The following is a 62,591-nucleotide window of genomic DNA, read 5'->3' as shown; positions in this document are numbered from 1 at the left end:
CAGGATGCTACTACTGAAGTGTGGAATGCCATTCTGGTATTATTACATGAAAATTGATTCTGATTCCTCGGTATGTCGGAGTATATTGTTAGTGTAGTACAACCAATCATTTTCTTACAAGGGGAATGACAGTCGTAGCCTAGTTTAGACTCTGTGTGTGTATTTATAGGATTGTGATGCCCAAATATGGTGCCTAAACTTGGCTGCTTCGTCTACTGGTTTCTGTGGTTTCATTTCATTGTCCAGAAGAAGTGACAACATTTTCAACTCTGTAGCATCCCTCACTGGGCTTCGCGTAATGTCCACTTTTGGCAGGAAAAGAAAGATGTATATTTGTTTATTTGGTCTTTTAAATGTTACAGGAAACTTCATAGTTTATTATCTCACTTTAAGAAGTTTTGTTGATACAAAACATCACATTAGTGGGCCTGTCTGAAACATATTTATCCCACTCAAAAGACTCCATGGTTTATGCACAGTCTGATATGCATGTAGCTTTTCTTTGGATTTCTTCCCTTTCTTCTTTGATTGCTTGTGTAATGTGTTGGAAATGCATGCCTCATGTTGATGCCTTTTTGGGTTCCATTGGGTACATTTGATTTTGCAGCTAAAAGGATTGAATGCTCTATGTTCAGTGTTTTAGTTTTCTTCTTTCAGAGAGAGCAAGGGAATTCCTAGGATTTAAGGGCTGATGAAGTAATAGAAAAGCATAGCAAAACCAGAAAGACCAAAATATAAATGTATTTTTGTAATTTTGGTAAATCAGAGCAGAAGGAACAAACTACGTCAAAGGTAATCTGAAAATGAAAAAATGGGATTTGTTACCTTGTCATCCACATTGTAAGAACAGTACAGATAAACACTGTCTGTCTTTGTGGATTTTTTTCCCCCCTATATTAACCCAGCAGTGTTTCAGTGGTGACTGTTTGGGCTTATGGAGACTTAGTATGATGAATTCAGTGCTGAGAAAAAGAATTGTATTCAAAGATTTTTGTTTTCCCCTTCTTTCTTAAAGTAGAAAAATGCTAATGTTTCCTTTTCTTTATGAACTTCCAGACTGGAACAGTATCCGATAAGCTGGCTCCCAGGGTACAGGTGCCCTTCAGAGATCCTCTTTGTAGAGCATAAAAATTCTTTTGTTTTGCTTGTTGCAGTTTTTAGGCACGACACACTGGTTTAGTTTCGTTTTGGTACCTGCATTAGACAGCATTTCAGTAACGCTCCTGTCGAGCGAAGGGTTCTGCAGTGGTTCAGTGCTGAGCATGCAATGATTCTGCAGCTCTGAAGAGACTCATTTCTTTCTTGTCTCATATGTTATCTTTAATCAAGAAGCAAGGAGGAAACCATTTGAACCGAGATGCCTTCAGATATAAATATGAGCAAATGTAGAAGTTCGCACCTTCCCAGACAGTTTTACAAACTGCACGGGAAGATCCTGTTGTGGTTTTGCCTACAAACACTTTTTATCTGTTGAGTTAGTTTTTAATTATTCACAGCTGTGAGTGATTTTGTCAGCTATGTGAGCAGTATGAGCATTCAAAACTGAATTATCATTAGAAGCTTTCTGTGTATTTTTACTACTTCTCCCTACTCCATTCACTCAAAAGCTGACGAGAAAGGAGCAGTAGTCTTGGGCAACTGGAGAGAGAGCTCTTCCTTCAGTAGGCAGAAATGGAAAGTCTAAACCAGCTTAGCTTAGCTTGGTATTGGCATACCAAAAGCTTCCCAAATGATGCAGGCATCATACAAAATGCTAGCATCGAACCAGCCGGCACTGAGATACTCCGCGCTATCAAAACCAAACAGTACTGCTCCTGGTGAAAGACACCAAGAAGCCCTGTGGTACATCATGTGCCAGGAGCAGTGTTCCTAGCACTAACCCTGGAGAGCTTCCCACCCTTGCTGGTACCTGTCCCGCTGGACATGGAACAGCCAACCAACTACAGAACCCACTAAACACGTGGCTCTAGACCAGAGTGCCCCCACCAGCACTGAAAGAGCATTTGCAGCTTTGTCAATGGTGTTTCCGTGGAAGAGTTTATGGAACTGGTGGGAGCACAGCTCACTCCTTCACCCATCATTTCTTCCTGACATATGAGGCTATGTCCAATGCTTGTTCTGGCAAAGCCATCTTAGTCTTATTGTAAGAGTTTCTAATTACTCATTTCTGCAAGATCACTGCTCGAGAGTCACCACAAGCCAAATACTCTGTGAACAATTATCCCAAGAAGTTTTTAATTACTGTGGAGCCACTACAGCTCTTTAAATGTATTGCCTGTACTAATAGCATAAACCCACTTTCCACTTATTATGGAGCCCTTTGTATTCTGTGTAATGAAGGTACTGACCTGCTGCTGTGGCTTACTCCTCATGCTGGTACAGACGAGTGTGTGAGATGGAGACACCGCTACACCGAGCAAGATAGGTGTTTTACACTCTAATTTTCTAAATTCTGATTATCAGTCTGAAGAAAAAGCCACAAAAATGCTACAAAACTTTCCATCTTTGCAGTGGATTTTGTGGCTTCTATTTGCAACATTTGCTGCATGTAAATTTTTGCACTCTGGCCAAAATAAGACTGGGTTTATGACTTAATTTCCAAATGTGTTGAAAGCGTATGTTGCTGTATTATTTATTGTGCAGCACTTCAATAACTTTTTATACTGAACATACGCTAAAGCAGAATTCACAAAAGGCATCTCCCTCTGTGTAACTTTAGAAGTATTTCAGAGAACCTACAGTTGGTCTCCTATTGTAACCGCAGAACTTTGTAAGGAAGACAGACCAATTAAAAGTTTTTGGACAGAATCATAAAAATTATTAATATTTGACATTATTACAGTACCAGGAACATTAAACCTTATTCTAAAAAGCTAAAAAGAAAGTAGTGAAAGTTGCAGGGCTTTTATTATGGGTGAAGGATTTCAGGAGCCTTTAGATGTCTCTGTGCAGTTTTATATGAGTTATGTTTCTGACACTTCTCAATGTGGGGTTTAAAGCAGTTTTTATTATTTAAAAGGAAAGATAAACAGTTGGGCAGTAGAGCTGCTTTTGAATAGATAAAAACACTTAAAAAACTTGAAAGTTGCTTGGCAGTGGAACTGTGTAAGAAAGTTATTTTTCTGCTTTTATTTCTGGTAAATTTATTGGCTGAACAGTTCAGGAAATGTTCCAGGTTAATTATTTGTTTGCAAATAACAACTCTTTTTCAGCCTTTTGATCATTCTTCCAGTTTTAAACTGAAGATAAACTTGAGATGATTACGTTTGTTGCTTCTTTAGACTTTGTCTTTTTCAGCCTGTCATAAATTTTGCACAGATTTTAATATCAGTGTTTCTACTGTCAAATGTTTATTCCTTTCACCTAAACAGTATCGGGACAAATTCCAGTGCTGTAGGGACAGTTGTTGTCTGGTTCCAAATGTAGCAAGCAGACATGTATACCTACATTGTAATAAAGCTCCTGGAGTACCTGAGCGGCATGGCATTAATTGCATCTTTATGGAAGCATTACAGAGTTGTTTTTAAAATATTTATTTGTTGAGTATTGCATTGTTCAAAAGGATATTCATTTAACTATTATGGATAAAAAAAGTTCTGGTAGAATAGGAATGTAGTAACTGATGTATAATTCTGTTTTTACTTGGGCCAAGTGGCCTCTCTGTGCGGAGGTCACCAAGAAGCTGGAGCCAGGCTCCTTGCTGAGAAGTGTTGCAGGAGAATGTGAGGAATGGCTGTAAAGTGAAACAGGGCGCCGTAGGTGAATATGAGGAAAACATTTTTCACTGTAATTAAGCACCAGAGCCCACTGCCCAGAGAGGATGTGGAATCTCTCCCCTCTGGGAGGCTTTCCACCCCCAGCGGGGCAAAGCCTGGGGTCACCTTGCCTGCGCCTGGCACTGGTGGACCCAGAAGCGGGGACCGGATCCCAGCTTCTGCACATCCCTTGTTTGCTCAGATTCCCCACGCAGTGTCTAATGAGATCTCCTTGTGCTGTATGAGTTGATCTCAAGACTTGGTCTGAGACCAAATTTAATTAGTTATTCTTCAGATACTGATATTCTTTGTCTTGACGTGAGGGAAAAGAGATCAGCTGCACAGGTGGAGACAACCTGAAATACGTCTAAGAATGTCACAGATGTGCTTGGGGGGAATTACACGGGAATTGAGGCTGAGCATTTCTTTTAAACAGACAAACAAATTTTACTTGCAGACATAACTGGAAGACATCGTGATTCATCGTGACATTACTTTTGCAATAGAAATCATCATGAAAAGCAGCTCGTACTTATTAATACCTGATTCAATGGTAAAATTACTACCTAAACTGGCTCTCCTTATTTAAGTAGCAGATGAACAGTTTTTTTGCCTTATCAGTTCTTAGAGCGTATCTGTTCTTTCGTATTAAATCACTCCTATTCCTAAAGCGTTTTCCGTTAGACCCTGATGTCCTTAGGGCGATAATTGTTAGGAGAGGTCTAATCCAAGACCATGTAAAAAAAAAAAAAAAAATCTTGTGAGCTCAATCTAAGTTTTGTTCCGTGGTGTCTGAGGGGGGAAAAGTCCTTTTAAATAAATTTGTTCTCTTTCTAAATAGATAACCAGCCAAATGCATTTCAAATATTTGTTCAACTGATCAAATATTGGTGTAGGTTTAGAAAACAAATTAACCTGGTGTTTGAAGAATTAGACATTTTGTACCTGGACACTTTTTTGTGTCACTACTTCTCTACCAGTGACCCCAAGTACTTTGGTCCAAATAAAAGACCTTTCTGATGAAAATAAGTCAGACAAACTTTTTTGTAACTCGGATGATTCTTACTCTTGTGTGCATTCATGTAAAATCAGTGCAGCTATATGTTTGAATTCTAGTATTTTCACTAGGGAAAGCCCAGTCAAATTGCAGTGCTCTTCAGTGCTGGCAATGTGGAATATTTTCTGAAGGAACTGAAAATACAAAGAATAGTTAAAATTACAGTGTTAATCTGTTGGTGTTGGGTGAAATCAGTGTCATATGCCTATAATGTTATATTTAAATGAGAAAACAAAGTTGTAAGATGGAGCAAGTTTACAGAAAAGTTGAATAAAACTAGTAGGCTACCTTGTTTACCCATTTTAATTTTTTTAAGATTAAGTTTTGCATAAAACAAGGAAGCTATGGAAGTTTTTACTCATTTTCTTTTACTCTTTCACTTATGAGAAAGGCACACCATTGTGTCAAATCAGTTACTGCTTCTACTGTAGATACACTGATTTGTTTGGTTATTTTTAATATAAGCTCTGTATTTGTGGCAACAAACGCCACTTGATGGTTGAACATCAGTTTAATTTTGTGATAAACAGATTTCTAAGTGGGTGGGTTCAGAAGGCAAAGCAGTCTTCTGTCCTGACACTAAATAAAACCAGTCCCAGGTGGAAATTCTCCCTTTGTGTAGAGGAGTGTTTGGTTTAGACAGATGTCTGACCATCCTTGTCTCCCTGGCTATGTCTCAAGATCCTGGTATGTATTTAAGCTGGTTTCCTCTTCCTCTTCTTGAATCAGAAGCTGTAAACTCCTTTTTCTCAGTGTAAAAGATAAACTTTTCTACTAAGTAGCTAACAACATGATTGTACTCTGAAACACAGGCTTATAAAATGCATTTTGTGTGCTTCTTAGAGTTACAAGGAGAGCAAATGAAAGGTTTTGCAGTAACGTTTGGAATTCTCTTAGTATGTATGGTTGCCCTGCTGTGTACCGCTGGTTGTGCAGCGTATCACGTGTCTGCTGTGATACAGACCTCAGCGATTATTCTGTGTTCTGTTTACATAATTATGACCCTTTTTAAAGGGTGCTAGAGTTTAACCTTTAACAGAGTAGTGCTGCCGGCTTTGAGGGATTGCTGAACTGAACGATGTCTTCAGATGTGACACAGCTCCAAGAGGAAATGCAAAGGGTAGGACAGAGGATGGCCGTGCGTGTTGTGCTCGGTCACTGCCGTGACCACATCTTGTCATGTACTTGCATTTGTATAGTATGTGAAAATAATGTTTTCTTTATTAGATTAGATATCGTAATAAAGTTATAGGTATGGGTTACTATTAGACGGTAGCAATTTTTCATTTAATTAGCTAAATCATAAAAGTGAAATTCTATTGTGATCTCAGTCACCCTTTGTTAAACTACTGGAGGAGTTTAATAATTGACTGCTACCATTACTTACCCCAGAATTAGCAAGCAAACCCATGAATTTTTGCAACAAAAGCAAAAAATTGCTTCTGATGTGTTTATTGACCACGGATTGGTAGGTCGTAGGTGAAGGGGATTTTCTCGCTCACTGCAAAATGCAGGATGCTAACCAGCATCTTCCCACTGCAGTTACAGCCAAGCAGGCTGGAACACCTGACAGCTCCAACTGGAGTCTGGCTGTTGCCCTGACTGTTTGTTCCTGGCTCTGGTTCAGAGGTTTGGATGGGCAGGAAGTTGGTGTATACGCTGAACAGTTAAAACACTGTGGTTCCACACTGGAACGTGATTTTCTTGCATTCCTGATTGATTCTTCCCTGACACATTTTGAATAATAAAAATATGAAGAATACAATATTGCCAGTCTTGGGTTAAATCACAAATTGGAAATCATATGTTTAAAAATACCACCTCGTTGTTTGCTCTCTGATTTGCTTAACTTGGAGAAATAGTAGCTGCCCTCTGAGCGACGTTCACAGATTCTCTACAGTGTTAAACATCCATAAACAGGGAGAGCCGCTGTCCTCTGTCCGGAGGGGTTTCTCTTTACCTGCTCTGTCCTATGCTTTGGTTGCGGAGATGCTATTTTTACTCTTGACCATCTCTCTAAACACAGAACAACTACTCCAGTCATACTAGAGGGTTTTATGTCCTCCACTTTCCTCATGTGTTTACTTTTGCCTTCGCTTCCCTTTCTTCCATTGCGCTCTCCCTCTGTGGTATCTCACGTGGTTTAGTACATCCGTCAACCTTTTTTTGCTCCGTGTGTTACCCCATCTATTGCGCAGGGTCCCCCTCCCTGACCCGCAGTGACCCCCTGTGCACTTCCAATACTCCTGCTCTTTGTACTTTCAGTTCTCCTTCTGTTCCCCCGTGCATATAAATGTTAATTCTTCGGCTCCCTTCAGTTTCTTGTTCCGTTTCACGAACGTTTCCTGCTCCCTGTTGCCCCCTTTGTCTAGAATCATAGAATCACTAGGTTGGAAAAGACCTTAGAGATCATCCAGTCCAACCGTATCTGTCCACCACTAAACCATATCTCTCAGCACCTCATCCACCCGTCTCTTAAACACATCCAGGGATGGTGACTCCACCACCTCCCTGGGCAGCCTGTTCCAGTGTGTGATAACCCTTTCGGTGAAGACCTTCTTCCTTACATCCAATCTAAACCTCCCCTGGCGCAGCTTGAGACCATTCCCCCTCGTCCGATCATCTGTCATTAGGGAGAAGAGACCAACACCCGCTTCTCCACAACCTCCTTTCAGGGAGTTGTAGGCAGTGATCAGGTCTCCTCTCAGCCTCCTCTTCTCCAGGCTAAACAAGCCCAGTTCCCTCAGTCTAGTTTTTGCAGCCTCTGACTGAGGCCACTGGGGACGTTGTCGCTGGTCTTGACGACAGGATCAGACACTTGGTGACTGCCGAGGCCTTGTGCTTTGTGGGAACAGCCTGAGTTCAGGCCCTTGGAAGCAAAAATTGTTCCCTGACTTTACTGGGCTTCTACTGTCATTTTGAAATTAGAGGGAAATAACTGAAGGCCCAAACCTCTGCGATGCATGGCACCTCCTACAAAGCAGCAAATGCCAAAGGGTCTGATAATTCAAGAGTTCGCCAGCTGAAGTTCATCATCCCTGTACTTAAAAGGTAGGATATGTGTAGCAAAATTACGTATGTTACACTTACATTTATAACATTACGTATTTTACACTTACGTTTATTTTAAGGAAAGGTGTCTTCAGCCAGAGGCTGCAAAAATTGGGATCCCACAAGCTGCATAGCCGCTTGCTTCCATCTTTTTATCACCTCCTCTTTGCTGGCAGGAATATTCACGGTGAATCAAATTAAGGAACTGATTTGGTTTTAAAGTAACCTTTGGAGGGGGATAGAGAGGTAATTTTAACCCAGAGGAGTTTACAGGGCTGTACAAGCCCTTGTGCCAACCCAAGGAAGAGGTGGGAGAAAATGGGGAATGTGTCTTTTGGCAGCAGTGCTAACTTATGTGGCTTTAAATTGTTCCTGAAACTATTACCTGAGATTCTTTTATTCATAAGTAAAACTTTCTTTAGAGCCTAAACAGGAGTATTTGTGTCATCTTTCACTGTAAGCAAAATATACTCCGTCTAATTTATAAGCACATTGTTTGCACGGCTGCAGTGTGACTATATTTCTTCCAGTAAGTTAATAATTTCTATTATATATAATGTGGATATTGTAGTGTAAGGCGGGAAAGGAAGAAATGAGAGCTCTGTGTAATGACATTAAGCTCTTAGGCGTATGGGCAGCTTAAATGGACTCACAGCTGCTTAACATATGCCCTCTGCCTGAACTCGTTTTATCACTTGGTATCTGACTTCTCTCAACATATAAAAAGTTGGTGTGATTGATAGTGGGCTATACAGTATTTGTCAAGGTGAACTGAATCATTATGTGTATAGATTCAAGAATATAGAAAAATAAAGCTGAAAGAACAACAAGATCTTGACATTCTTTCCATTCATTAAGCTTACTTAAAGCAACTTTTTGTTTTCTGGGGTTAGTGGTTGCTGGTTTTTCTAAGCAGCAATTGCTGAGTGATTTAGAGTACATCTCTGCTCTTTTGTTTGGATTTCATTTGCAAAACCATTTAGTGTCATAAAACTGTCAACTTAAGAACATACGATATGTTTTGCCAGTGAGGGCCTCATGTATGCAGAGTTTATATTTTTCTCTCCATTTTGTGTGCCATTTGAATTCTCCAGTATGTATCACCATTCCTCTTTGGGCTGGTCATTAGGGTAAGTCCCATTGCCTTCTAAAGAGTAGCAGGAATCTTCAAAGTAATTATGAAATTGCATCTCAGATTAGTCATTAGATAAATGAATGTGTAAGATCTGCTAACCGCAGTATCTCGCCCTTGGCCAAGCCTAGCCTAGCAGTGTAGTAATAAAGCTCTGCAGATGCTTAAAAACCACATGAAATTTAGAAGGACTTGGTGCAACTAGAATTGAATCATACATCTAAACATTAGAAAGCCTAGACCAGAAGTGTTGTTTACTTTAATTACAGTAGTTAAAACACAGCATGGTACCTTTCTGGACTCTCTGGTTCCCTAAAAGAACAACCAGCTGGGAGCTGAAAAATGTTATGCAGATTATATTACCGACTACTTGGAGTTCTGCTCGCTATGCTTCTCTCCTGCAGAATTCCTCTGGTGGCTAAGCTCAGCTTTACATTGTGTGGAAGTTGTAGGGCACAGGCCCATCGTCACTCTGAACGAGGGTCATGCTTCATGGGCTTCCAGCTGGTTCTGTGTGCAGAAAACTCTGGAATATTGTCCGTGTGGTTTCATGTATTTATTTTAGATTTTCTATTCCTATTGTTCATGAGGTGTGGTGGATTTAAGGTATCAAGTACTTCATCAAGTTATATAAATGTTGACATGACAAAACATGAACGAGAGAGGAGCTCTATCACCTTTGGGGACTGAACAGCATCATGGCAAACTCATGGGGCTTTAGGCTTTGTTGCTGTGTTTCCTGAGCTGAGGGCTCCCTGCAAGGGATGGGGAGTGCGGAAGGCCCTGGGTGGGATGCAGTCAGCAATGACTGTCAGCTCCATTTGCCACAATTAGGCTGTGCTAGGTACAGCTAAGTAGCGTAGGCACATAAACATGCAAAAGAGCTGACTTGCAAAAATGTACGTAAAACAAAATAGTTTGGAAATATTTATCCAGTTGGAGGTTTCAGGAGCTATAACCCTTTTTGATTTCAGTTATGTGAAATGAATACACACCGTATGAAAGGAGAAAATGTAGTTCTGTGATATATTGTTGTGCTGAACACATGCCTGAAAGTTAGGGATTTTTAAGCAGAGAAGTTCCACAGTTGGTTTAAATTTATGTCACTTAGGGCAAGTTGCAAACTTTGCATGGTTCATGTTGGCAGTTTTTAGCCATTCTGTCATGAAAATGAATACACACCGTATGAAAGGAGAAAATGTAGTTCTGTGATATATTGTTGTGCTGAACACATGCCTGAAAGTTAGGGATTTTTAAGCAGAGAAGTTCCACAGTTGGTTTAAATTTATGTCACTTAGGGCAAGTTGCAAACTTTGGCTAAAAACTGCCAACATGAACCATGCATCCTGTCATGAAAGTTGTCAGGAGTGTTTGATGAATCAGATTATTATCTTTCATTTCCAGTTGTATCCCAAGTCTAATCATAGCAAGATCTGGGTGTAGAGGTACAAAAAAAAAAATATTGTAAACATTTTCAAAGCCAGGAAAAGTATGAATCATGCTCCTGTTTTTACTTGAAAGTTGGAATCTATCAGAAATTTGCACCTCTTATTGCTACTGGATGCCTGGTTGGTCATGTACAGTGGGAGATGTCAGTGCTTCAAAACTGGTTTGGAATTTTTGGAGTCAATTAATAAAGTTTTTAAGGACCAGTAACAGATTTTATAAAAGCATTAAATAAAGACAGAGTTCATTCAGAGAATCTGGAAGAATGCAGGAAGTACAAGGTCTTTGCTATCTTGAAAGAAAACTAGGTGTTGACTTTCCTGACTTGACTAACTTTTCCAGTGTTACCTGTTTGCCTTGACTTCACATTTCAGTAACCATGCTGCCTGCAGCACTGGCAGGAGGTCCTCTCTCCATTTCTACCATATAACCGTCCAGTATGATTTTAGGTCCCAGTATTCCAAGGGGAAGTACTCACTTCTAAAGTTAACCAAAAAAAAAAAGGAAAACCTGAAAAAAATCCCTTTGTCAAACTTACTTTCTTTTTCTTCTGGAGATTGCAATTTTATTTAAAGTGTTTTAGGAAACATCTTGACTTCTAATTTAATCTTTGACAGAGAAGTACGATATCTGCTTTCTCATTTCACATTTGTAATACTGGTATGTCTCATGTTAAGGTAGAATGTTTTAATTTGATTTTAGTTTGATTTTTCTGTTTTAAAGGATGTTGTATTGTTGGCAAGTAAAAAGAAACACAAAGCTTTTCTCTTGCCATTCAAAAAAGAATTCTGACATCTTGGCTTTTTTTCCCGACCAGTTAAATAATTTAAAAAAAATTCTTGAAGAACATAATTTCCCTTGAGATGGAACTTCCATTTGCTGTTAATCTCTCTCTTCCTTTGCTCTCCCTTTCTTCTGCCAAGCATAAACCACTTCACTTTCGAAGCTCTGCAGTCTGTTCCCACTCTGGCCATTGTCCCATGTGCGCTAGGGAAGTGTTGACTCTTCTTTCACTAACGTTTCAAACATTTACCTTTGACAGTCTGCATTTTCTAACGACCATCTCCAGTGCTCTTTGCTCTCCCTGTGTACAAGGAAGAAGTTTCTCGCTGTTCCTACCTTACAACTCCCCTCTCTTTTGATCCCTGCAAAAATACATGATAACCAAACAGGTATGTGAGAATCCTAATCCGCCGGTTAGTGGGTTGGTCCGTGCTTTCTGTTTCACATGTTGTTCTGTCTGCAATTATCCATTCTATTTTATACTTTAAAATTATGTGGGCAACTGCCATTTTCTGTTGTGTTTATATTTGGTTTATCAAAGATGTGAAATACAACTTACGCGTCTAAAGCTTGACTTTGAAACTAACAGGAGTTGTGAATTCAGTCCACGTAAATTAGAGTATTTATTTTATAAATATGGTTAAGCTACTTATTATTGAAATGTAGATTAATACAATTTTATTTTAGGATAACTTGCAAGGTGCCTTAATTCCCAAATAAACAAACACCACCAACACCTTGTTTTGTGCCGCTTTTACGGTGATATTCTTCAGTGTGGTCTGTTGAAATACAAACAGGTTTTATGGAGTATTTTTACTAAACGGTCGACAGGTTTTAATTTAGGGTCTTAAATCATAATTGTTTTTCAATTTTCTGCTCTGCCTCACAAAAGCATAATGAGGGCGCACCTGATGCTATAAAAACCAGATGTCATTTCAGTGTTCCAGGACTGTGGGATAAATCTGGAGAGCTTAAGAGTTAGTTATCAGGGAGCTCACAAGAACAGAAAACATGTAATGCATCGCTAAATAAATAGGATTCGGGAATGGACTGCACTTTAATTTCACAGGCTTTTAAAATGCTGAAAATATGGATGGAATTTTCTTAAGGAACTTTCAGGAGACCATTTCAAACTGACAAACAATATATTCAAATTCTTTCTTCCTATCAGTCATGCTTAATGAGAGAGTGCTACTGGCACTTGGTCACGGTGATTGGAAGAGCAGCAAGTGGACCTGGAGGAAAACTAGACCGTGTAATTCATGCCAACTGCTAGAACCGTCATTCCTTTACCTTTCTCTGTCAGACAAAACTTCTAAAAACACAACGTTCAGTGGGAACTGAACTGTACATGAGATACAAGTAGAGCTTTATAGTATTGTTTTTAAACAGGTTCAGATTGTGCGTGCAGGTGTTCACAAGTCCATTCATGGAAATTAGATATATTTACAAGAATAGTCATTTCACAGGAAGTAAATCCCTGGTCATCACAGGACATAAAGCCAAATAAGAAAATCTCTAATGTCCATCACATCCGTTCCTTATTTTGTGTTACAATGCCTCTCTTTTCATAACTGGACTTAGGTTTCAATTCTCTGTCTCCAAGTCATATGTCTTATTGTAAAGCAAATCAAGCAGCACGAGTTTGAGTAGAGGTTGTTGACACCCTTACGCTCAGTTGTCGCTGTATGAATGTGCAGGACAGCTGAGGGGCTGCTTGTGTGGTGGGTGTTGCTGTCAGGGTCTACTTCAGGGTTGTTGAATCATGAAATGAACATATTCTGCTAAAGAAATGAATCCTGCCTGCTCCGTTTTCCTGAGGGTCTCACTCTGGGACTTGTGCATCACAGATTGAAAATGGCATGTTCCTGCATATGTGGGCACGTGCAGCTGAATATTTAAATAGATGTATGTATGAAAGACATGCTGGAGTATTTAACTGTTTGGTTTTTTTAAGGGTTTTAGCAAAGTACAGTGATACTAGTTTTGTTAAATAAGAAAATAATGAATAAGAGTTTGCTAAGGTATTATTTTTTCTTTTAATTGAATGGAAGATCACAATGAATTTTGAAGTAGAGGACATTAATTCACTCTAGCTACACATCATACTGAACTCTAGAGCTGAAGCTAATGACCACTTTTTGGTACAGAGGAATGATGTATTTTAGGGGTTTTGATACCTCTCTTGTTTTTAACAAAAAATTTCTTCTTAAGTAAACCATAAAGATTCCTATTGAATTTGAGTCAGAATGGGTATGTTGCAGAGAAGCTGTCAGTTTGAGACAGAGCAAACTAAATATGCTCAGCTGGATGAATTCAATACTGTGAACATGAACCATTGTTGTAAATAAGAAAGGAGATACCTTGAAGTATTCAAGATCATGTTCATTTGAAAGGGGTGGCAACACTTGTTCCACCAGTGCAGACACAAGTATTATGTTTTGCCCCAGATGAGCTATCCAGGTGTTTAGAAGACCCTGATCTTTTTCCTTTTTATTGCTGAATTTCAGCAGTTTTGGAATAGCGATTCAACTTGTTTCCTAGAATCCCAGATAGTTCCCTCCATAAAGATTTAGATAGGTGAGATCAAAACAAAATGTTTGTCCTTCCACCTTTAAAAGTGGTTTATCTATTTTGCTGACTGTTACAAGACTTTATATACTGTTCTCAAAAAACTCTTTTACCAACATACATTGTTGTAAGGGCAGTTGGCATGACCTGGCAGGAGCTCTTGACTATGGTGGAGATGTGATTTGTTGTTGAGGATGAAGTACTCTTGATGATATGAGACTATCAAGACCAATAGAAATGTGAGAAATAGTTTCCCGTTGGTTCTACTTTGTTGTATCCAAGTCATCAGAGCAACATGGGATTCTTCCAGATCTCCATACTCTAAAGGAAGAGTGTGAAGGACTGGGTCACTGTTGAGGGAATCAGCTTTAATAACATTGGTGTGACTGAAAAACTGACAAGTCTTGCCTTGTGATATGACTGCTAGAATATCTCCATTTGGTCAAAATGTCTTCTGAATGAGAAAACACGGTACATTTTCCTATGTTGTATGTTTGAAAAAGAACACATCCCATTAACAGTAAATGCTGTGGAAAATCAGACCACCTAGCTTCTGAAAGATGCATCACTGTGGAAAAAAAATACCCTGCACTCTGCTTTAAAGCTAATATTTATATTTTCTGCTGAGGGTGATGGGGAGGAATATCATCTGAGCTTGAGAATGTTGGTACAAGTGGGATGCATTGTCTAAGTCTCACCTAAGCTTTCCATGTTTAAAATTTCAAGACTTCAGTGAGTTGCTCTGCATAAGGATAAATTTAGCTGCAAGAGGAGTGCAAAACGGACTTGGTGATTGGTGTGGGAGTGATTGCTGTGATTCCTGAATTATGAAGGTGTTGTCATTTCTGCAAAGGATCTGTGCAGAGGGGAGGCAAAACATGGAACAGATTTTGAAAACCATGGGAAGCGGGGTGAATTTTGGGCTTCTATTAAGAAACGCAACTTTGCTTTTTTCAATTTGTACATTACTGCTCTTTAATTACATCTAGTGACAGGACAAGGGGCAACAGGTTTAAATTGAAAGTGGGGAGATTTAGATTAAATATCAGGAAGAAATTCTTCCCAGAGAGGGAGGGGAGGCACTGGGACAGGTTGCCCAGAGAAGCTGTGGATGCCCCATCCCTGGAAGTGTCCAAGGCCAGGCTGGATGAGGCTTGGAGCAACCTGGTCTAGTGGAAGGTGTCCCTGTCCATGGCAGGGGGGTTGAAACTAGGTGGGCTTTAAGGTCCCTTCCAACCCAAATGATTCTGTGATTCTAAGATTCTATGATTCTATCTTTGGCTATAATTTTGCCACTGTTCTGTATGAAGAGTTCAAAACCAGACTGATAAACTCAGCATGAAAACTTACTCCTGTTTAAATGTAACCTCAGTTATTTTCCTAGCTTGATAGAAGAGTTCATACTTTAAAAATGCTCCAACTGATGTGTAAAAACAACTGTTCCCTACTTTGGGTCATGGAGGTGTTCTTCAGGTCACTTCCATGTGTGGTGAAAATGATAAAATCACCCTTAAAAGACTGCCTTTTGAAAGAAACAGCAACATTTGCACCTGCAGGAACACATCCACACTTGCTGTGCTAGATTCTTGCGTTCTGTGCGGTGGTACTGAAATGGGGGAGATGCTGGGCAGTCTCATCTCTTTACCATCAGTCTCATCCAGACTGTGTTTGTACCCTACAACTTTGGGATAACGAGGTGCTGAAACATCCCTGTGGGGGGTCCTGAGTGGCGGTGGAGGCATCCCATCCTCCCCCAGCTCTCTCTGGCAGTGAGCGTGTGTGTTGCTGTCAGCATCTAATGATGACCAGCACGGGGGGCAAGCATGGTTGCTCTGTAGGCACCTATTTATTACCTGTCCCAGTGAATTCCCTGACACTGCTGGAAGAGACGTAGCTATCATCATTTTTTTTGCAAAAGGCAGGCTTTGATTTCACCTTTGTCTCACTGAAGTTTAGATAAATCATCTGAAGTTGGCCAAAAACCTGAGAAGGATGTTGTGATCTGCAGCTGTCTTTTCCCCATTTTTATAGGGAATAAAAACCACTCGCATTAAGGTAATGGCAGATGATACATGTGCTGGGTAAACCTGTGTCAGTCATTCCTAAACCGTGTGCCAGAAATCCCCCTCGGCTCTATTAACAACTGATTGCAAAGTTCTTTGGGACAGAACGATCAGACGAGCCCCTGTGCATGCAAGTTGCTGCAGTTCGTGGTACAGATCAGCACATGGAACTCGGTGCAAGCATGTACTCTATGTGGCTGCTATGGTGATTAAAATACATAAATAAAATAGATAAATATGGACCATATTAGAAATTCATTACTGGCACTGTCTCAGATCGCAGTCGGCTCCAGCATGCGGGGTCAGTCGTGTTTCTTTACTCCGTGCGGGCCCTCCTGGACCGGGAGCCTGAGCTCCTGGAGGGGCTGGAGTTACGCAATGGCCCCGTCGTACCTTGTCAACCAGCAAATTCAACACAAAAAGGGTAAACAAAGGGCTTTTGTGCATGTTTTATCGTTCGGTGAGGATTGGTGGCCCAACACCGTTTTCAGGCGGGACAGGCTCAGTGTTCTCTTGGCTGAGGTTAAGGAGGGAGGATGCGGGGCAGTCTGCAGAGGCTGAGGCAGAAAGGTCTCGCTCCGATTTTGGACGCGATACAGAGAACCGTTAAAAGCGAGGTCTGCTTACCTGGGTCGGTGTGTCGGTCACGTGTTCCCTAAGGTTTCGGCCGCTTTAGGATGCGGATGGTGCCGATCTCAGGCGCTCGCCAGCAGTCCTTCCCACAGCTTCAGAGGTCCCCTCCGCCGTGGTGGACATCCTCGCCTGTACGCAGGCTCTGCCTGAGTCAGATTCCTGCTTTTCTTTCCCCTCTCACCTTTTAGCATTCTCTGACCGTAAAATCCATCCCTTTCCTGAAACGCAGAACGATGCACTTGTCCGATGAAGTTTTTCCAGGCAGAATTCAAATTCCAAACAAGCCTTTCATTTCCTTCGCGCTGGGGGGAGAGTGAAGGCAGGGAGGCAAAAGGAAAGCGCTCGCTTCCTTTAAATCCCCACCAGCGTCTTCCCAGCGCTGGAAGCGAAGTAGCTTGTCATGGTGATCTTCAGAGTTTAACTTTAGGGGGGAGGGAGAAAGTGGAAAGCAAACTGAATGCTGTAGTGGAGATTTCTCTCTTCCCCCACTGGGCCCCTTGCCGACTGTTTTTATTGATTTCAATCACTGGAGGCTAGCTGGCTCTCAGAAGAAACACTGTGTAATGTGTTCTTTCCTGGCTTTCATTAAAGAAACTCAATGCAGCGCGGTCACGCTGCCGAGCTCGCCTGGCAACCTGCCTACACCCTGTGGTACCTCTTTCATTGGAGGAGATCGAGCTCGTGGTTTGGGGTTGGTTTATTTTTTTTATTTTTTTTTAATTCTCCAGCAAGGATTTCAAAACAGGCTGTGCTCTGCTTCTACCTCCTCTCGCAGCCCAGAGCCTTTTTAAGCTTCAGAAGAAATTGTCAGCACCCCGAACGGGGACGACTTCGGTGGCGACGAAAACGCCGAGTGCTGCGACGATCTCGTGCTCCTTCTATTAAAATTCCTCTGTGCGTTTTTGGGGAGGGCTTGAAAGGGCTGTGTGTAAGCCACAGGGATGTGGATACAAATGATTTCTGAGGGGTTGCCTTTTTTTTTTTTTAATTCCATCTTTTCCTGATTGGTTAACGTGGTTTAATTAAGGGTGAGAGAGTAAGCAAAATCCTTTAACAAATATGTGAAAATTCCTGGCAGTGCTGTAGTTGCAAATGAAGCAAAACTGCATTCCCCAAGCCTGCAGTCGCAGTGGTGTCTTAAATATTTCTGTTGTATTCAGGACCGTGATACTGGTGGAAAAAAAAAGAGGAATAAAATGTGGTACTAATTTATGCCTTAGAACTTAATCTGCTACAGTATGTATTTTATAGGAGCAAACAATCTATAAAGTGGAATTCAACAAGCTAGGTTCTGTAAATCCTGTCATTCTGTGTGCCTATGAATGCTTTCGTTTAGTTTAGTCAGTTGTTCAATTTCTTCTTATTCAGCAGTTCCTAATCATAACACTTTATGTGCCCTTCGGAACCGGCTGTAAATCTGTGAAACATGTAAAGATCGTGTAGCTGTAAATTAAGCCCAGCTAATAAAGGTGCATCCATTCTAAATTACAGCTGCAAATTTGGGGTGCTACCTGGTCAATTGTGCTTGTGAGATACTATAGCTGTCTACCCAAGGACACTTTTTAAAGAGAAAAAAACCAAAACATTTACATGACCACTAAAAAAATTCCTGTCCTGGATCAGAAAGATAAAAAGCTTGTTCTTATTTAAATCTGGCTTCCTACAGAACTTGTTTGAGGCTTTTCTGCCTGGGTTGCATCTACAGAAACCTTTCCAAATTAACTAAATGTAAGTCATTCCCAGTGTCTTTGTTGTGAAGAGTTCAGATTCTAAAAACCCCTGGCTTTCATGAAAAAAAAATCAATTTTTTTCTTTGAGCAATGTATAATTTTAAACAAATCTTCCTCTGTAAGTGCTGCAGACATGTTGTAAAGAGGTGTACTGTAGTTCTACAAATGTTACTTTTAATCCAAAATTTTCTTTATGCATGATCATGAAATTTCATATGCCCTCTCTGGTCATACTTCTTTTCATAAGGTGCTAAATGATAGTTATTTAAATTCAATGTGGCCATGAACTATTTCATGGAAACGCCATAGCTGTAGTTGTAGCACAGCTCGTTGGCAAGCCTCAGATAGTAAATCATTTGTCAATCTTTTATGAACCTTGCATCTACGGATTTGCCAGCCTTTCTTCTTTGTAGGTTTGAACTGTGTTTATAGATTCCGCTTTTTGGTTTTAAGCTGGCAGATGGCCAGTTATTTATCTGGGTTCAGATGTATTGTGTAAGACAGAAACAGCATGTTTTGCATGCTGATATCATGCACGGGGCATTTTTGGGGCAAAAATATACTTAGAAGCCGTGACATGACTGGTCGGTAGCATCTTGGCAGCTCTTGATGAGTGAACAAGGCCCCTTTTGACATTTCTCTGTATTAAAAGTTATGAAGTATTGTGAGCTTAATGAACAAACAAGGCAATACAGTGCTCCTGGTATGAAATGAGCCGTATCATCAATCTCCCCATATTTCTCACTGGAGAGCAAAAATTTGATGCCCTTTTTATGCATTTATCCCTGTTAGTAACCTTATAGTCAGCTTAATGAACAAACAAGGCAATACAGTGCTCCTGGTATGAAATGAGCCGTATCATCAATCTCCCCATCTTTCTCACTGGAGAGCAAAAATTTGATGCCCTGTTAGTAATCTTATAGTCTATTTCTCTGCATTTCTGATGATGCTCGCTTTGGTGTTATGCAGACTTGTGTTGCTGTGCTGGTAGAAAAAGGATGAAAGTCCATTACCTTTTGGAGGAACTGAATTCACTGATACTAAGAAATAGTAAATTGGTGTTGCAGCTTGGTCTGTGGTTACAGCTATAGGTTTGGCAGCAAAGCCAAACCCTTGAACGAGCAGAAAGTTCAGACCTGCACAGGCGAATCCCAAAGGCAAATTTGTAATAAATGAGTATTTAGTTAATTGTGGCAATTACTCAGAGCTCCTGACTCTGTCAACCTTATTCTGTGCTGGCAACAGTCAACTAGGGATGCAAATGTAGGAGTTTCAGACACAGTGATGAGTGAGGAGGAACAGAAGTCTTCAGAATCATAGAATCACAGGCTGGTTTGGGTTGGAAGGGACCTTAAAGACCATCCAGTCCCACCCCCTGCCACGGGCAGGGACACCTTCCACTAGACCAGGTTGCTCCAAGCCTCATCCAGCCTGGCCTTGAAAGATGTCTTCAATTCTACTGATATATGAGGCAGGCAGGGACCTCTGGGTAAATAATAAATCTGGAAACAAATTTAAAAGTGCTGTTCCCGCTCTGCTTAAACAGAATGCCATTATTGTGCTGTTAATACCATCTTGGTGCTGATTGCCCAGCTATTACGGTTCATAGTCCCATGGCAGTATAAGCTTTTATGGAGATGCAGTCTCTGAAAAACTACACCTGTTTGGGTTTGCCACTCTTGCTGCAGGAAAAAGGGTCAGATATCTGCAAGAAATCCTGTCGTGGGTACATCTTTCTGCCACTTTCTCTTGCGGTTATTTTTCTCTGTTCTGAATTGCTAAGCAGAGCTGCTTTATTAAGTACTGTACTTCAGTTTGAGATGGCTCCTCTTTTATGAGGAGTAAACTAATTTCTAAAGATAACTTACTAAATATTTTAATTTTGTGTAGTATTTCCAGATTGCAAGAAATAATTGAAAACTTTAACCATTATCTAAAACTGCCACAGCTAAGCCTCCAGATATTTTGAGTCAGATATCTTAGACTATTTACAGTATTCTACAATGTTTACACACAGTTCAGAAATTTAGAGACTGGCATTGATGAAAGGTGCTGTATTGGCAGTCACAGCCCTTCGCATGCAGATGGACATGGTGTAGTATGGACTTTGGGAATTGGCTTGAAGATGCCTGAGCTCACATCTCCATACCCTTGCAAAGATGACGTGGGTTTATATGAGCATAAGCGTTAAAGATTTAGGGGTCTGCCTCTTACTCAAAATATGGCATCCAGTAGCAATATCCCTTTTAGCACCTTTTCAGGCCTTCTGGAAAGCTTCCAAGTGGAAGACTCCCACCTCCTTAATCACGAGAAAACACTGGCTCTCCTCTGAATGTCATTCATTCAAGTGTACTGACCTAGCCTGACCTTGTTTAGATTGAGATCTAATGAGCCCACGATCCAAGGTGGTGTGGTAGCTCTCAGCAGGCTTTGCAAATAAGCAAGTGGTGTGTTTTTCTGTATGCATGTGGTTTAAATTTATCACGTCAATAAACAAGTGTCTGACACGCTCAAATGGGGACTTTAAATGTTGTAGTTAAGACTAAATTGTAGCACTACAAATTGTGATGTCACTCTATAAATATAGAAGGAGACAATATGGAGTATTTATGACCTCAAAACAATGAAGTCGTGCTGGTTGGGGTTTTTTTAATTTAAATAATGGCATAGCACTAAAACTCCTAATCCAAACAGCTCACAAACTTTGGACATATTTTTCAGCAAAAACAGTCATGGTGATGGTTTCGGGAAAGCAAAATTAAAAAATAAGGCTGTTGATATAAAGAAAGGAGAGATTCATCAGTACAGTATCGTAACAGAGATCATCCGAGTTAAAATAAATACAGCTAGGCTTCAGATTCCAGTGTGTCGTGGTTTAACCCCAGCCAGCAACTAAGCACCACACAGCCACTCACTCACTCCCCTCACAGCGGCATGGGGAGGAAGCAGAAGTGTAAAAGTGACAAAACTCATGGGTTGAGATAAAGACAGTTCAATAGGTAAAGCAGAAGCCATGCACACCAGCAAAGCAAACCAAGGAATTCATTCCCCGCTCCCCATGGGCTGGCAGGTGTCCAGCCATTCCCAGGAAAGCTGCGCTCCAACGCTCCTAAGGGTTATTTGGGAAGACAAAAGCCATCACTGTGAATGTCCCCCCACCCTTCCTTCATTATATGCTGAGCATGACGCCATACGGTATAGAATATCCCTTTGGTCAGCTGTCCCAGCTGTGTCCCCTCCCAACTTCTTGTGCCCCCCAGCCTCCTCGCTGATGGGGTGAGGAGCAGAAAAGGCCTTGACTCTGTGTAAGCACTGCTCAGCAACAGCGAAAACATCCCTGTGTTATCAGCACTGTTTCCAGCACAAATCCAAACCACAGCCCTGTACCAGCTACTGTGAAGAAAATGAACTCTATCCCAATCAGTTGTGATAAAATTACCCCCTGCTTTTGCAGAGAATATATGGCCAAATGTAGGTATTTTATGAAGTACGCAAACCTTGAAGCTTTCAAATAAAAAAGGGACAGGGGCTGATTGTGGTACATGCCACCAGATCGATCCAGTTAACGTGGATGGGTAAAAGTATAGTTGCAACTGGAAGCTGTTTGAGCTGCAGAGTGAGAGCGTTCACAGCGTGTGTGCTGGGAGTTCCCAGCAGAAGCCTGATGAATCCCATCTTCCTTGGGCGATGCTGTGGGCTGGCAGAAGGTGCCTCCAGCTGTAAATCCTGACTCTTTCATGCCAGGGACAGCACCAGCCCCGCAGAGAGAACAATGCCCTCGTTTCAGACAGCCCACGGTGCATCAATTGTGAGGCTGGAAACAAATGTTGTTAGGGCTCGGTATTTACGTTGGGACCTACAGGGCGGGAGTGACTTGTTTTGTTTTTAATGCAGCAGTTGGGGAGAGGGATAAGAAGCTTTTTGATAATGCAAGGAATGTGGGGGGAAGGGAAGTTAGGGAGATACGCATTTACTGTAAGTATGAAGAAGCAGAGGCCTCTTTATCAGACCGGCTCTAATGATGTGCCACAGTCATTTTATTTGAAAGCTTCGTGGCTCACAGAAAACTAAACAAATTCATTACATTATTTTTAAAAGAAGATTAACTGTAGTGTGTCGTCTGTTGGACAGCTGCTGTAGTAATCTTTTACAAACACTTTATAAATGACCACCCTCAGTGTTTTCCTGGGCTTTGTGTGGCTGGATTGTTATTTTAGTAAGTACCAGGGTGGCTTTTCAAATGAAAACGTTGTTTCCTGTGTAGCAATTACGTACCTACCTTCACCGTAAATATTATTTTATTCTCAGCACAAATTATGAATGTCTTCTATACAAATGCAGCATATGTTGCTTTTTTGCATGTGTTTGCACATGAATGCTGGCTTTTCCATCAAAGTAGCTAAAAAGTATTTTAAACAAAAAAAAAAAGCAAATCTGCTTTACTGTTCCACTCCCATTTATTCCGATTTCTGCTTTCTTGCCCTTTTTTGGTCTTTGAAAACAGAAACTTGAAAAGATGAATCAGAGTAAACGTAGATGATACATGAATTGACACAGGACGAATGTTTAGTCCTCAGCAGGTGTCTTTGGGAAATAAGACTGTGTTCAGGTATTGTCTGGCTTAACCATCTTTTGCTTGAATGTCAGCAAGAACGATGTGATTCAGCACCATGGCTGAATTTTCCTTTGCTAGCACCCGACTAACCAAAATTGGTATAACGCTAAGGATTTGTCGGTTTATGAAGTGGTCTTAACCAACCTTTCCATAAAGCAGTTGATCTTGTGCATTCACGTTACAGTTAAGGGTTCCTCAAACAGGTGAGAGGAGAGCAGGGAGAGGAGGAATTTTTCTTTTGCAGTCAGTTTGGCCTCCGTGGGATTCCAGTGCCCTGGCAGAGGACCTTGCCTGGCACGTACGATGCTATAGTAAAGGTGCTGGATCTGAACCAAGTCCACTATTCTTCTTCTGGGAACAGTATGTGGCGGTTAGACTCACTTTATCTTCCCCAGCCCTGGGATGTGAGCTGCTAATACAGCTGCCGGAGGCATGGGTGGTTCCTCCGGACTGCTTTACTTCTCTCGGTATGCTCCACCTTCATCAGCTTATAGCTGAAGTGTCCGAGGGACACACAGATTTGGCAGAAGCATCAGAAAGTGTACTTCGTTTATTTTGGGCAGAAGAATTACATATTTAAATAACCCAACAATTGCATGCAGTCTCCCCTTTTTCTGTCCTGGTCATGCAGGAATCTGCTTCAAAGTCCACTTGTGTACAGGTGGGGTAGACATTTCCTGCGCCACCTTACATCCATGCCATTTTCACTGCTGTTGGTGGGTGGCTTTTTCCCTACCCAGAGACACCATCTTCTTCTAAATATAGCCTGGCCTCAGAGGACACTGTTCCTTGCTCAGGTTGTCTTAGCAAACAACTGGTACAACTGTTGCTGAGGAAGTGGATTAACTGATGGAGTCATTGGCCAATCGTTACTCTTTGGGCAACATCTCTATCATATTTCACATTGCTGCAATCCATTGTGTTTCCACAGTTTTGCCCACAGCCCCACCTCTTCTTGTTAAATAACACGAGCAGGATATTTAAACGATCTCAGCAGAAGATGCTGAATGTGGTTAGAGAAAAAAATGGGAGCCTGAAAACCTATTCCAACCTGAGCCCATAATTTAGAAGTGTGTCAATGTTTGCAATTTGGACTTGGCTACAAGTGGTAGTAGGGAAGCACAGGAAACAGGACCTAGAAACCCTGAGCTCATCACAGAAGCTAATACTTCTGGTGTTTTTGTTGTTGGATTTCTCCTCTGTTAGAAGAGAAGGTGATGTTTAATGATGCTCAGCGTTCGTACTTTAGCCTGCGCTGTATTGCAGTGCCTGGCCCATGGAGCTGGCTAAGAAGCATCACTTCCTTAAATCACGATGAAGAAAGTCTTATTTGGGACTGTATGACATCTTGAATTGCCATCTAAATGAAGAATTAGCAATGTGCCTTCAGTCTTGGAAATACCCAAAAGCAAGACCAGTACAGTGCAAGAGTCTTGTTTGCAGAATTTTGTACTTTCTTCATTGCTCAGTCGTTACGGGGAGGTTGCACAGAAGTGGCTTCACAATGTCCAAATCCTTCCTGCTTCCTGAGGTGTATAGCGGTTTGTCTACAACTTTGTGAAGGTCTGTGTGCAGTGATCACCAGAGGAGTTAGGGTTCTGTCAAGAGTACTCCTCTGTCAGGGAAATCTTGAGGAGGGCATTGAGCAAACAGCCCTGTAGTGTTAGACCAGTGGCGATTTTTTTAATGCTTCTAATTAATATTTAAGCGTTCAGTGGGACTGTTGCCTGGAAGGATATGAATGAACCTCTCAGGCTTCTAGGAGTCCCTGGAGTCGGTCTCATCTTGCTATGGAACAGCTTTTTATTTCTACACTGCTTGATGTCATGCTGGATTTTCCCTGATAAACTCAGCATATCTGTTTAATGCTCTTCATCTGTACATGAAATAAATATTTTCATTTGGGGTATACTTAATGCATATATTTATAGTAATTTGGTTTTCAGTGTGAATAATTAACTGTTCTGTCTGCAGACCTAAAGAAACTTCAACCTTTGTGGGATATGTATGTATCTGTTTATGCAAGCTTGTGCATATGTTTACCCGAGATTGCTAAAGGATCTCCAAGAGGTCTTGGATGAAGGTGAGGGTTGTCACATCCTCTGCTTTGGTACAATGAAGATGAAGCCCCTGTGTGGCAGACAGAGGTTTTCTCAGGCTTGAGCAGTGTCACTTTACACAACAAACAGCCCCAGAAAACTGGGATCTTAAGGAAAGATCCTGCTTAAATATGTGTATGCTAAAAAAAATCTGTACCCTCCCTTCACTGCGGAACTGCCTCTGCTATTCACAGTCCCCTCTCAGGTTTGGGTATGAGAAAACAAACAGCAAAACAAGTCTTAAATATGATGTTTAACACATAGCTAGAAGGTGCTGAGATTACTCTGCTGCTGAGAACAGTGGGATCATCTACAGCGGCCAATTCTACAGATCTCTGCAAGTGTGGCATTTACACTTCTGTGAACTGAGCAGAGTAGAGAGGTGAATGAAGTATAATGATCAGTGAAATAATGAAGCTTGAAGCATCTCATTTTAAACATTACCCGTGTCCTTCAATTGCATTTATGCATATTTTGTTCACTTTCCTATAGAAATATAAGCACTTTTTTCAAATGTTGATTATTTCAGGCAACAAAAGAAGAGGAAGAACTTACTGCAGAGGAAAAGAGGAAACTGGAAAGAAAATTAAAGAAGGAGCGCAAGAAGAAAGAAAAACAGCTGATGAGAGAAGCTGGAATCTCTACTAAAAAGGTGGAGCCCAAAAAGCCATCGGGATCTGAGCGGGCTCTGGCCTATTTGACCAGGTAAGAACACTAAAACCACCTCAGGTGCTTCCTGCAGAAGTAAGCTGTAAACTGTGCCAGAAATCCAGAAGAAGCCAAACCAAGTAACTGCACATTAAAGGAAATTGCTGCAGTTAAGTACGAAGTTAACGTTTCATCTGGGTTGACAGCCTAGCATACCGTTGATCGCCCCGTTGTATTTATATCACAGGAACGACTGAAGGATGTTAAGTATGGTGCAGGCATTTCATAGAAAGTCAGCTCCTGTCCTGAAGATCTTGCTGTTGATATATAAATGTCACTGGGTTAGCTGCTCCTACAGAGATGAAAGGCACGTTGCAGCAAAGACTGCAGTGAGGAAATTAGTTTTGTTGAAGTGTGCTCTATTAAGCAAAAGAGTTTCAGTTGCTCTCTTTATATAAGCAAATTGCATGAAGTGGTTGGTTAAGCATTACAGAGCTGAATTTAACTGCCTGTATCATATTTGGATATATGTTAATTAAGGTGGGATTATGCCACTATTGTAAAGTTAATAGTGTGCAGTGCCTTATTTTTGCATCCCCAAGTGTGTAGTCCAGTGGCCAATTTCAGATCGGAAGCAGTCACTTCACCGAGTTAGCACACTTATTTAGGACAAGGAACAACGGCAAAGCACTCAGTGTCCTGCAGACAGAAAGAGGCCATGTATAAACAGGACAATAGTGTTTATTTTTTTCCAAACTGCAAAGTATACCCCATCTGTAAGACCTCCAGAAGACTGGTTTGTTACAAATAGTGGGTTACCACATGCTGTAATTCCAGGGTTGCATCTCTGGCCATGCTCAAAACTGAAGCATCCAGACTGTCTGAATTGTTACTTACCACTCTCAGTGGGGAGGGAGGAAATTAATTGCATTCCAGGCAGAGGGACATGTGCATTTTTGTTATATAACCCCCAGCACGCAGTGATAGCAAAATGACAATAATATTTTTGATCTGGAAAACAGCTGGGGTAGTTCACCACTGTTTTGAACTGCAAATAGATTGACAGTTAGCTTTGAAGCATCTGCTCAGGCTATACTCTGGTATGTGTGCTGGTAAGTGGTGACTCTAGAGATAATGGTTTTCAGGTTTGGAAAGCAGAGGAACAAGCTGTGGGTTTTGGGTTGATATTCCACTGTTATCTGTATGGATTTTTGCCTTCCTAAGGGAGAGTATATGAAACTGTATTTGATCTAATTTGACTCCAGAGTTTCACTTATCCTGTACCAAATTGCCTCAAACTAGTAAACCTACGATTTTGGTCTTGTGATACAGAGTCCAAAGGGCTGTATGTACAGCCATAGCTTGTGAGGGATTATTTCAGCAACAGTCAATTTGAATCTTGTAGATTTAACAGGGATAGTCGTAAGATGCTCAACTGCCAAGCAAACATAACCGTAGGCAACATTTAAGACCCAAATGTCCCAGGACTGTCTTACACTGTTGTAAATTATGGAACAGTTTAATCCTTTTACACCTCAGAAGTTCTTTTCAGCAAGACTGGAAAAAGAAAAAATGTGTTTAAAGTAATCAGAGAAGGTGGAGAAGGGAAACTAAAATGTAAGCTCTGGAAGTTGTAAATCCCTGGCAACTTCAGTGGGTCAAGGATTTCAGTCTACGTGTTTTTGTTAGGGCTACAGGCATGAATAATATGTGGGAGGGTAAATTAATCTTATAGATGCAGGAGGTTAATATAATTGGAAGTAAACAAAAGGGTGCTGTGGATTTATGTTTTGCCCCACCTACAATAAAAAGCCTTACATGCCATAAGGGTTGGTAAGTGAAGCGGCATCTTAATTCCCTGATGACATGTGAAATGGCCTGTAGGACAGGTGGAACTTGAAGTACCAAATAATAACTAAAACTGCCATTTTTATTTATTAAGAGACTATTTGCAGTATGAGGCATTAGCCTACGGCAGGAAACTATTGAATTTGTTTTAGTGAAATTTTGTTTGATAACTTTAAGAGGAAAATGTTACAAAGCATTCAGTGAAAGATTGTTTTGTTACACATCTGAACTACTGACATGCAAGGGAAAATTAAACTTACTTTGTAGGTCATACATATTTTAAGAGGTTTAATTCTGCACTTCCCTCAAAGTGCAGAATTACCTTTTCTGGTATGTGGGATTCTTTGCCAGGATAAAATTCAGCAAATTTCTGTTTCAAGCCATGAGGTTAGGGAGAAGTAGCAAAATTTTACTTGGAGGAAATAAAGCATAACTAGTAACGGTTACTGTATTGTGGGGGGTCCTGTACTTAGAAAGCCCTTCTGCAATAGCTTTGTGTGTTCTATTTCAGGAATAAAATTGAAGTAGAGACAGCCCTCCTCTCTTTGCTGAGGCACGAGGTGACTTTCACAAAGATGTGCCCCATAATTGTAGCTGAGATGACTTGAAGAGAGCATTGATGGAGGGAGTGGGGCATGCAGTGTGCCGGGGGCAGGACCACTACTTGGCTCCTGCCCTTCTTGACGCCTTTGAGACCAGCACGGCGACTGGACTGAGAGCGATGCTTCGCATGAAGGGCAGTGCCAGGCCAAGGCAGGTGGCTGTCTTCGATAGCAGCGCCGCTGTGTGCCCCTGCTGCCGGGGGTCTTCGTAAGCCTCCCTACTGCTGGACACAGCGTGCTACAAGCTGACCAGTTCTTCCAGTTTTCCAGGTTCGTTACTGGAGTTTAAAGCTAAACAAATAGTCCTTGATACTTTGCCAGCCTCCAGAGAGGTCAAATTATCATTTTATTGGAGGACCATCCTAGCAATTGAGAGGCTTTCTTTCCTATGCATTTGGGTTGGCCACGTGCAACAGCATCTGATGCCAACTGGCAAACTGCAGCCCCGGCTAGTTCTGAGGGTGCTGAAGGATTTGTCCTGTGAGCTGGGTGACATTGGTAGCCCAGGCGTTCCGGCTGCTTTCTCATTTGAATGAGACCAGGACAGGCACCCACCAGGTTTTACACTCCTGATAGAGGAGAAGCCACCAAATGGCTTCTGTTTTTTTCTCTCTTCGATTGTCTTGGCCTGTGAGAAAAGAAAAGGCAGAGAAAAAAATGTCTTTGCTTCACCAATTGTTATGTCACCTTTTCCCTCAATGAGACAAGCTCAGGTGGTTTCTAACACAGGTCTGTCTAACGCAGCGATCGCCGCACGCCTGCGGAAACAGAGAAAGTCTGCTTCCGGCAGATTCTCCAGCTCGCTGGGGAAGCAGAGAGGGAGACCTGAAGACACACAGAGGGTTAAAAATAGTCAACTAAAGCAGAAAGGGAAGCAGAAAGCTTATAAAACTGTGAGAAGGAAAAAAACAAAATGTGGAATAATGAAAAGGAAAAAAGCTCAGAGTGGTGCTGAACACAAGAGAAAACACCCTGTAAAATTACTGTAGGGGAATAGGGAAAAAAGGAGTGAGGAAGTATTAGTGGCTGAATAAACTGCACAAATCTCTTGAATGGTGACATGCCTTTTTTCTTTATGATAGTAAGTGATGAAGGTTTAAAGCCAAGATTAGAATGTCTCATTACTTTGATTCTTGGAAAATATTAAAAAAAAAAAATCAGCCTTTCCTCAGAATTAAGTGCCTTCAAGTGAAAAGATGTTGCAATTCATGAGAATGGTAATTAGACTTAATTATAACCTAACTGACCTTCTGTGCTGTTAACATGTTGGCAGAACTTGTTTGTCTTGGCAAGCCACCTTCTCCAAGAAAAACGTTTCTGTTCGTATGTTTGGCTTAGGAAGTTCATGGCTATATGGATCTGCACATATGGTTTTCTCCATCGCCCATCAAAGGAAGAGACAGAGATCTGAAAAGATGCCACGAGAAGCATGTGGATTTAGCAGATTGATATAATCTGCAGTAGAAGTAATAGATAATATCATTATCTGGATATTGCTGGGAGTTACCTAAACCTTGCCCTATTATTTATCATGTGTTAAAATTTCAAAAAGAAGCTACTGGAGTACGTTTCTTTTCTCTCTGTAGTGACTTACGTTACACTAATGATACGTGTCACCAGAATGTTTGCCAAGGCATTGTATTTTCAGTTTCCTTTATAGATTTTGCTTTTCTCATCCCTAATTGCAATTTCAGTGAGAGTCTGAGAATGTCAGTGTCTTCTTTAAAAAACAAACAAACAAACAAAACAAAAGCTTTTTAAGAATAACACAAAGTAAGGGCACGTTAGAGAAACACAAAAGTGAGAGACAGAATTTCCCATCGAGCCAGGAAATAGTCTGCCTCTGCAGAACACAAGGGGCTTTTTGCTGAGCGCAGTGGCAATACTGCTGAAAGCAGTGTACAACCCAGGGCAGTTGTTTGTCTGCTGTGTTTGCAGAAAGGAAACAGATCCCAGTCCTCGGTCAAAATTTATTACAAACAGTGCCAGGCATGGGAGATTTTAAAGCTGAAACATTGTTCTTCCTTTTGAACAATATAGAAACCTGAGGGGCGTTGCTGTAAGCGTTTATTCTGAATCTATTTAATATAAATTGTATAGGTTTATATAATGCTATAAAATATGCGTGTATCAATATACAAAATAGAAGTAACATGTATGAAGTCTGTCAAGTGTTTACTCCTACTGGAGCAGAGGCCGTCTGGAGAAGGGCATCAATAGGTAGCTTAGTGTTCCTTCAGTATTAGCATCTAGGAAGTTTCAGGTTCTTGAAGAAACCAGTGGAAGCTTGTGCTGGACTGCAAAGGGAACAGCAACATTGGAGATTTGTGGCTGAACAGCTGAAGTGAAGGTGGCCCTTCAGGAAATCACACCACCATTCATCCATCCTACCACATTTGGGACGAGGTGACGATATTGAGAGACCTTCTGAGCAAATACAGCCACACTCATTAATGCTGAAAAATAGTTTCTAAATTTACATTCAGCGGGCTTGTGCCAGATTTAGTTTGCTTCATTGATCCATAATATTTTGAAGCTGTTTTTCCTCTCACAGTTTTTTAGCTGTGGTCAGTGATGACTTCTGATGCTTCATTCTGACCTGAAGTCATTCTCATTGCTGGTGGCCTGAATCTTTATTAATTTCAAACTTGTGACTGCTGTTGATGTTTCACCATCCATGGCTTAAGACTAACTGACACTAGAAATCTAAACATACACATTCTCCCGCCCTCCCCCCCTCTCCTGAGAAAGACTCCTTGGGTTTGACAGCAGCTGACATCAGTGTCATTTCTCCTTCCCTCAATCTCCAGGATAGAGAATGAGTTTCCTTCCTGACAAGGAGTTGCAGCATATATAAAAGCTCATCAGTTATCTTGAATTTCATAAAATATTGGAGAACTGCTCAAGTGATGAATCTCAATTAGCCAGTAGCAAAAATAGTATGTGAACTTAAGAGGAGCCTTTGTAATGAGGCGCAGTAATGTTGCTGAATTCCCTTCAACAACTGGGGCTTTAAGGTGTCTTGAAAGAGCAGCTTTTCTTCAAAGATTAGGAGAATAGTGATGGAGGCTGGTTTTGCTTTAATAATCATAGGGCTTTTCTTAAAAGGTTCTGGAGCAAGCATTAACTGTGGGTGTGATTAATCTATTCATACATGCTTTTAGTCATTTTGTCACATTCATTAGTTCCATAAAAAGCCTCATGAATCCAGAATGTCAGATACAGGATACATTTGCATTTGGCGTTTTTCTGCAGCTCTTCTGCATGGACTTGTGCAGGCACTTGCTGCTCCCTGATTTGAAAGGCTTGCGCTTTTCCTAGCAGTCTAGAGATCACCCAGTTTGTTTTAGTGCGTCTCCAACTTTATGTATTGCTTGCCTAGTAATTTCTGCCAGGCCTGACCTGCCGTAAGGTGGCATTCTACTCCTTGACCTAAATCAGCGTGTCTATAAAACTGAATGTTTTCCAGTTGATGTTAGTAGTTGGAAAGATCTTCCTCATTTTAAAGGAAGCCACCATCTCTCTGGCAAAGTAGTCTCGTCTTATTAAGAGTGAGTTACCTTACCATTATCCTACGCTCCCTTGTGTAACTCCAGTACCCCATGGCATCTGATGAAGCCACCTCGGTTTGTTTGCAGTTCCCTAGCAGCCCCGGCATTACTCAGAAACTCTACAAAGCTCTCTGTTGCAATGCCCACACCTCTCCTATTTTTAGGGTGCTGGTATGCTGGCAGTTATTCTTGTCGAGGGTAGGTGGAGAGGGCATATTCACTCTACAGATTTGGTGCTGCTTAGGGCTATTCTGTAAATGTACTCAAGCAAGTTATCTTTTCAGAAGGCGAAGATTGCTGCTAGGGTATATGAAGAGAAAAAATATTCTGCTGTGTTGGACCTGTTATTGAGCAAGGTTTTCTAAATCATGGTATTGCCCCACATTGTGTAAACAACTTCTCCCCGTCCTGGTGTTTATTTACATCCTTTATGTGGCTGTATCTCTTTTCTCAGTCTCGCTGCCCTCCGGGAAGCGATACATCCGTAAGCCTTCATCTTTTGCTGGTCCTTCCAGACACTGATACACTGTACCGCTGTGATTGTGCTGGAAATGTGAGAGCTGGAACCAAACACACGGTTTTACTGGAGCCGCCTTCCGGCTCACGCAGAAGGGACTGGGGGGGTGTGATTCCTTCCTGCCCCCTGTCACTCCAGTTTTGGTTTATGGGCAGCAACATGCGATTCACCTTTAAGCCGTAGCACATTGAGGTTTCACATTTAATTTGCTGCACACTGAAAACCTTTGCTTTTTTTCCTCCCCCCAGACTATTGCTTAGCCTTGTGTTAATGACAATGTTGGCACAAGCATGGTGACTACAGACGTAATAAATTTTTCACTGACTGTAAGAGGGACAGTGCTTCTCATCCTCCTTCAGCCTGGCTGCAGCAAGTCAGATACCCTGCTGTTTCAGAGTTGGATTTATGATACACATTTCCAGATGTTAGTGTTCTCATTATCATCTGATTATTCAAACTATGCATTTAGGATTCTGTGAATGTCACGTTGCACTCTCGGTAATAGCACCATACAGCTTTTGCCTGTTTAATCAAGATGTCTGACGGCAGCCAGACTTGGGGATTTTCAGTCCCTGTGATGCGCTCATTGACTTCTGGATTCACTTTTCTGTATCTTGGTGGCAAGTGATACACAGAACTATGTTGGAGCCACGCCAGTGTTTTTCTAACCCCCGCATGACATCCACAGGATGTCATATTGTACAGGAACTGCTTTTAAACTGTTATTAACTTCTTGGTGGGTTAGCTGCTTTTTTGGTTCCAATACAACAATTCTGCTGAAGCACATTAACATCTTTTAATTTAGTGAGTTTATGTGGATTGCTGTTCCTTATGTGTATCTTTGTGTTTCCACCTATAAATATTACTGCTATCTCGTCTGAGTGATCCAGGCTATGCTCACCAAAAAGGGGATGGTGACAATTTTGGTCTGCAGCTCTTCATGTGAGTCCAACTTTGCCATGCGGGTGGCTAAAGAGATGCTAGTGCTTAACAGAGGAAGGTGTCTGCATCAAACAGTGCTGTGCAGAAACACGGACTCGGGTCTAGAAGCTGAATAACTGGGTTAACACCCAGATGAGCCTGAATTAAGAAGTCAAGAGCTTGGCAAATGAGCTCAGGCACTGCACTGACCTGATTTATAAGTTATACCACTTCCAGTGCCAGAGTGGGCACTGAGGCGTCTTTAGCTGAAACTGAAGATAAACTTGTCAGTTAAAGCTAATGCTGACAAATAATAGTATTATTTACTACATCGTTATAAAACCAGCAACCAAAAGTAAGAACAAAAACCAACTTTAAGTAGCTCAGAGCTATTTTAATGAAGAATTTCTGAGAAGAAAATGAGCTGTAGGAATACATTTGGAGTATCTGTAATACTATCCTGTAAATATTCCAGATGGACAGAATTACTTTTTTAATAATTTCATTCAGTTCTAGCAAGTCCTCTCCATACTGCTGTATCAAGTTTTGAAGAACCTAGGTACTTACGAATATTTTTGGATGTATTTTGCCATTTCTGTCTTGCTGGGTAAGCAACTCTGGTTTCTAGAGAGAAAACAGGTGATTGCTGTGAAGATTCTGAAGTGTCGGGTTTTAAGACTTTTAAGCTTAATTATATGTGGAAGCTCTCAGATGTTGGAGATACTTCTGTGGTATTTTCAACTCATTCAGAAGTAGGATGTTTCAGAAAGATCGATGATTGCATGATTTTCCAACCAAATTAGCGAATGCTCATGATGCAGCTCAGTTAACTGAGCTTTGGAAAAGCAGACGGACTAACCCTGCTTTCCCTGAACCAAACCTCTTACAGTTGAACTGTTAATATTATTCTGGGTAAACTCCTTTCTACAGGGAATTGTTTTGGAGTAGCTGTATTACCCCTTAGCTCTAATGTATGGTTTAAGAGGAGAAAGCAAGGGAAGCTCACGTCCATGCTACATTTTTCTCTGTCAGAGTCAGTAGCTGTTCTATCTTTCTAAATCTGCTCATGGTCCTGTTTAGTTTATGGCAGAGGAAAGAGATTTCTTCTTGTAATTTCTGTAACCATAAATGGTCACTAAATTTACAAAATGGGAGAAATAGATTAGGAAACTCTAATCCTGCTTTAAGGCTCCAAATCAAATAATTCATCTTTCTAAATCTTTGCATTAATTTTATGGAAGGTCACAAGTACACATCTCAAAGCATATTTCAGTAAAAGCTGCCGAGTGATTTCCTTTGAAACCTTCTGTCTCTTTGCGCTTCTACCATTTTTTCAGTGTGAAACAAAGCTGTCAAAATATTTACTTGGGCATTTGGTTCTAACATTCTTATAGGGAAATACAATATTTAATAGCATCATTAACATGAATTCACAAATCCTTTCATCTGAAATCTATCATCTACAGGATCAGCTGAAAAGTATGTTATTGACTAACTATCCTGATCTTTAAAGGGGTTTTTATTTCTGTTTTGTTTGTTGTTTGTTTTTTTTTAAAGTGTGTCCTCTATCTTCTCCCCATCATGATAATTTGCTTTTCCGTAATACCTTTCCTGATAGCATATCGTGATCGTATTTTGACAAAATAAATGAAAAATATTTTGACACTAATTTATTCACTCTTGTTATGACAGCTTTTGAGAAATTGTTATATTACCCCATTTTTCACATGGATAAATTAAACAGTGATGAAGTCTGTGACTCACCAAAGTCCTCGTACTATCCAGAGGTCTCCTTTCAAGCAAGTGACACCAGGGAAACTAGACATAACTTTCTTCGCATATGAGCACAGGCTCGATTTGCTTTGGCCATGTACCAACATCTGGACCCAACAGACCTGTAGGATTTTTCTCAATTCCTAATTTTGAAAGAAGAGCTTGTGTGGATTTTTTTCTGCAGTGGTGTGTCAAGGCATTCTTAAAGGCCACTAGAACCTATACTAATCTCTGAGTGGGCAAGCAGTGTATGGATTGATATTCCAAACCCTTCTAGCTACTTTGGAAGAGGTTTCTGTCTTCCATGGTGGGGGTCTCCTTGCAGTTGTGGTCCTTTGCAGTATTGCTGCAAATGACCAGAGCAGCTTTATTCCACTTTATTGCTCCTGGTAAAACTAGGAACAAAAATTCCCGAGTTAGGCATCCAGAGGTTACAGGCAGCACTTTTATCCTCGGTCACATATACAAGATTTTTCTCCTGCATATGATCTTGTATCAGATGAGGTTGGTGGCTCTTAAGATCACGCTCCCATGTGCCTGAGGAAGCTTCCTATGCATTCTTGGTGAGGTGATTTTTTTCCAAAGTTTAGTTTTCTTTTCTTTATTTCTTTATTTATTTATATTTTTTTCAGTAGGATTTTTAAGATTCCTCATAAATTTTCACATCTATGTGGTTGCAGCTATAAATTGTATTAACAGTAATTAACCATTGTGCTGTAAAGTTCTTTCTTAGATGGGGAAAACTAGATTACATGTGTTCAGTCCATAAATAGTGGGGTAAAAATAGTTAAGGTTTCTTTACCTCATTCTCTTTCCTGTAAAATAACGTCTTTATTTCCAAACCTAGTTAAGAAAATTTACTGCATCCTTTCTTAGTGACTCTCATTTCCAGTAAAACAAAGTTTAGGATAAATGAATTTTCTTAACAGTTTATTAAATGTAGTCATTAGATATTTCTCGCTGAGATCCAACTTTCATTGCATCTAATTGAATAATTAAGTTGCTTAAATGTATTTTTTAATCTGAAATGACTTTTAGAAACCTTGTAAGATAGATTAAGGAGACATAGAAGTCTGTAATAACAGGCCAGTTTGCCTCAGGACTGTATCCTGACAGTAGCTATTCACCTGCATTGCCCATGGAAGTTGTGAGTGTTCAACACTTCGCACAATCACTTTGACCTTTTCCTCTTGATATTTACATCACAAGCAGATTGCAGGGATTATTTATTTGAATAAAATATCATTTTCAGCGAGGGTTTGTTCAAGGAGTATGAAGCACAGCTCTTTCCTCCCAGCTTCTGAAATCTGCACTTCCCTGGCTTTGCAAAATCCTTGCCTAGCGCCTGGCTCTGAGCCCAGACATCCCATCCTTAACTCATCTTTTGAATTTGAGAAAAGGCATTTTCTACTCACCCATCTTCTTCCATTCAGACTACATACTTGACAAGGCAGAAGTGCAAAATGAAGGTTTTATGGTTTTTTTCTGTGTCATAAAATTCAGATCTAGGAGAATTAACACTGCTGCTCGCTTCCTCAAACACATTGGAACTATTCATCCAATGCCCAAATACTCAAAATAGTGGAGAGTAGTTTTGTGGCTCTAGGGAATCATTTAGTCTAGTCAGCCAAAGCCAAAATGAAAATTTAAAATGCAGTTGGCAATGATTATTAATCAATTAGCTCCAGGGAGCCGTCAAGGCTTCCTAGCCGGAGTTAAAATAACAAGCAGTATTTTTGAAATAATAAAACTGGATCCTTAATACAACTTGTCTCCTGCCTCACACATTTATTAATATGGTGATGCCCAAAAAGGTATCAGTAATTACTTTTATATGTATAAAATTGAATTGGAATGAGCCATCTGCAGGAAGCAGTAATTGGCAGATCAGTTTCTTCAAGCGTAGATTACTTAAAATCTTAGTAATGCAATACACATCACAGGATATTAGAAGAGGAGAATTTGATACTGTCCTGAAATCTGCAGTGCACTGGCAGATTTTGTTATGCAGTGAGAGATACCTGAACATCTCAGCTAAATCCAGAAAATGAGAGTGGGCTGTCAACTGCTGGACACTTTTAGCTTGATCTCGATATTTTCATTGTCATGTCTTTTTCTGCAAAAACAACTTTGGAGATTCAAATGGTCAGGGATCTGCACCACTCTCTGTCTTCTGCCTCTGCCGTACTTCCTAATGGGTGCAGCCGTGGGATGTCCAATCTGGGATGTGAAAAATGACAAGGATGCTTGACAGGTCTTTTTTTTTTTTAAAAAAAAAAAAAGTTTCTATGTATGTCCTTGTTGGTCCAGAGTAACCCCAAATGTGGTGTCCGCTCTGACGCACTGTGTCAGCCATCAGTGTGGTGAGTTATTTGAAGAGGGCTGCGTGGGGCTTCCTGTAACAAAGATGAGCTGTCTCTAATTAGCCAGCAATAAAAATACTTGGATTTCATTTAAAAAACCCCAAACTCCTGCAAATGTAATTTCTACAACACTGCATCTAGGGCTGCTATCCAAATTAATAATTATCCGTTCTTTAATACTATCCTAAGAGAACTCAGTTAAGTGAAGGGGCTAGGTAAGAATTTGGCAATCCAGGTTGTCTGTCTGCCCACAGAACATCATCCCCAGAACAGGCCAGCACTGTAGAAGAGGGATGGGGCCAGTCCTACGGCATAGGCTCGAGGTTCAGCTTCCCTGCGAGGGAGGGATCTCTCCTTTCCTGCAGGCTGCAGCTAAGGTGCCTGGGCAGCACCGCAGATGGGACTGATTTGAGGCCAGCCGTTCCTCAGTGTGAGCATCTCTGCTCGTCCATCAAGGAGGGGACATAGGAACTGCTTCATGGATGCTGCTGGCCCTCAGCCTGCCTGGACGTCCTCCAGATTGCACCCCTCCCATCCTCAAGTTCACTGAGACCACGCTCCGTGGTGTAAGCAGCTCCTGTTCCTCGAGGATGCAGGGAAGCCCTATTGAGAAGCCTGTAGGAACAGGCTTTGAATCTTGTGGAAAGGAGGCCAGACAGGCTCCCTGCAGCTGGGGCTCGATGTCCTGGATGCCGAGTCAGAAAGGCAGAATGTGTGTGGTGCTGGGACTTAGCAGAGGTAGGCATTCGGCTCGTGAGCATCTCGTTAGCACAATGAGACAGCATCGCTTTTTTATATTTCAGTCAAATGTGACTCTGGAGTTTGGAAGTGCAGAAGAGCACTTCTGATTTTGTGAGCTGTGGAAGTCCATGAGGTCTTTGCAAAGATAGAAACAGCACAGAAACACCCACCCCGGAGTTAAAGACATCTGATCACAAAAAAGCAACACGTTTTCCGCAGCATCGCTGATCAGAGGCCCAGCTGGATTAGACATCGTCATGGGGTGCCAGCCTCACTTTGTAGCTTCAGGGCTTCTTGAAATAGCTCGTGCATAATAACTAACTAACACAAATTTTCACCTCCGTATACTGAGCAATGGATTGGCACTTTGGCATCCTGGCTGGTTCAAAGCAAAGTCGATCAACCAACATTCAAATCCTTTTCCAAGTGGTAATTTCTTCATCCTTCCTCAAAAACTTGCACTGATAAATTTTCACATGAAGTCAGTTTCTTTTCCAGTGGTTTCTTTCAGCATCACTTTGTGGAAAACCATGACACTTTCATACATTTCTTTTCTTATTAGAAGTCAAAAAGTTTTTTTTGGGGGGTTGTTTTGGGTTTGTTGTCTTTTTTTTTGTTTGTTTTTATTAATCATTGCTAGCTTTGAGATAAAATTGTACTGTTATTATAACATTATTAAATATTTGACTTCACAGCAGTTTTCTATAGCTTGTATAATTCTTCTTTCATTAACACTGTCATCTGCTAAGTCTGGCTAGTGTCGGTATGACCCAGCACTGCTGAAACGACAGGATGTTTTATACTGACACCCCCAGCAAGATTAGGCTGTATTAATGCTCCACGAGCTGCATACCCATGACTCGGTGTTACTGTTGGAGTTTTGTGGCACTGGACAATAGAGCTGAATCTTCCAGATCTAGCTTGAAAGGATTTGCATTGCTTATCCTGGTGAGCAGTAAAATCGGTGATGATTTGCTCTAGCTGAGCACCACCCCAGAACATAGTCTTCTCCCAGCAACATGGAATTATAGAGTCACGAGCAGTGATTTCAGCCTGATTTCAGTCTACGTGCTCTTCAGATCTCTCCTTTGAAAGGTGTCAGTTAGTTTAAGATTGAGAAATTAATTTTTTCTTTTGTTCTTAATTGTTTAATCTCTTCTGTTACTCTTTTCATCTTTGAGATGCTAGGGGGAGAACCTTTAAAAGTTTTAAAAGATAAATTAAAAAAAAACAATGAAAATGAGCTACTGGTTGCAACTGAGCTTGAATCCGTGCCTTGGCAGGACTACTCCGTACCACAGTTGGACATTCTGTGGTGTGATGGTGAGGCAGAAGAGAAGTGACCGTATTTGTTTTTTCTGGGTCTGGTAGCATATCCCTCATCTGCTCATCAGAAAGCTTTATATAAACGGATTGTTGCCAACTTTTGAAAATGATTTTACTTGCAGCTGGCTTCTTACATTATTTTCATACAGACTATGGGGCCCTCTTTAGCTCCTTGTACCCCCCAGCATGTTCTTCATGGGAGGGAGGCATAACAGTTGTTTTCATTTTCCCTTTCCTTTATTTCTGGTCTGGGCATCAGTGTGACCAGAATTAAGTGCAAGAAAAGATGGACATCTGGAGAGGAGATGGGACTGCAGCACAGCACTGGGATAGCACTTTGTTGTATATTCCTTGCAGGAATAGAACAGATTGGCTGTGAAGGGCTTAAATTCTATTTTTTGTTATTCCTTTGTGATAATTCAACTCCTGCTTTGTCTTCTTTTTGTGATTGTATGTAAAATAAAAAGCACATTTAGCTTAATAATATAGTAATATTAGCTGTGGGCTTTCAAGCCTACTGCTGACCTTTCTGTTATTACTGAAAACAAAAAGTTCCCAGCATATTATTACTGCTATATATATATTTTTTTCAGATCAAAATGCCATTTTGCTGCAGGCAGGCTAATGCAGATACCAGAAACTAAATAACTGTATTAGAAAAAGAATTAAAATAAATTTAAAGGCTTTTTTTCTCTGTGCAATGCTGGTGGCATTTGCAGGTAGGTTGGTGTCTATGAAAAGATGACAGGTTGAATCATAGTAAGATACCCTATGTGTATGGTACTATATATGAGAGATACAAGCTCTACTGATGACCTGCTGTATGAGTTTGAGGCACTGTTAAATTTCCTGGGTCAGCTTTCCTTTCTGCTTATCATCTGTCTCATCTGTTTATACTCGAAACTCTTCAAGGGAATGTCTCATGTTGCATATGAACGGTGCCTATAGAGGGAGAGGAAGGGGATTTCTAGCTTGGCTGAAACTTCAGGATGCAAACATAATATAAAACGTTGCAAATAATGGCAAGTGATAAAAGTACATATAAGAAAAGATATGCTGTGATAAACATTTTATGTAGATTAAATCAAAGCTTTGCTTTAAGGCACAAAGCGCCTTTGCTTTGGTTTATAAATACTTTCTAAGAAAATTCTGTGACCCGAGTAGTTTGCTGTACAGATATAATCAGATAAAATCTGTCCTTACGTTGGACATCAGGAGAAAAATGGGACACTAAAAAGCATGTTTAATTCTTCTTGTATGTGTGACTCCTAAATGAAAAAAAAGCTTCTCCCCCTGCATTTTCACAAGTCTTTAGTCATTATGCTGTGTCTAAACCAGATGGAAGAATATATTAAAAATTGTTTTTAAACCACAGATTGAGGAAGAGTGCCAGGATTTTCTACCAAAAATGTGGCACTGATTCTAAAATCTGTTGACAATTTTAGAAAGTTTTCTTCTGGCAAAAGAGCTCCATTAGAGTCTCGTCTCTTCCAGGAAAAGAAGGAAAACCTTTATCTGAGTCATAATTTAATTAGGTTCTAAACTGGATTTGAGAATATCAGTATAAATATATTAACTTTCTCCAGGAATTGGAGTTGAGATAAACAGAGTCACCATAATGCAAGAAATACATGGTTAAAAATAGAGATTATGACTCTCTCTTACGTCTGTATCTTGAGTCCTGGCACAGATCAGTGTGTTTAAGATTTTAGCTACAGCCATTTGGGTCAAGTCTTTGAAAATCTGTTTAGAATTTAAATTTTAGATATTTTTTCCAAATGAGGAAAATCAGGATCAGACGCACTTGAAATAAGATTTCCTCTTATCTCTCCTGGAGCACTGAAGCGCAGCACAGGGCAGCTTTCTGGGCATGCAGGTGTTGGCAAAGACAAATCATTTAAAAAGTAAATTAATTTTAAATGGCCCTGAAAGAAATAGAAGAAATTCTGAATACCCCCAATGAAAGTAGAAACTTTTATATTTCCCAGCCTGTCCCCATAGCAGATGTGCTCCAGCCCTTGGAACATCTTCATGGCCTCCTCTGGACTCGTTCCTTTTGCACTGGTTGCAGAGCACTTGGGGAATAAAGAGCTTAACTTGATTCCTGCAAGCCTTAAAGATGTGCTGTAACTTCTGCTCAGCCTTCCTTACGGGGCACATAGAAGAACATGGGTGATCCTTAAAGGACAGGTTTCAGGGTGATGAGTGTATCAAAACTGAAAAGTACACAGATTTTTTTTTTTTTAAATGAGGTGGGAAGAGCATGACAGTTTTTGAATAGTGTCGTAGTATGCTGCTTTTAATGTTTTCAATAGATCTCTTCAGTGTAGCTATGAATGTGGTGTAATGGACCAGATCTGTTGCTGTGTCCCTGGGATTCCTGACGCCCTCATGGGTAAATCACTGGAGCGCAAGAGGAGGCTGCACTCAAACCTCGTCTTCAGGGTTGGGGAACACTTTCAAATTAATTCCCTGATGCCAGGCCTGGGCTGTATGCTGGGGAAGTCTGAGCCTGGTGGCAGTCTGCTCTGCCTTGGGTAGATACCTGGGCTGGAAGGTGTCTCTGAGGTGGGCTGGACTGTTAGTGGCACAAGGAGCAGCAGGTGTAGGTGAGTCTAGGCATCCTTGCATTTGACATGCAGCAGTGCTCCCCTGTCTTCTGGAAGGTTATCAGCTGTTACATGCCTGTCTGTCTGTCTGGTTTCTTGAGTCTTGTCTCCTACCCAGTAATCTTTCCAAGTTGAATGAGTGGAGTGGTTGGTTCTCAGCACAGTGCTTTGGTACACACAGGAGATTATTTAATAACTGTGACAGCTTTGTAGTGTTTTGTTCTGGCCGGTAGTAGTAACAGATGCATTGCATTGTCTCCCTGAATCGAATTAGTAACAATAATATTTTTCTTCAACTGTGTTTCTGGAACCAATTTGACTACTTTCCCTTCCTCTTCTCCTTCTACTAGGACATCCCAGAGAGCGCTCTGCCCTGCATGCTACCAGTTGTCTCCTGTTTGCCTACTTGTGCTGCCTGTATTCCCATGTTTTGGGAATTGATTTGTGTGAGATTACTTTAATATAGAGACTAAAATAATTTATGAGAGAGCCAAAATCTTGGGCAGCTTTTCTACATGAGCCTCTCATGCTAAAAGCCAAAAGCTCAGATGTAAAATTCCCTAAGCCACTTGATTAATTTCCTTGGTATCTTCAATTTCAAAGCCATTTAGGAAGATCATTTGCACAAACATAAAAGTTCTCTTTAGTTAAAGTCAACCAATGTGGTTTTTTTCAATGAGCTAGAGCTCATAAGAAAGATTCAAACATTAACTGTGTAAAGAAGGCAATCGGTGTTTGTACAATATATTGAAAATGAGCCTGAGGCATACTGGAAAAATACATGTTTTACACATGTATGTTTTTCATCCAATTCCATAATTTGTATTAGATCTGGACATAGATACTCCTAAAGGCTGCCAGATTAACTCAGACTGTGGAAGAGGTTATGATTGTCTATAAAAAGGGTTTTTTTAAACTATAATGTAGTTGGTTTTACTCTGTATATTTTAAAGACTCAAAGGAAAAGCCTTTTCTACTGCTGTAGTATGTCAGGGAAGCTTATCTGCACATAAACAGCGAAAGGAGACCTCTCTTGTGTTACATGGCCTCAACTTTTGTAGCTTAAAAGTTGCGCATTTCTAAAAATACACTAATTATGTCACTCTGATAAAAGGAGATAGCCCTCACTTTGTCACCGAGTGATACTTTCCATGGATTTTAAAGCTGTCTTCGGAGTAGGAAAAAAGCTGTCATAGGAATCAGTGGAAAGCTTTTATTTTAATATCTGTTGGGAGGTCCAGTTGCAGGGAGCAACTGCCACATTATCTGTCTTAAAGATTGCGCATCCATTATCGTGAGTGTTTTGCCCAGAGTTTGATAGGAATTAAGGTCAAGAGAAGGACCATTTTCCTGAAGGGGGAGAAACAGGAGTTGATGCAACCATGCATAGAATACCAGTTAAAAACCTGGGAGCATTTCTGAAAATAGGAGTATGCCCATAGTCTAAAGGAAAATACTACTTTTTTTACCATACTCATTTAGCATTTGACTCTAATGAGACAGAGCACAAACCAAGAGAAATGGTCTGTGAGGCTCCGGTGCTATGATGAGGCCAAAAGCACTCTCTGCAGGGACTGTATTAAAGTATTTGGTGTTTATATGGATTATTCTGGTGTATACACGTTGAAACTTTTCAGGAAGACTAGCTGAACCTTTTGTTTGTTTCCACAGGAGAATTTACTCGAGTGAAAGTCAGTGTGGGAGCTTAGATGCAGGAGCGTAACGACCTGCCTTGACATGTAGAACAGAGCATATGGTTTTGCTAATAGGCTAATAAGAGCAATTAACCTTATAGTGCACTCGTTTGTTGCTCTCAGTTGTTTATAAACTAGGTAATAAAGATATTTAAACATCCTATGGCTTTATAGGAGACTAGTGAAATCAGGCTGTATTTTTCAAGCTAATGCCTAACTACTCAGGTGACAGCAAAAATGGTGGAAACATAACATTAGCAGAGAATAAAACATTCACAATACTACGTGGTGTGTCTAACCAATAAATATAATCACAAATGTGTAAATACATAGTTTCATTAGAAGAGGAACTGTTTTCACAGGATGCAATCACGGGTTTGTCATTGAGCTTGTTCTTGTCACTTTGCAAAGATTGTGATGTTAACTGTTTCCAGGCTTATTTAACGCAAAAGAGAATTTTAAACTTACCTTTTTCTTCGAGATGTGCCAAGAGACAGTGTTTCTTACAACATCGTCCATGTAATTGTTCAGAAGGATGAACCTCATACAAGAATGACTTTCTTTCAACAGCAAGCACCGTCATTGCCATTGAGCTTTTATTTCTTTATTTTTAAGGACTTCTGGGAGTGAAGTCACTTCCTGGAGAAGTCACAGTTTCTCATTTGGGAGCTGCTGCATTTGCCTGGTAACCAGAGAAATTGAGTACAAATGAGCAAGTATCTTGCCCCACAAGACAAGCCCTTTTCACGTCATTCTCTCGGCTCCTGGTGTTACAGGTGCTGCACTTCTGACAGTCGTTGTCCCGTTGGGCACCTTGCTGTGAAAGCAAGTGGCACCAAGGGTTGCATGACCTTTATTTTGCCACTACTTTGGTTTCTAGATGGAAGAAGTATGAATTCCCTGTAATAATTTTTTTTTTTGTATCTGTGACTTTTGGCAGTCAGCTTTTGGGCTCCTGCTTTTGCTCAGTGTTTGTTCTGCAAACTTTTGCCTATTTATTGACAGTGTCCCAGGAGAGACCTCTAAATCAGTTCATTTCAGCATGTAAACTAATACGTTGTGGTTATTAGTGTTTTGTCTGTCCTTCCTGGTTTACTGTTATTTGTCTGATTTTGACCTTATATGTTGGTTTGCAGACATTTTTATTGAATTTAACTAGTGATAACACTAGTGAGTTATTGCTGCTGTTTCTTTATCCTGAATTTGAAAGTTAAGACAATATTTTTGTTCTTTTGGGTTTTATGTAGTGACTTCCATCAAACCCTTCTGTACAAATTTGTCATCTTGTTTTTTTTTTTCCATTTCATTGAATTGACTGAACAATGTATTTGCTGGTGCAGCATTCACCAAATATGAGGACTCTTTTGCTTTATTAGACTTGACAGCGTTTAAACAATACTAATTCTCATGCCCAGCTGGCTTTTCAATTTATGTCTGTGCTCTCTGTTGCTCTGTAAAACAAGCTGGAACATTAAAGACAACTCGCTTGCTACCCTCTGGAGATTTGTTTTTCTTTAGAGAAAAATCAAATAAGTGTAAAATTTTCTCGTTTTTCTCCTCATATGTTTTCTTCTGAATCTTTAAATGATATTTCAGTGTACTGAAAAACAAATTTTCTCTGCTCTAGAGCAGTTGTCTGTGATGGGCTTCGGCCACTGCTGAGGTGACCGTTGTAGCACATCTCTCCTTCCAGTCCTTTAGAGCCCGCTTAATTTCATGTGAATTTCTGTGTATTGTGAAGTATCAACTTTCTGAAACCCAAACGTGATTCTTCCTCTGCTCCACCTCCTCAAATACTCAGGTAGCCCAGCAGGCTACCTGGGAAAGATTTGTGGTGCGCAGTCCTCATGAGTCAAACGAAGGCAATGACCTCTCATAAAGGGCTGCTCAAAGCTGAGGAGTGGGACTTGAGTTTTAACTTCAGTGAATCAGTACTTTCTGATGAAAATTTATAACACTCTTGGCCATAATGTCTTCCTATATTCTTTTCACTTTTTTCACGGAAGCCAGGTAGCAAGACATCCCTTGTGTTCTTTTTTGCCAAAATATTTTGTACAAAATATGTGCCGATATCTGTTTCGCACAATGTCGGTGACACTCCACGCTGTGTGTACAAAGAGTCATTGGAGTCATTGTATGAGATACTTCATGAATAATGAACACTTTGATCACACAGTAGTTCATTTAAGCTTTTCTTTGTTTTTTTTTTTAAATTTACTACAGCTGGTCTGAAAACCCAGAAGAATGGAAGTTTCAGAAGGCAAGACAAACCTGGCTTCTTGTGCACATGTATGATAAAGAGAAGGTTCGTATTGATACTGGTTTTTCTTAGAACAAACACAACATAAAGTTTTACATGTTAGTTGTTGCTATGCTTCATGAACCAACAGTTGGTAGTACTAGCCATGCACTTTTCTAATAATTTTTTAATAATTTATAAGCCAATTACTTGTCTTTTAACCAAATGCTGAATCATTTTAATTACTTGTAATTAATCTTTTTATTTTGTTGGTGGTCATCTTCCTGTGCATGCTAGATTTTTATACTTGATATATGTTAAGCAAGTATAGAGCAGATCTGTGTTTTATATAAATCTGCAGCTTACTGAGAATTTGAGTCCTATTCGTAATTTGAACTTCTGAACGTGGAACCCAGCACTGTAAACCACGATTCTCATTGCTTCAGATATCTCTGGCTTCACATGAGATGTACAGCCATATTTCCAAGATGTTAAAATAGCTTTCTCATTAAAATATAAGTGAAACCTGATGTTGATTGTAAAAAGCATAAAGTATAACCAGAAGCTGGGCTTGCATCATTCCTGAAATCCATTCATTTTATAACTTAAAAACCAACACAGGTTGAATTTCCAGTCAGCATCTGACCATGGTGGCACTGAATGGGGGTTGCAGGTCATTCATTTTGTTGTGTAACAGAACAAACATCTGGCCGTTTGCACAGTGCCTTACCTGCTGATTCATTTAGTTGACATTCAGTTAGTTTTTGCTCATTTTTTGAGCGCGTGTAAACATTGAAGCATAACAATCTTCCTGACCCAAATTACTCAGCAGCTCTAAAGCCAATCACCTGACATAGGGTGTTACCTTTAGGATTAAAAATACTTTTAGAGAACCAGGTAATTAGAAGCAGAGTTTCATGAAGGCAAAAATGTTCACGTAGTGTAATATGTGAAAAGGTTAGTTGCAGAATACAAATCTGAATGTAGGTTGTTTGCACTGTCTTCTATTTTTAAGTTTCTCCTTTAAAAGTCTCTGTCAACCTTTCATAATCAATATATGCTCTTTAAAGCTACCTAGAAATTGTTTTACAGGCAGCATGATGTTTTTACTTTTTAACCTGTTTACTTTGGGTTTTGTGTTGAAATATACTGGGAAATAATTAACTGTAAGTAACATTTGTTTTACATATCAAAACACAGCTTAACTCCTGATTTCTCAACACTGAAATCAAACTTACTTTCTATTTTTTTTTAAATCTGATGGAAGTGCTATGATATATTTAAATTCACATATTTTGTAGCTTAATAATCAGAGATGCATTGAATGTGAGCTTTAGACAATGATTAACATCTGCATCCAGGTTCAGTAAAGTTAGTAGACCTGCTCAAGTGCCTATAATTAAGCATGTGATGAAGTCTCCGTTCTTCATCAGGACTGTAGGGAGGGCAGATCATCTCCTTTTGAAAACTTCTTATACCCAAATTCAACCTCCTGTCCATTACAGAATAAATCTGTTGGATATCCAAGCATGACTAAAACGCAGAAGGATACATGAGTTCCTTCGGAAGCACATCTTTAATCTCAAGGTGTCTCCAGGATGCCTACTGAAAAGCCATGCAAAGGAGTCAGTAGGCCCCTTTCTGTGAGAAATAAGTTGATCTTTTAAAGTCCTTTGCAATATGAGGGTTTTTTTAAGTCTCTTTAAAATCCATCCGGAGGTTGGCTGACAGCTTCCAAGCCAAACCTGTGTACCTACAGTGTACATACTCCTTCAGGATCCAGTAGAAAATACACACTGGATCACTTGTGGATCTTTGTCACCTGGCACAGCATTTTTAGAAAGTGACTCTATCAGCTGTCTTCACCTTCTGGCCTGCAAGGCCCTGGCAGGGTTTCTGAAGCTTCCTCAGAAGGTAACTGGGAAAGGCAGGCTTGGCAGCAGTGAGCTGGAGTTCTCTGGGCCCATACCGGATTTGCTTTGCAAAATATGTCAGCATCTGCAAGTCTAAAAACTCTTGAGATACACAGTATAATTTAAATGTGATAACCGTTCTTTTCCCACTACTGTTTTGTAGTGTTTCCCCCTTTTCCCCATGACAGTGGTTATTTCACTTTGGGGTATTTCCATATTAGCCAGCTCCAGTGCGTATTAGCTAGTTAGAACAGAGGCAGGGTTAGTGTGTGAGGGAGAAAAAGAAACAAGAAAAAGGTCAAAACAGTGTAACGCAGTAATAATAATAAAATCCCGTAAGCATCGCTTCCACGTGCCAAGAGTCGTGGTGGGAGATCTTGGTATCTAATTTCAAGCCAGCCCAAAAGCTGACCTTAGGAGAAGGATTGTGTTCCTTCTTGTAAAACCTGACCAAGAGTCCCTGTAATTTCAGCTCCTGTAGGACTGTATTTGAAGAATTAAAACTGGGATGTCATTAACTTTTTGCTGGCACCTCATGTCCTTGCTACGGCTCTATCGCATGTGTAAGTTAGGAGGAACTGCGGTGTTACCTTGCCTACGTGGTACTGCGCTGTAAGCTCTTGCTGAAATAAACCTAAGAGCTGTGTTAAAGAATAAAATCAGACTTCATGAGCACTTGAGCACTTACTCTTAGGGCCAAATGCTAAATGTTTTCTACGCTTCAGGCAGCCACATGTCTGTCTGCACACTTAGTATTTCGAACTTCAGAGTAGGATTTTAATTGCTCCTTCAAGTACTTCACTTAAATGATGTAATAATGATTGCCATTCCACAGAGTGAGGTATGACTGTACCAGGAGGTCTGAGAACAGGAGGTGTAAATTATGGAGATAATTGGGCTAAGGTTTGAAACACAGAAATGCTGCTGAGCTTTAAAAACACAGTACTGAGCATCTGCATTAAAGGAGCACTGTCATACTGAAATTGTCTGTGTCTGAATGTTTTTGTGTGTTATTAGTATCAGTTTACTGGGAGTAAAAAGGTTTCAAAAAATACAGACATTTTTCGTTACGTTTAAATGTTTTTGATTCATATTTTATAGCAACACTTTGTACATCATCCATTTCGGTGTTAGTCACTGTAAAATTCATAATTTTTTTTTGGTTATCTATATTGGTTTTTTAATTCAAGAGTGTTGTGTGAAGAATTAGAAGGTTTTCCATGGCATACACGTTATGGGGCTGAATACAGATGCTAGTTTAGATTTATTACTCTGTAATATCGCTGATTGATGAAGGCAGTGTTGGAATATTCTTTCTTCCTCTTCTTTTGGAGTGATAGAAGTTTTAATGATCAAAGTTACGCTGCCAAATGTTGATGGAGAAATGTTGTAAATTAAGTATCTGTTGAAGCTCTGCCTTCTCTGAAATGTTGATACTTTGCAGAATTGAAACAGCCCTTGAATAATTAGTCTTTTAAATACTTACGTATGTGTTTAACTTGACTCATGGCGAGTATGCCTTTTAAAGTTATATGTGTTAAGTTAAACATGGAGAAAAATATTTGCAGGATTAGGTCATCTTGATGTCTCCTGATTCACTGCACAAATATTCTCTTATTGGCCAAAACCTGTTCCACAGATACACAACATGAAGTTAAGATAGGCTTCCGTGTAGCTCTCTTCATCTAATACTTTTGAAAATGCATTGGCTTGAATTACTGAATAAGTCATTTGAAAGTCTTTGCTAGGTTATTGCCAAGGTTGTTGGCTGTAACGATCACTAAAACTGTATGTTGTACCAGATAAGCGAAAATTTAACCCATGACTGGTTAATTAGAAAGGGAGTGAAATGGGGGTAATGTGACTGTAGATGACTAAACTGCTTTTAATGTCAGACGTGTTAGCAGAGCCTATCAGTTTTAGTCAGCATGATTTAAAAATTATTTCCACATGTCTGAATTCAATTTGGTTTTCAAATTAAATTCGATTCCTTTGTATAAGCATTCTGCCAAAGAGCCTGATGGTGGGTGGTATCTCGTCTTAGCAAACAAATAATTTTGGGTACAGGCGAGTGTAATTCCAGCCAAATTCTTTCCTCCAACACGTGCACGCAGTTCTCACTGCACTTAGTAAGGTTTCCATACGTATTCGCAAAGTGTGATTTGGCTAGTGGGTTTTTTTTTTTAATTCCAACCCTCACAGCCTTGAGCTCACTGTCAGGGAGTGTTTGCATTTACTGATCAGCATTTCCACATCTGCTTAGAATTTCCTCTCAGATGCTTTGCCCATCTGAGCACATGACAGCCCTCTCACCACCCTCCGTCCCTCCCGGCAGCTTGAACCTTGCCAAGAAATGCTTCCACTCGGAGGTGGGCACTGGCAAACGCAAGAGCCCGTGCAGTTCTCCCAATTGGCTTTCAGGTGATGGCTTGACACGCTTGTGAATAAGTACTGAGAGAGAAGAAAATAAAGCAGGGGTTTTTCTCCCTTGTTTGTTTGTTTTCTTTAAAGGTTCCAGACAAGTATTTCACCATTTTACTGGATTATCTGCAAGGGCTTCAGGGCGGCGCGCGAGACATAACCGTGCAGAAAGCTGAAGCTTTTATGAAGGAGTTTGATCGTTCCGACGGAGAAGACCCAAACCTGCTGGAGAAGTGCGAGCGCATACGACAAGTTCTGCAACTGCTGTCCTGAGAGTACTCTTGTGTCTTAGTGGTTGTCTGGTGGAGAGAGGGGTGGGATGTATACAGAGAATATAAGTTCTAAAGACATATTTTCTAAGAAGAATCCCAATAGTCAATTTTCAGATTTTGTACTCGTATTTTTTTCCGATTACAAATATTTATCATGTTCTGAGGTGATGAAATAAAAATAATTGGTCCATAGACACGCTATTAAAAGGACTCTTACTGCATATCTTTAGATAAATAAACCTCTCTTTCTTGTTAGTTTTTCTCCACCTCCTCCTGGGTAATTACTGTTAAAAAAGAGGAACTTTGCAGTTCTTAATAAGAGCAGCAAAGGAACCAACAAAAAGCCTGGAGGGTCTTGTACAATGGCAGCTTTTAAAATGAGCATACAGTACAGTGCTTGCTCAGCCAGCTGTAATCTATCACTTTTGGCTTTAGAAGTATGTCATTTGGATTTGGGAAAGATCATTTTCAGTCTGTTGGACACGGGTTGTATAACACAGTTGCTTATTAGTACTTCACACAGTGATCTGGAGATACCATCAGCTTTGTTAGTTTTCCTTTTATATTTTAAAGTCTTCAAAAGCATTATGGCAATTGTTTAGATATTTGGATAATGCACAGATGGGAACAGATCAAATCCTTCGACTGTATTTAGTGAAATCATCTGATTGTACCTAAACTTACCCTACGAAGTGCTGTGCCGCAACGTTTTGTATCCAGCCCGCCAATATTGCATTTTCATCTTTCTCTTGTAATTGGCGTACAAAAGAGGTAATTTGTGTTCATTCACGTTGCCGTGGGACGTTTGTCTTCTGTGAATGTGCTGAAAATCAGGCTTTCAAGTAAAAACCAAGGACATTAATTACTCAGAAGTTGGATGATTGGCTTATTTAATAACGCATGTATTCTGACAGCGTTCTTGACCTGATTCTTTAATGTTTGTGCAAACGTTGTTCATACTTTATTAATAACAACTGCATGAAATGTGTCGTGTTATGGAAGAGTGGCTGTCTTTGGGAATTATGGCTTTAATTTCGGTGGGTGAAGGAGAGGAGGATCTATGGATATGCAGGCCTAATTTTTCAATAAGAAGCATTTGAGTGGATTTGACAGCCTTCAAAGTCATGGATTACTACAAATCTTTCAAGGTATGAAATATATTAATAGTAACAAATAAGTTAGGCTTTCTGACTTCTTAAAGATGATGTTTTCAGCCAAAAACCGGCACGCCCTGCTCCAACACAATAACTGTGATGGAGTTAACGCAGCAGTGAGCAGAATTCAGCAGTGGCCAGCCTCTCCGCTGAGCTGCCGAGGGTTCGTCAGCAGCTCGGGTGCTGTTGCTGTGCCACGGGGCGACGGTTGGGTGGGGGCTGCAGGGGAGGTGTGCTGTGTCAAAGCCTTTCCAGTCGTCCAGGGTAAAAGTTGGTGAAAAGGGTCTGTAATAAAAAGAAGTGATACTGACATTTAGTGAACTTGTAGAAGATCATTGGATCTTATACTTCATGTCTTCCCCATCCCTGGGAGTGTCCAAGGCCAGACTGGACGAGGCTTGGAGCAACCTGGTCTAGTGGAAGGTGTCCCTGCCCATGGCAGGGGGGTTGGAACTGGATGGTCTTTAAGGTCCCTTCCAACCCAAAGCGTTCTGTGATTCAAAGCTCGATACGGACTATTTTAAGTGTTATGCTTGATGTTGTAGTGCAGATAGGAAAGGACATTTAATTACATTTCACTTTTTTACTTTGCCCCTTTTCTTAAAGAATCTTCAACTGGTTGGCAAACAAGTAATCTTCAAAACACGCATGAAATGCAAAACTGAATTTTTGGGAGACACGTGTTGCTAGGCTGGTTTTAAAGACAAGATTGTTACTCCAAACAGCATACAAATGCAGTAACATCTCTGGCATTCAAATTCTGTCTTTTCTGTATGCTAGCCACCAGACCAGCTGCTGCTTCCTGCTCAGCCTGGCATTTTAATCTAGGGATTTACATTGCGTGATGAATAAGTATAGCAGGATTTCCTCCATCATGTATTTTAAATGATGTATTTTAAATTATTAAAATATGCATAACTGATAAATAATTATCAGTTATTGCATTCCTGTAGCTGGTCAAGGCTGTACCAGAAGGTCTAATCTGGCCCTTTGTTTTGTCATTTGGTCACGTAGAATTTTCAAATCTCAACATCGCTTGTAGCTTAGGCAATCATATGGATACAGATAGGACAGAATAGTGTCTCTGCCTCCTTTACAATCCATCTACTGCGTTAATAAAAATTGCATCTAAGGCTGGAAGGAACAGTATGTACAGGCTGGCAAATTACATCTTCATCTGCCTACTCTAATTGTCTTCTAGTTGAGTTAATCTGTGCTGTGCAGCTCTGGCTAGAAGAATTTGTATCCTGAGAGAATGCTGAAGTCAGGACTTCTAGGCAAAATAAAGGAACATTAATTACATAGAATTGCTCAAAGCTGGAACTGTGCCGCTAATGGAAGTACTGGTTACTCGAGATTTGACAGTGTCAGAAGTTCCCTTTAGTTTGGCCGATCGTTGCTATGCGTTGTGTATTTTCTTGGTTCTCTGCTGTCTGCCCCCAACTTTAATTATCATCGCCATTGTAAAATGACTGGGTAAATGAATTCCCTGTTCGTATTTGGAAAGGGTGTGTGGCAGTTGTTGAATGTGTAGTCTATTTCCACTTGCTAGGGAATAGCTCTGCTGGGTTTCTGTCAATTTTAAAGCAAGGTGACTCCTCTCCCATCATTTCAAATAACTTAGAAATGCACTCCTTCGGTTTGAGATTGGGTTTGTTTGGGTGTTTGTTTGTTTTTTAAACTTTTGCCACTGAGTAAGGCCAAGTAAGGAATGTTAAAAATCTACTCACATTTGTGCGAATCAGTGTCAGGAAAAAAGCAATCATAAAAGAGATTGAAGATGCAAAGTCAAACTCAGGAAACGCAGGAATGGAAATTGTCTAGTTTTAGTTTTATCCTTCACGCCATATGTAGTATGATGCCACCTCTAATCATGTCACCAGGGCTCTATTTGCCATTGTGTATAACTGATAAGTCACTTAGTGTTTTCCTTGCAGTTCTGCTGCTATTCTAATTCTCAAAATTTAGGTCTACAATTAGTACTGAAGCTAGAGAAGGAACTTTGCTGTGTGGACTTGGTCCTGCACAGAAGAAATAAGTAGGAATTTTGCTATTCATTTGGTATAGGAACTACTCACAGACATTTCATCACAAATCTTCCCTTTAAAACAAGTTTTAATGTTCTGATTCATTTACCATCAAAATACTGAATTGATGTTACTTAATTTAAATCCAGTTTTGTTGACATAAAACTTTCCAGTGGCTTATTCTGGTTTAGCCTTTGGTTTCCTTTTATGTCTTCCTTTCTGTACAGCTGAATGAGCCAGTTATTTCTGTCCCTGCAAATAGGAATATTAGTTGTTTACAGTAATTCCAGTCATACAAGGACACAATTAAACATCCTTGCCTTTGCAGGACAAGCTCATTTTAGCAGTGATTTACAACTACATTCTATTTTAAAATTTTCATAAGAACATACATAGTCAACAACTTAATGCAGTCAAAAATAATATTTTTTTTTTTTAAATATGGGGTTTTTTCCTACAAGGAGCAGGGAATACCAAACTAAATAAAACTATTGAGTAAATGGGGGAAGGGGGGGGGGGGGGAGGGCAAAGCAAAACAGTGGTTTATCTTTCTTTGTCAAAACAAAGCTGAATAAGAAGCTTGTGCTACTGAAAGTTTGGCTGGTGTTACAGACACAGGGGGAGGGCCCTTTGCTTAAAGACAGAAGAACAGTCATACAGTTGCTCTCATTGATTCCGCCCCCTGCAGAAAATTTTTGGCATTCTTCAACAAAACCCACGAAAACACCTACGTCAAAAAGTTAATTGGGTTTCAAAATCAAATACCTAAAGGTCAAGAAATGCCACATGTATATAAATGGCCAGAAGAATTCAAATTCTACCTCTCTGTGCCCCCAGCCTGCTGACTGAATGCAGAGGAGTTGTGTTAGAAACAAGCAAAACCTCTCAATTATGTGAGCACGTAGCTGAAGATTAGCAGTGACCCTTCTGCTCTCAGGAAGGTGGAATTACACTTCGATTGGCTTCAGTTACTCACATGTTTAAAAGAAGGTTCGCCTCTAATTGAATTATCATGTAGCCTTTTACCGTGACAACTTGCATCTAGTTTCCTCATGGTCCAATGTGCGTTTTATACAGTTTGTAAGCCATGGGACACAGGATCTGTCACTCCTATTTGCTTCTGAACAGCTAGACCTAGCTACGGCACTGTGAAAATCATCAATCGCTCTTGAGCTACTTGGGACCTAAAGAAGGATGTTGACACCGTGTTACCCTCTACGGGTCTAGAGGTACAATAGGCTTTGGCAGCGTCCTTTGTATCAGCTGGGCTTTCTTAAGCTCCATGAAATTGCCTGAATCCGGGACAGCGATGCTGCGTATGGCATTTGCCAAGTCAGCGGCGTTTGTCTGTGGAGCGCTGTGGGACGTGAGTGCTCGGCTGCTCAGGATGCTCAGCACACAGCTGAGTGCCTCCCGTGGCCTTGCTGCCCGCTTTCAGTCTTGGGCTCCTGAGAGTGGCAACCATTTTATTTGTCTATCTTCTGTGGGCTTAAATCGACTAAACAAACTGGTTTAAAGCTATTTTGGCATATTGAAAGCTTAAGCTACAGCGATGTTGTTTCTCTGGTGGCGTAGATAGGTGTGAATAGACTGTGGATTTCACAAAGGTAATACCTGTTATTAGAAGCTCTTGCAGGATCCTGGAAATGACTGCCCAGCACCCTAATTTACCTTGTTAAATAAGACTGGCATTTCTGTGAGCTGTCAGAAATACATGCCAGCAGATAGACACCGCGACAGACAGCCAAGAAACCATCTATGGGCATCAAACATACCAGAGGGCAAGGATGGCAGTTGGGAACGTAACCTCCTGAAGTTGTCTGGTTAAGGCAAAATGCCACCTGGCACAAATCCTGGCTGCCATAAGGTTAAAAATAACAAATAGTATCCCAGTTACATAAGGGAGTCTTTTGTCCTTGTGTAATGCAGTACCATGGGATGCCAGAAAGAATAAATGTGGAGCTTCTCTGAACTCATAGTTAGTGCTTAGGGCGTTGGGAACGTAACCTCCTGAAGTTGTCTGGTTAAGGCAAAATGCCACCTGGCACAAATCCTGGCTGCCATAAGGTTAAAAATAACAAATAGTATCCCAGTTACATAAGGGAGTCTTTTGTCCTTGTGTAATGCAGTACCATGGGATGCCAGAAAGAATAAATGTGGAGCTTCTCTGAACTCATGGTTAGTGCTTAGGGGCAAACAGCTGGAAACACCAGGGTTGATGGTAAACAGAGCCCCGTGTACAAACTGCTGGTGTTAAAACAGGTGAAACCCTGGGTGCAATCCCAGTGTCTGAGTGTGTTCACCAGCAGCGTCAAACCAGTTCACTGCACTAAAACAGGTAATGGAGAAGCTGTTGAAGTTACTGAAGTTGAAACTCATCCCAGAGGTGTGATCTGTTGTCACCCCCCCTTGCCTGCAGGTCACTTCCAGTCCCACGAAGGGAACACCTGCTTTGGTTGCAGTGAAAGCATTAATCTGAAATGATAGCAATGCTCAAACTTTCAGTCCTACTACCTTCTCCTTCTGATTGTGCTCAGTGTGAGGTCCTGTCCGTGATGAACCTGCAGCCTGTGTCCAAGCCAGATTCTCCTATTTCAGTGGCAGCTTTGAGGAGGCAACACTTATTTCCAGTTGTGCTGCACAGCTCTGCCGTGTACCCGTCACCTCTGGGCTATGATGCCTCTCAGGCCAGCACAGCAGTTACTTGGTAACCCCTCCTGAAATTTTTTTGAAGCTTCCAGTACCTGTTGTAAGCAGGAGCATTCATCAGCAGATGATCCTCACACTTCCCTTCTAGGTCCTTAACTCTACCCACATCATTTTTGTGCTCCCAACGATCTCATTCCACTATCCATTGTGAAAAAGTGGTTTCTGGTGCTTGCCATTTCAGCTGGCATAGCAGAAGGCATTGGGGATTTAAAAGTCTCGATATATCATAGTCATAGGAACTGAGTTATCCTTAAAATTCACCCCAGGTTCCTTCAAGGTGACTCTGGATTTCCATCTCCATTGGCTCTTCCCTGAGGAGATGTCCCATCAAGCAAATTCAGACCTTGCATCTGGACGTCTAGCGTGCGTTTGGGCGAGATGATGCCAGTCTGAGCCTCATCCCAGGCTGTGTGTGACTCGCAGAAGCTGGGGGAGATGGCAGAGATTATTTAAGAACCTTTAAAACTGCCTTAGATGGCTAAACAGAAACCTTCAAACAAAAGGTCATCAGTGCTCTGATAACGTCTGCGAGCATCTGCCTCGCGTGGGTGTGACATGCGTGTTGGTGCTTTCCAGCATCCAGTCCCTGCGCTTACCTCCCCTTGCTCCTTGGTTCAGGTTTCCAGAGAGTATCGCTGCAGGAGGATTCCTCTCTAGGCTGTCCCTGCATAAACGACCTCTTACTGGCCAAATGACGGCGCTGCTAGTGAGACCCCAGCCCTCGTGGAGCTGGCTGCGGGCGGCGGGAGGGTCAGCAGGGTGCAGGTGCAGTCACGGTGAAATGCTGCCCTTGGAAATGATCATCTCCTGCGGTTTGTGTAGGGCACACCCCTCTGTCAGAGCTCGCTCTACTGCCAGACATTTTTATTGTCAAAAAGCAGAAAATCCTTCAGATGATTTTAATTTGCAGTGCTTTTAATATGCTTCATAGTATATCTTGGAGATGGAAAATCTGCCGTGAGCAGACAGTTGCATTGTGAGTATTGCACCAGCATCCTTCTTCCCTTCCTGTACGAGCTCCTGAGCAGATTACAGCTCACTTGCACTGATACATGGAAAAGTTCAGCTGATTGGATTGGGAAAGATGAGGTAGGTATTGCCAGATATTGCTCTTTGGATTCTGAGTCTGTGGTGTTTCAATAAAACCTGATTCAAAAACGATCAGCTGGGCAGCAAGATGGCATGAAATAGCTCTCTGCACTTTATGGTATCACGTTCCTTCTCTTTGAACAGCCAAGGCTGCCAACGGCAGGATGCAGCGTGTGGGAGGAAAACTGCCGTCAACTGGACAATTATTTCCAGAGGTTGGTTCAGTCCTAGAAAATATTCACTGGCTCTGTTAAAACAAAAATGGACTCCCCCTTTGTTTTCTAAATCCTTTTTTTATTATTTCAGCTGTCTTTGGACAAAGGGAGAAGAAAACCTGACCGCAGAGAGATCAGGAGTACGACTTTGACGTTGTTTAACGAGAAAGTACTGGGTCTTGTGGGATCGCCCCGTTAACGCAGAGCAGACGGTGTGCGAGATCGTTTCTGTTGGGGTTGTTCTGGGGGTGTCCCAGCAGAAGATGAAAGCATGGCAGGTGAGTCTCGGTTTGTGCTGTTCCCTACAGGAGCGTTACAGGTGGTTGCTACTCTGAGGGAAGAATGAAGGGAATGTGACACACGCTGTCCTGCAAACAGCACGTCCCGTAGGCTTTTCTGCTCTGCTTGTGACGGTGCTCCCCTTCCTTCTTCCTAGCACGGCGACTCAGCCAGCAGAACGCACCAGTCGACCGTTGTCTGCTCACCGCTCTGCCTGTGGCTCTGGCATGCCTCACGGAATGGTCCAGTTGAACTTCAGACCCGCCGTACGGCCGCACACCGCTGGTGTTTCGACTTGTCTGCGGGAACGCATTGGGGGATGCTCCCTGGACTGCAGCGCCGGCCCTGGGAAGGGGACCTGAATGCAGGGAGTGGAGAACCCAAACTGCAGATGGGAAGCAAATTTGACTGTAACATCGACCTGTGTGAATGATGATGGAAAACAGCAGCTACAGCACGCGTGCCTCGACACCGGGTGCCATGTAAGTTGCTGATACTTGAGTTTTGGTGTTTTTTCATGAGAACTGAAAGGTATTTCCAGTTCAGCCGGTTACAAGAAGATAATTATCAGTCCCACGGAAATTTTTGCTGCAGAGGTTTGAAAATTGCAAAATACCGTGTTGTGCTATTGCAGCCCCATGGGTTAAAATGTGCTGTAGCATTTCAAAGTGATTTTTTTTTAATATTTGGAAAAGATAAACTAATCATCTCGGAGGAAGGAAGACAGATGTCTCAGCCGGCTTATCTAGAAATTCCTGCATTTCTCTCACACGTGACCTTTACCTGGGTCATCTTTCTTGCAACTCAGCCAAATCATTATGATGGTCACCGGCTTGACCTGCCCTTGAAATGGATTCAAAATCTGGCCCAAGCTGTTTGGTGGATAGAAGAAAGTAAAATGCTTATAGTCCTGTTCTGATTGTCGGGATGCTAAGGCTATAATTCAAGTCATTAGGCTTAGTATATAAAGCCCTTCGTAATCCAAGTCTTAAGAATCTGAAAGGTCACTTGTGGTCCAATAATCCTGAATAGAAAATGTGACGAGCAAGTGGTGACTGTCTTGATCCTAAAGCACCTCTTAAAATAAACGCTGGTCTCTGCCCCGAAAGCATATGCACGTTATTTCAGCGTGACCCAAGAGGCTGTGCAAAGAATAAGCCGCTTGACTGTTGCGTAACATCATGTGACATTGATTTTTTGGAAATTATTTTAATAACTGGACCGAAGGAATAGAGGGGAGGATGCTCAAGGTTTTAAAGACACACCTTCCTGTGGCTGCAGTGGTCCAGTGCAGAGATCTCTGCTGCAGACTGCTCATCACCAACATCCCCTAAATCCTCCCCAAAATCTGCCAGTGCAGCTGTTCATGCAGATAAAAGGAGCAAAGGTGGCTTAGGTGATGGGAACAGCGGGGCGTTGCTCATCCCCTGGTCCTGACACAGCGCCGGAATCATTCATCCGAGAGAGCGTTCGCACAAGTGATGGGGCAGTGGGTGTGAGGAGGGGGTAACATCTGGCCAGAGGTGCAGCAGGTGGCATTCAGCAGGCAGGGGTTTGAGAAGATCTGGCAGATCCCAAGTGCCTGTAGCCCAGCTGTGACCAGCTTGCAGGGATCTGAAAGGCAGCGGCTTTGCAGAGCAGCCCAGGAAGGGGGTCTGGTAGCTGGCTGGTGCAGGATGGGTGTGTGGAAGGAGCCCTGGGGTAGTTCTGTAGGAGGAGAGGACGAGGGGCAACGAGGCAGACCTGGGGGAGGCAGGCATGGACTGATGGGGTAATGTACAGGGTCGATTCCACATGCGATTGAGCATGTGTGTTGCTCTATCGCGATTAGGGAGCTCGGTCCTTTGCCTAGCTCCTTGACATCTCCTCAGGAAGATGCCAGAGGGGTAAAGAAATGGAGTGGGAACAGTTAACTGTTTATGGGACAGCTTGTAGTGTCTCTTCTTGGTTTTTTCATCCACATTTTTGTGCTGAGGGAGGTTAGATGCCGGCTGGGAGGAGGGCAGCTGACTGTTTTTCCTCTTTAATATCTCCTTGCCTTTCAATTTGTTCGGTATTTGGAGTCATTTCATCTTTATATTGTATTTATTCAGTGGTGCTCTGGATATGGTTATTTCTGTGCCCTGAAGGGTCTACTTTTCCATTCCATATTAATATATAACTTGTATTAACATTGAGGCATGGTGCATTCATAAAGGAGCACTGAATAGCTAAACTGTATTTAAATACCTGTGACCCCTTGGCTTTTCTATATGGAATGATTATTAATACTTTGTCCTTGCTGTCTTTCATCAGAGGATGCTGCCACACAAGGCATAGATGGGGAGGTCTGATCATCCCTTTATTACAGACGGGAAAAACAGAGGGAAAGGGAAGATTAAAAGATTTGCCAGCAACACAGAGCAATCACTGCCTGTGCTGAAAATAGAAACCAGGCTCCTGGTTTCCATTCCCCAAATCTGGCCTCTAGACAACACAACTATATTAAAAATGTAAATGCAAATATAGAAAATACTTCCTTTTTCAAACCTTCCCCACAAACATTTTGTGTCCTTTTTACTCTCTGCTTCACAGAATAAGCTGGTAGCACTTGGATCCGAGACTCCGTAACCAGATGGGCTGCGTTCCCTGGATGTAGTGAAGGAAACTGGACTGAACCGCCGAAACCTCAGAGTGACCAAAAAGCTCATGGCAGAAGGTGGGAGGAGGAGGCTTGTGTCTATTTTGAGACAGAAAAGTATTCAGTAGCTGTAGGCTACTGTTCAAAATACTTTGATTACTGTATTTAAGGAAGCCAAAAGTGATACTGTTGGGACAGTCCCCCAGCCTTTGTATTCTAGAAAACACTGGCTCTGACAAGGTACTGCAGATGTGAAGCATCTGGCAGCTTAAGGACATGCAGGCATGTTAACTGCTCGGTGTTAAGTTTTCAGGTGATGGGTAAATCGAACACAACTGAGGTTGGAGCTACATAAGCAGAAGGGAGTGGGGAATTGAGTCTCACTGAGGTACTTGCAGGGCCTCTTGCTCCTCAAGCCAGAGATGCTGGCAATACCATTAATGGTCTCATTCCTTTGGGTTTGTCCCAGCTTTATTTCTGTTCCCATATTGTTCCTCTATGCTGTAAACAGGCTTGATGATCAGAAAAATAAAAATAGCATGTGGATGCAACCCAACGAAACAGCCAGAGCAAACTTCATGGGAGAAACTGGATTTAGAAATGCAGCCCTGAGTCATGCCCACGAGAGCCCATGTTAAAGGCTTTTTTAAGAAGCAGTTAGAAAGCAGACTCCTTTTAAAGACTCTTCCCTGGGCTCGTTACAGGGCCTTAACGCTGCAAATGGGGGCTGAATCTGGCAGTGTCACTCTTGTGCCTGTCTTTGTATGAGTAGGGTGTGAGACGTAGCTGCACTCATTCAGAAACCCCTGTGGAGCCGGTGACAGCGGCGCACGATTCACCCCTGTGTCCAGCAGAATGGTGAGCGTGGCATGGAGGGGTCACGGACACGGAGGGCCTCCCTGCTCCGCATCCCAAATTCCTCATGCTGTTAATGGCAAGCTGTAATGTAAAACTCAGCTGATGTCAGGGGGACAAGAGTTGGCCTTGGTGAAGGTGATGCGCCTTCCCTAAGACATCTCATCCCCGATCTCAGCTTTGCTTCCCATCATCTCCTGGTTCACTAAGCCTTTGGAGCTCTAAGACTATTTTAATGTCTGGGAAGTTCAGAAAACCTCTGTTGTGTCACCTTCACGCTCGTAGTTGATAAACTACGAGCAAGATGATAAACCACAGCAAGAAAAAAGCAGTTTTCATTAGCAAAACTGTTGCCTTTTCCCTTTTTTTGTTGGCTTAGGAGAGCAGAAGCTTCACCGACGAAGGCTGAACATGATGCAGTTTTCAGTGCTCAGCCGGCAGCTTCTGCAGTACATCCACGTTTTGTGAGGTTCATCACGCTGTAGCCACCAGCGCTGAATATTTTACTGGCTCAAGACTGTATGTCTCTGACCTCATTAGGCTTTTACTGGCTAATAGTTTATGGAGCAAACCAATAGGGGTTCATTGCCTGGTTCCTGAAGAATCGCTACCAGGAGGGAAACGAAGCTGGCTGGTGCTGTAATCCTTCTTCGGGGTGGGCAGGCGCCTCATTCCCCAACTGCAGGTTGGTAACTGTCCCCGTTAACCTGGTCCGATCATGCTGCTTCATTTAACTTGGCGTTACTGGTTGGATTAAATATTAATCTGTAACCCCGAAAGGCACGTGGTGCCCCTTTGGCTGGCAGTGTGGCGCAGTGATACGTTAGCACTCCCAAACCCCACAGTTTGCAAATCCCTCAAAGGCTGCCTGGGGAGGTCTGGGTTCCTTTAAATCAGCGCTCGACCAAATGGAAATGGGCTCGTCTCTCAGCACTGCCGCTTCTGACACTACACGTTGGAAACCACCGGCTGGATTTTACAACTGCAAGTCATGTTTCAAGCACTCCATGGGTGATAAAATACCCAAATTGTGATAGATTGAGTTACTTTATTATCTGCTGGGGGCACATTTACTGTGTTGGCCTTTCTGGGACGCCTGTTAGCGATGGCTGCGATTCTGCTCTTGCTTCTATCACTGTCTCATGTGGCCTTTGACCTAATGCTTTCCCTTTTCCATTTGGGTTTTCCTTCTGTAAACCAGGGATAATAGCAATTTGCTGGAGTGCGCTTCACAGCCAAGTGAAGGGTGAAGTGCTGCCGCTGGAGAGCG

At 41.3% G+C, this 62,591-nt stretch overlaps 1 protein-coding gene across 1 annotated transcript; it reads left to right on the top strand.

Annotated features, from left to right (window-relative positions):
* Positions 1 to 25,464: 25,464 nt before the first annotated feature.
* Positions 25,465 to 50,374, top strand: LOC104511346 (chromosome unknown open reading frame, human C7orf50; the record flags this gene model as incomplete). The annotated part of the gene is made up of 3 exons (XM_010153919.1): positions 25,465 to 25,640; positions 45,752 to 45,833; positions 50,192 to 50,374. Coding segments are annotated over 3 exons (441 nt in total), but the record flags the coding sequence as incomplete, so codon positions are not given.
* Positions 50,375 to 62,591: the final 12,217 nt, after the last annotated feature.

Source organism: Eurypyga helias, unplaced genomic scaffold (assembly GCF_000690775.1).
Source record: "Eurypyga helias isolate BGI_N326 unplaced genomic scaffold, ASM69077v1 scaffold7586, whole genome shotgun sequence".
Taxonomy (NCBI): Eukaryota; Metazoa; Chordata; class Aves; order Eurypygiformes; family Eurypygidae; genus Eurypyga; species Eurypyga helias.
This window is presented reverse-complemented; position numbering and strand designations above follow the sequence as displayed.